Source organism: Lithobates pipiens, unplaced genomic scaffold, assembly GCF_037356315.1.
Source record: "Lithobates pipiens isolate NorthernLeopardFrog02 unplaced genomic scaffold, aLitPip1_a1.2 Scaffold_19, whole genome shotgun sequence".
In the NCBI taxonomy this organism is placed as follows: Eukaryota; Metazoa; Chordata; class Amphibia; order Anura; family Ranidae; genus Lithobates; species Lithobates pipiens.
This window is the reverse complement of record NW_027507764.1, coordinates 35,744,957-35,805,904: the sequence shown is the minus strand read 5'-3', so window position 1 is coordinate 35,805,904 and position 60,948 is coordinate 35,744,957. Positions and strand designations below refer to the sequence as shown.

The 60,948-nt window shown below is 45.4% G+C and overlaps 1 protein-coding gene across 1 annotated transcript; it reads right to left on the bottom strand.

Annotated features, from left to right (window-relative positions):
• Positions 1 to 5,525: 5,525 nt before the first annotated feature.
• KLHL40 (kelch like family member 40) lies at positions 5,526 to 31,970 on the bottom strand. The gene is made up of 6 exons (XM_077490652.1): positions 30,695 to 31,970; positions 18,068 to 18,228; positions 16,218 to 16,325; positions 11,978 to 12,163; positions 8,657 to 8,803; positions 5,526 to 6,734 (listed from the first exon to the last, which is right to left on the bottom strand). Exons 1-6 carry the CDS (start codon positions 31,820 to 31,822, stop codon positions 6,623 to 6,625), a joined length of 1,842 nt encoding a protein of 613 aa, XP_077346778.1. The 5' UTR covers positions 31,823 to 31,970; the 3' UTR covers positions 5,526 to 6,622.
• Positions 31,971 to 60,948: the final 28,978 nt, after the last annotated feature.

Below are 60,948 nucleotides of genomic sequence, written 5' to 3'. Positions count from 1 at the left end.
ACTTTAAGTGTAGCACTACTAACCCCTGAAGGAGCTTCTGGTTATTTTTGGGCTTACCGTTTCCTTCTGTTCTTCTTGTTGCAGGTCTAGGGGATGTCCCGTGGTAGATGGCCCAGTAACTTAAGACTGACAAAAGATCCACTTGAATGGATTTTATTTGCAAAACTTAGACAATTGAACAGTCTTATAAATTGGGATCAAAGGGTTGGAAATGAAGTTCAGGTACTCTTATGCTGCGTACACACGACCAGACTTATGTCCGACAGACTTTCGAAGGAGTTCTGACGGAGTTCTGACAGAGTTCTGACGGACTTTACGAATGAGCGGACTTGGCCACACACAATCACACCAAACTCCGACGGATTGGAACGTGATGACGTATGACTGGACTCAAATAAGGAAGTTCATAGCCAGTAGCCAATAGCTGCCCTAGCGTCGGTTTTAGTCCGTTGGATTAGCATACACACGAACGGATTTCTCGGTAGGAACTGGGTCCGGCAGAGTTCTGGCGGAAAAATTTGAAGCATGTTCCATTTCTAAAGTCTGTCAGACTTTTGCGAATCAAAAGTCCGTTGCAGCCCACACACGATCGAATGGTCTGCCGGAATCATTCCGTCAGACTTTGGATGTTGAAAAGTCCGCTCGTGTGTACGGGGCTTTAGTGTCAAAGTCAAAAAATGTTGAAGAACTTGCTTACTTTGACTGCATCCAGAGAATAGCCATTCACAGCTGGATGAACACTCAGGTTGGACAGTCCCTCTCTCACAAGGCCCAGCAGCCAACAAGGTGATTACTCAGGAACAAGTCTCTGCCACAGACGTTGTTGTAGGACCCGTAGGAAAACTAAGCTTAAAAACACTTGTAGGATACCTGGATCTCTCAGCCTGCTTGGTGATATCCACAAGATCGGATTCTCTCGGTTACTTCAGCCCTTCCAGGCTCTTGCTAAGAAAACCAACCCGTATGTGGTCTTCTTCTGAAGAGTCCTCCCCTGGAGTGCTTGAAGTACACTGGGTGTTTCCCAAACTGGAGATGGCACCCAACCACCTCAGAATCCTTCCTTTAGTTTCCTTGCCTCGGGCTAGCCAGCCCCGAGACATTAAAGTCGGGTGGATCCGCACCCCAGGCCATAGCCTTCCTGGGGGCTGGTCAGGAGGACCAGGACCATGAAGTCAGTACATCAATCTGGACCGGAACCCCGAACCACGAGACGTCCGCATCTTAAATACCCTCTCCCAGAAAGCACAGCGAGAGGGCCACTCCCACTGGCCGGGCTCTGAGAGAGAGTAACTTAAACACCTAACCAGACCATAGTTTCATGCCTGCCAGAAGAGACAGCGCCCCCTATGGCCAGGCTGAACATCTCACAGTCCAGTCAGACTGATGCTGAAGTCCAATTTAGACAATTGTACCTGAACCAAACTGCGGTTTAGGCAAAGTTTAACTTTGAAAAAACGCATAGCGCATGCTCTTCAGGACCCGTCGGTACATAAGCAAATTGATAGACTAGACCAGCCTTTCTCAACTAGGGTTCCTTCAAAGGTTGGTAGGGGTTCCTTGAGCAATAAGCGACTTCTGCCTCTCAGATGAGTAACTTCTGTCACCAATGATCTTTTTAGCTATCTGTAAGGGGGGGATTCCTCCCAATTACCACAAATGTAAGGAGCAATTTCCTCATTGACCACCATAGTAATATATCATGAGCTGTAGATATAATTACTACTATTAGAGGTTCGCTGAGGCCAGAATGTTATTTCAAGGGTTCCTTCATGTTAAAAAGGTTGAGAAAGGCTGGACTAGACTAGTCTTCTATAGAAAACCTTCCCGGACCTTCCGAAGATCCTAGCTCTCTGGCTGTTGTTCTAATCCACAGGCTTCGATACTTTGAGGCCTTGACCTGGACCAAGCAACCCAAATCAAGAAAGTCAGAGCAAAGCCAGAAGTCCCTATTTTGGGTCAGTGACTTAAAATGACACTAAAGCTTTTTTTTGTTTTTGTTTTTAAAATAACAAATATGTTATACTTACCTCCACTGTGCAGCTCGTTTTGCAGTGGCCGCGAACATCCTCTTCTAGGGTCCCTCGGTGGCTCTCACAGCTCCTTCCCGCATTAGATAGCCCCCTGGGAGAAGCGCTCTCCTGGGGGGTTACCTTGCGGACGTGCTCCCAAGTCATTCATTCGGTCTCCATAGAAGCCGAAGGTATGACTTACCCCCGGGTCATTGAATTTGACTGACAGCAGCGGGAGCCAATGGCTGCGCTGCTATAAATCCATCCAATTGGGACCCATGACACTGGCTTTTGCTGGTGTGCTCATCCCCGGGATGTGATATAGGGGGTACGGGTAAGTAAAATGGGGGCTGCAGCATTACAGGAGGTTTTTCACCTCAATGCATAGAATGTACTGAAGGGTTGCCAGCCAGGCAAGAAAGATTTGCTCCACTTCAGCCCCGGAGGGTTTTTACCCCCTTTAATGACCAGGCTGGTTTTTACGTTACAGCACTACGTTACTTTGACGGACAATTGCGCAGTCGTGCAACGTTGTATCCAAATAAAATTGATGTCCTTTTTTTACCCACAGATAGAACTTTCTTTTGGTGGTATTTGATCACCTCTGCATTATTATATTTTTTGCACTATTAACAAAAAAAGACCAATGCCGCGTACACACGATCGGAATTCCAGCCAGAAAAAGACAGATGAGAGCTTTTCATCGGAAAATGCGTCCGTGTGTATGCTCCATCGGAATTTAGCTGTCTGAATTTCCACCAGCCAAAAATTGATAGGATGTTCTCAATTTTCCCGACGGAAAAACTTTCTATCGATAATTCCGTTCGTGTGTATGCAATTCCGCAAAACACGCCAAAAATCACGCATGCTCAGATTCAACTACGAGACAGAAGCTATTGGCTACTGACTATTGAACTTCCTTTTTCTAGTCCCGTCGTACGTGTTGTACGTCACCGCGTTATAAATGATGGGAATTTGAGGTGACCGTGTGTAGGCAAGACAGCTTGAGCCGAATTCTGTCGGAATTCTGTCGGGAAAACCATCAGAGCTTTTTCCGACGAGAATTCCGATCGTGTGTATGCGGCACAACAGTTTTTAAAAAGAAACAATATTTTTTTATTTCTGCTATAAAACATACCCAATATAAAAATGTAAAACCAAATTTCTTTATCAGTTTAGGCCAATATGTTTTCAGATACATATTTCTGGTAAAAAAAAAAAAAAATCCCAATAAGCGTATATTGATTGGTTTGCGCAAAAGTTATCTCCCAAGTCTTTTTTCTGCCTAGTGTCCTACTCCTGTAGGGGGCGATATAACCCTATGGTTCTGAATAAAGAAGGCTGTGTCTGTCAATTAACTCAGAGAAAAAGATTTTACGGTAAGTCAAAAATCCAATTTTTTTCGGCCCCCCAATATTTGTAAAATCTACAATGTGGCCCTCGGGCTGAAAAGTTTGTACATCCCTGATTGAGGTATTGCTGCCTCTGACTGCTAGCTGGAGAGGAAGCTGTATCTGAGGACCTGCAGAGCAATGATCTCCCAGATTCTGCTTCATCCATTCTGGGGATCTGTGCTTCTTTACCTCCTGCTTCGTAATCACTACCCTACTGGTCATCAGGGGAACATGAGGAGTAAAGCCTTGCCTCCACCAAGATTGCCACCTCCACACAGAGACACAGTGTAGAACAAGGCATGTTGAACCAGTACTAGGTAAAAGATCAACTGTAGGTTTCCCACAGACAATACTGGTGACCTTTGTTCTCCATTTGAATTTTTTTGGGTACATCTTCCATAGTACAGGTATTCTTCAAATATGTCCCAGCATAATGACGTCTTAACATTTGGGGTCCCAGTATAATGACATCCTCACACTTGGGGGTCCTAGTATAATGACATCCCAACTCTTGGGGGTCCCAGTATAATGACATCCTCACACTTGCGAGTTCCAGTACAATAACATAAGACTTGAGCGTCCTGGTTAGTGACATCCTAAGACTTAGGGGTTCCAGTATAGTGACATCCTAACATTTGGGGGTCATTATAATGACATCCTAACACTTGAGGGTCCCAGCATAGTTACATCCTAACACATGGAGGTCCCAGCATAATGACGTCCCAACACATGGGGGTCCCAGTATAGTGACATCCTAAGACTTGGGTGTCCCAGTATAATGACATTCTAAAACTTTGGGGTCCCAGCATAATGGAATCCCAACACTTGGGGGGCAGTTTGATGACATCCAAACACTTGGAGGTCCCAGCTTAATGACATCCCAACACTTGGGGGTCCCAGTATAGTGACATCCTAGGACATAGGATGTCATTATACTGGCCCTTAAGTCCTAGGATGTCCCTATACTGGGACCCCCAAGTGTTGGGATGTCATTATGCTGGGACCTCCAAGTGTTTGGATGTCATCAAACTGTCCCCCAAGTGTTGGGATGTCATTATACTGGCCCCTAACACTTGGGGGTCCCAGTATGGTAACATCCTAATACTTGGGGGTCCCAGCATATTGACATCCTAACACTTTGGGGACAGTATAATGACATCTTAATACTTGAGAGTCCCGGTATAATGACACCCTAACACCAGGGGATCCCAGCCAAATTATATCCTAATACATAGGGGTCCAAGCATAATAGCATCCTAACACTTTGGGGCCAGTATAATGACATCCTAACACTTGAAGGTGCCAACAATATACAGACATCTTTACACTTAAGGGTCCCAGTATAGTGAAATCCTAACACTTGGGGGTCCCAGTATAATGACATCCTAACACTTGGGGTCCCAGTATAATGACATCCTAACACTTGGGGCCCCAGCATAATGACATCCCAACACTTGGGGGTCTCAGTATAATTACATCCTAACACTTGGGGCCCCAGCATAATGGCATCCTAACAATTGGGGCCCTAGCATAATGACATCCTAACACTTGGTGCCCCAGCATAATGACATCCCAAAACTTGGGGATCCCAGTATAATGATATCCTAACACTTGGGGCCCCAGCACAATGATATCCTAACACTTGGGGCCCCAGCATAATGACATCCTAACACTTGGGGGTCCCAGTATAATGACTTCCTAACACTTGGGGCCCCAGCATCATGACATCCTAACACTTGGGGGTCCCAGTATAATGACATCCTAACACTTGGGGGTCCCAGTATAATGACATTCTAACAGTTGGGCCCCCAGTATAATGATATCCCAACACTTGGGGGTCCCAGTATAATGACATCCCAACACTTGGGGGTCCCAGTATAATGACATCCTAACACTTGGGGATCCCAGTATAATGACATCCCAACAGTTGGGGCCCCAGTATAATGACATCCTAACACTGTAGCTGCAACAAGGTGTACTAAGGGTTGTCCCAGTCCATGTTTGAGTTTGTTCTGCATGTTTTTTCCCCTCAGTCCTCTTTGTGTTACCTACTAAATAATGGAATTGCACTTCTAAAATATTTTTTTTTCCAAAACAAGTTTTAATTTTATTAGCAGAAACATTCTGACAAAAATCCCCCCCCCCCCCCCAACATACAATTCGATTGTGTTAGAAAAAAAATCAGTTTTTAGTAGACGTCATCGGATTATTACTTTTGGAAAACAATTGAAGATGAGGCGAGCTACGTCCTTTCTACACCATACATAGACATCTAATGGTCACAGAACACCTTCATTGCTTTTCTTGGCAAAGTCCTCTGGTTGAAGAATGATTGCAGAGCCGAAACGTCGTCCCGTCTTTCCTGAAAACGGGGATCTTCCCTAAACTAAGATCAGACACCTGGACACTTCCTGTATCACCCTTCCAAATACATTTCTAAAGACATAGTGACCACGGCCCACCACTAAAACCTTCTTATTTTTCTGAGCACAGCACTCCTTGCCATCAATGTCCCTGCACTAATTGTCTTCTTCAGCTGGAGGAGCGAGACTTTCATTTTCTCAGCCTATAATTACTTCTATCATTCATTATGTGTGGGTATGATCTTTAGGGCTGGTGTCAGTTACTGTACGGCTATTCCTGAGCGTTATGAAAGAACACATGCCCAGCATCCCTTTAGTCATACATGCTTCTCTCTGATGGCCACTGGGTGGTGCAGGCTTTAGTTCTGCAATAGGCTGATCAGTTGCTTGGTAACACTGTAATAAACTGTACTCAAGCAACTGATCAGCAGATTGTACAGCTAAAGTCTGCAGCACCCAGCATCCAGCAGGGAAGAGCATGCACATCTAAAGGGATGCCAGATATGTGTTCTTCAATATTGCACAAAGGGCTTGTGAAAGAAGATCTAAGGCAAGGTGCTGTCATGTTTACAGGAGCCATTAGTGTGCTGCGGAGAATGGATTGCAAGCTCCTGTGGGGACACAGATGGGTGTGAATGGTTCAGTCCTGTGGAATATGTTGGCCCTATATAATGAGTGCAATTATGTATTTCAAATATTAACGTCCTTTCAATAAACTTTCTGTGGCCTCTTCCCTCATTCCGAGGTCAGGCTCACTTTGCCGTGTAACATCCTGAGTTCAGCTCTTTCAATTTTTAATTTTTTCTCCCCCGTTTTCCTTAACGCATCACGTCCAGCTCTCGATGGCGGAATCCCGCTACATTTTTGTCAGCCGCAGTGTATTGAGGCGCACAGGGATGAAAGTCGCTCCAGAAGCGTAACGGATCTCGCGCAGCATTCCCTCCCACGTCTTCTCATCTTCATTATACCTGGAAGTGCAACATACACAAAACATGTCAATGTGGGCGCACTGTGCGGGGAACTGCCGCTAACACACTGGACTAGTGCTAAGTGCCCGCTGGCATCTGGTAATGTTGACCTGTTTTAACCACTTGCCTACTGGACACTTTCACCTCCTTCCTGCCCAGGCCAATTTTCAGCTTTCAGCGCTCTCACACTTTGAATGACAATTGCGCGGTCATGCAACGCTGTACACATATGACATTTTTATAATTTTTTTTCACATAAATAGAACTTTCTTTTGGTGGTATTTAATCACCACTGGGGCTTTTTATTTTTTGCTAAATAAACAAATAAAGACCAGAAAATTATGGAAAAAACAAAACAAAAACATTTTTAATAGTTTGTTATAACATTTTGGAAACAGGTAATTTTTCTCCTTCACTGATTTGCACTGAGGCTGCACTGATGAGGGGGCAATGATGGGCATTGATAGGCTGAACTGATGGGCACTGATAGGCTGCACTAATGAGGTGGCACTGATGAGGCTGTACTGATGGACATTGATAGGCTGAACTGATGGGCACTGTGTCAAGGCTGGGCTCAACCCCTCCTTCTCTGAGCTGGCCGCTCAGCTGTCAGCTAATTGCCAGCTCCTATTTCTCCACAGTTACTCACCTGTTGATGATATCCTGCTCATCAGTCCTGCCTACTTAAGCCGTCCAGCCCAGAGGATCTCTGCCTTTGCCTTGGTCAACATCACAGAGACGCTCTCCTGCATTCCTGTTGAAAGACTTGCTTGGCTGACATGCCTTCTGGCTCCAGATCCTGCTTGCTGTTTTACTACGTTCTTCTCCGGCTCCCTGACGTTTGGCTTGTCTGACTATACGTTCCTGAACTCTGCTTATGTTTTGACTACGTTTTGTTCTTACTTTTATTATTAAACAAGTGTGATTTAACTGTACTTCTGTCTCGGTCTGATTTCATGGTTTCTGACACACTGATAGGCTGCACTAATGAGGCGGCACTGGTGGGCACTGATAAGGAAGCACTGATGAGGCTGCATTGATGGGCATTGATAGGCTGCACTGATGAGGCTGCATTGATGGGCATTGATAGGCTGCACTGATGAGGCTGCATTGATACACTGCACTGATGCACTGATGGGCACTGATAGGCTGACTAATGAGGTGGCACTGGTGGGCACTGATGAGAAAGGACTGATGAGGCGGCACTGATATGCTGCACTAATGAGGTGGCACTGATGAGGAGGCATTGATGGGCACTGATAGACTGCATTGATTTGGTGGCTCTGGTGGGCACTGATGAGGAGGCACTGGTGGGCACTGATAGGTGGCAATGATGGGCACTGATATGCAGGACTGATAGGTGACACTAAAGAGGAGGCACTGATGGGCACTGATTGGCAGCACTGGTGGGCACTGATTGGACTGCACTGATGATCAGTGCCCTGATTATCAGTGTACTTTTTCTCTCTCCAAACTTTCAGTCTTTTTTTGTTTATTTAACAAAAAATAAAAATAAAAAACCCCAGTGGTGATTAAATGCCATCAAAATAAAGCTCTATTTGTATTGAAAAAAAAAATGATAAAAATTTAATTTGGGTACAGAGTTGCATGACGGCGCAATTGTCATTCAAAGTGCGAGAGCGCCGAAAGCTGAAAATTAATTCTTCGGTTGGAAGTGCCCCGGGTGTTGAAGGGGTTAAAAGAATAGCTGTCAGTGAGAGCATATCCAACCAAAAACTACAAAACTGGGTGTAAGAGGCTATATTGTAAAGCGCAGCGCAAATGGTTGGCAATATAAATCCTGTATAATATAGAACAAATAGAAGAAAAAGATGACCGTATGCAAAAAAAATGTGTGTTTCAGGGGATGTTGATGGAGGAAATGTCCCCCCCCCCCCCCCTCCCAGTTTTTTTTTTCTCACCTCCAGATGTCGTTTAGTTCTGTTGGCACCAATTCTTCACTCTCATTCTCCACCGTGGCGAATCCTCCGATAGCGAATAGCGTTCCACCAATGCTGACCATGCTGAGGGAACTGCGCTCCTGGGGGAACTCCGTGAAATCTTCCCACCTGAGGAACCAGAGAGGGTCAGCAACAGACCACTCTTAAATATATAGCAAAATAAAACATAGCATGGGAAAGACACATATAAGGAGAGGTAGTAGTGCTGCGCACCATGGATAATATGTTATGGGAAAGTTCCCCCAGAGGTTTTTTTTTTTAGCAGTGAAGTAAATAAATAGTAGATGTAATAGGAAAAATACGTTCTTTATTAAAAATGTGTACAGTGTTGCCCCAAAGTGCAGAGAATGTAAACATAAATTTGTACATAATATTATATGACAACTTGTCTAATGTAAGACAAACTGACGCGTTTCGACCCATTTTGTTGGGGTCTTGCGACCCATATGCGGTGGGGAAATCTTGGTTGGGAGGTCCCCACCGCATATATTGGTAACTATGTGAAATTGCCACTTTGTGCACATGTAGGCTCTCATGCATTTTTCAACCTGATGTGCTAAATGTAGTCTCTTTTGCAGCAAACCTATCCTCTGAAGAAGACGCCAACGAAAATGGGTCGAAACGCGTCTGGCTTTGTCATACATTAGACATGTTGTCATATAATATCATGTACAAATTTGTGTTTGCATTCTCTGCACTTTGGGGCATGCCCCCTTTACAGCGCATATTTTAACTTTTGTGGAAACACTGCACGCCATTCATTTTTAATAAAGAATGTATTTTTTACAATTACATCTACTATTTATTTACTTCCCTGCTAAAAAAAATAAAAAAAAAACCCTCTGGGGGGACTTTCCCATAACAGCAAAATAAAATATAATATAGAAATAAAATAATAATACATGATAAAAATATATAATAAAATAATATAATACATAAACATATACAGTATAATAAATAATAAAATATAAATACTAAATAAATAATAAAATAAATATAATAAAAATATATAAAATAATAACAAATAGGGCACTTTAATGGTACCATAAGAACTTAGGATAGCGATCTCAATATAGAAAAATATTTTTATTATTACAAAAAGGTATTAAAAATAAGCAGAGACAAAAAACATTAGCTCTATCTAGTCACGCAAAGAATTTGTGGCATGGTACAATTATACCATCTGTGTATTAGTTGCCCAACTGATACTTCATATTCCCATGGCACACGTTCCTGGTATAAGCTCTCAAGGTTTGGGTGCTGCAGCAACAACCAGCTTGGATACTGATTCAAGTCACAAGATATTTGCCAGCACACCAAGGAACGGCACAAAGTGGCGTCCAAACGGGTAGTTTATTGCATGATCACAATACAAGAAAGGTGCAATGTTTCGGGGACACGCAGCACCCCTTCGTCAGGCATGCCTGGGTTCTGCTTGACTCCGAAACGTTGCACCTTTCTTGTGATCATGCAATAAACTACCCGTTTGGACGCCACTTTGTGCCGATCCTTGGTGTGCTGATCACAAGAAAGGTGAAACGTTTCGGAGTCACGCAGGACCCATTCGTCAAGCAAGGTGCAACTTTTCGTAGTCACGCACCCGTAGTCAACGTTTCGTAGTCAAGCAGGACCACTCCGAAACGTTGCACCTTCCTTGTGATCAGCACACCAAGGATCGGCACAAAGTGGCGTCCAAACGGGTAGTTTATTGCATGATCACAAGAAAGGTGCAATGTTTCGGAGTCACGCAGGACCCCTTCGTCAGGCATGCCTGACGAAGGGGTCCTGCGTGACTACGAAACGTTGCACCTTGCTTGACGAAGGGGTCCTGCGTGACTACGAAATGTTGCACCTTTCTTGCGATCAGCACACCAAGGATTGGCGCAAAGTGGCGTCCAAACGGGTAGTTTATTGCATGATCACAAGAAAGGTGCAATGTTTCGGAGTCACGCAGGACCCCTTCGTCAGGCATGCCTGACAGAGGGGTCCTGCGTGACTCCAAAACGTTGCACCTTGCCTGACGAAGGGGTTCTGCGTGACTCCGAAACGTTGCACCTTTCTTGTGATCAGCACACCAAGGATCGGCACAATTGGCGTCCAAACGGGTAGTTTATTGCATGATCACAAGAAAGGTGCAATGTTTCGGAGTCACGCAGGACCCCTTCATCAGGCATGCCTGATGAAGGGGTCCTGCATGACTATGAAAAGTTGCACCTTGCTTGACGAAGGGGTCCTGCACGACTCCGAAACGTTGCACCTTTCTTGTGATCAGCACACCAAGGATCGGCACAAAGTGGCGTCCAAACGGGTAGTTTATTGCATGATCACAAGAAAGGTGCAATGTTTCGGAGTCACGCAGGACCCCTTCATCAGGCATGCCTGATGAAGGGGTCCTGCATGACTATGAAAAGTTGCACCTTGCTTGACGAAGGGGTCCTGCACGACTCCGAAACGTTGCACCTTTCTTGTGATCAGCACACCAAGGATTGGCACAAAGTGGCGTCCAAACGGGTAGTTTATTGCATGATCACAAGAAAGGTGCAACGTTTCGGAGTCACGCAGGACCCCTTTCGTCAGGCTTGCCTGACGAAGGGGTCCTGCGTGACTCCGAAACGTTGCACCTTGCCTGACGAAGGGGTCCTGCGTGACTCCGAAACGTTTCACCTTTCTTGTGATCAGCACACCAAGGATCGGCACAAAGTGGCGTCCAAACGGGTAGTTTTTTGCATGATCACAAGAAAGGTGCAACGTTTCGGAGTCAAGCAGGACCTGACAAAGGGGTCCTGCGTGACTCGGAAACGTTGCACCTTGCCTGACGAAGGGGTCCTGCGTTACACCTTTCTTGTGATCATGCAATAAACTACCTGTTTGGATGTCACTTTGTGCCGATCCTTGGTGTGCTGGCAAATATCTAATTTGCCCAACTAATACGCAGGTGGTATAATTGCACCATCAGGGATTTGGGTCCCAAGTGAGCCCTGTGGCCCCATGAACATCCACATACGCACTGGGTTTCCCACGCATGCGCAAAAGCATCTATCATGGAAGACCCAAGACCTTTCCCGCCTTTGCGCATGCGTGGAAAATCACTTGCACGTGTCCAGATGTGCCAAAGGCTTCTGTCTGCCCGGACCCCCCCCCCCCCTCCCCAAAACCATGGAAGAGCCCTTTGGCGCATGTGCCATGATGGCGGTGCCGGTACAGGGCGGGGGCTGCCATATTTTGCTTTAGTTTGGCGACAGGGTCTCTGTAAACACAGAATGATGGTTTGGTGTGGCTCACTTGTTAGTCTTGATATCGTAGGCCTCGATGGTGTTGGTGAGCCCCGTGTCGGTGACTCCGGCAGCGATGAGGATCTTCCCGTTGTGAATGGTCGCCCCGAAGAGAGAGCGAGCCGTCTTCATGGGAGCCAAATCCTTCCACTCAAACTTCTTGGGGTTGTAGACACAAAGGCGGTTCAGACATTTCCTGCAGAGAGTGAAGAGCGGCCGAGGTCAGTTTTTGTATCATTTGTTCAACGCGGGGGGTCAGGAACCCGAGAGCAACAAAGTAGCAGTCTGTAGAGGAGGGCGCAGTGCCTCAGTGCCGGCACTGCAGAGGAGTGCAATTCAACTGGATCGAAACCCTTCCACTTACCTCCCAACATATTTGAGATAGGAATGAGGGACACCTACTAACAAACGTATGTAGGCATAGGACACGCCCCCTGCCACACCCTCTTAAAGGAGAATTAACCCAAAAAAAACGTCAATTAAATCCACAAGGGACTTTTTTTACCACTATATTGGCTTTTAAAATGTACAAATTTAGAATTTGGATGAAAGGTTTAGCGCTGGGAAACACTTTTTGAAAGATAAAAAGTGCATTTTTATATACAACTATATAGATCAGACCAAAATGAGGGACAAATGAGGGACAGAGGGACATTGCTCCAAATCAGGGACAGTTGGGAGCTATGGCCATACACCCAGTGAGGTGACCGGCCTCAGGTGACACACAGAGATGAAACAAATCCTCCTACATAAGTTGCACCCGTTTATCTGCAGCCCTCTCTTCTCTACAGCCATTTAAGATGCAGAATTTATACAAGTTGTCTGAGCTTTCAGAAATCAGGGGGTGGGCAGCTGAAAGAGGTACTGCAGTTTCATAATTTGCAATAAAAACATCTTTTGCCATTCTGAAGCTTCCCTCCAACCTCCTTGCATATTATTTTATATATACTGTGATTTCTGTATTTGCTAAATATGCTGCAGAAAACTCCCTCCGCTGAGTCTGGCTGCAGCCATATTAACTGTGGGCAGCTGAAGCTGCAGCCTGTTCACTTCCTGGATTTACACAGAGGCACACCCCCAGCTCTGCAGCTCTCATTGGCCTTCTTATGACTCACCCCTCTTCCCTTCCCGACAAACTCTCAGGAGAGTGAGAGAGAGCGCTGTGCGTGATGTCATAAGCCTAGGCCAGTGATGGTGAACCTCGGCACCCCCAGATGTTTTAGAACTACATTTCCCATGATGCTCGTGCAATCTGCAGTGTAGTGGAGCATCATGGGAAATGTAGTTCCAAACCATCTGGGGTGCTGAGGTTCACTATCACTGGCCTATAGGATAATGACCAGACAAGAAACAGGAAGTGGGCTGTATAAGGGATTTACTGGCAGATAAAAAATGTTTTACTATCCAAAGTTAAAACAACAACAACAAGGGCAGAAGATTTAATAGATGGAAAGATGAAGAAATGACTGAAGTTCCGCTTGAAGTTACACTCTGAAGAGCTCAATGAGAGCTGATTGGAGGGAAGAGACACACCCCCTTCACACAGTACACAGAGACAGAGCTGAGACTGTCAATCACAGGCTGTGTGCTGGAGCGCTCCCTCCCCTGTCACCCTTTTTTAGAAAATGACACTTAGTGCTCTGGACTGAGACAAGTAAGGACTATAGAGGGATGTGCTTTGTCCGTATTTCATGTCTGAGATTTACAACCACTTTATTATTTACAAATCAGAAGCAAAGTTTTCAGGGAAGAGAAAAGCAATATAAAAAAATAAAGAACCATAAACTGCCCTGAACATTATAGATGCAGTAATCACTTTCAGTATTCTGGTGCATGGCACATTAGAAATGGGCATTTACAAATGGCATGCAACCAACCCCCCACCCCACCCTCACACATTTTTGTACATTTTTCCCACTATTCCTCCCACTGACACCAATGATGGGGCACCATTCCTCCCACTGACACCAATGATGGGGCACTATCCTCCCACTGACACCAATGATGGGGCACTATTCCTCCCACTGACACCAATGACGGGGCACCATTCCTCCCACTGACACCAATGATGGGGCACCATTCCTCCCACTGACACCAATGATGGGGCACTATTTCTCCCACTGACACCAATGATGGGGCACTATTTCTCCCACTGGCACCAATGATGGGCACTATTCCTCCCACTGACACCAATGATGGGGCACTATTCCTCCCATTGACACCAATGATGGGGCACCATTCCTCCCACTGACACCAATGATGGGGCACCATTCCTCCCACTGACACCAATGATGGGGCACTATTCCCCCCACTGACACCAATGATGGGGCACTATTCCTCCCACTGACACCAATGATGGGGCACCATTCCTCCCACTGACACCAATGATGGGGCACCATTCCTCCCACTGACACCAATGATGGGGCACTATTTCTCCCACTGACACCAATGATGGGGCACTATTTCTCCCACTGGCACCAATGATGGGCACTATTCCTCCCACTGACACCAATGATGGGGCACTATTCCTCCCACTGACATCAATGATGGGGCACTATTCCTCCACTGACATCAATGATGGGGCACTATTCCTCCCACCGACACCAATGATGGGGCACTATCCCCCTCCCACACTGACACCAATGATGGGGCACTATTCCTCCCACTGACACCAATGATGGGGCACTATTCCTCCCACTGACACCAATGATGGGGCACCATTCCTCCCACTGGCACCAATGATGGGGCACTATCCTCCCACTGACACCAATGATGGGGCACTATTCCTCCCACTGACACCAATGACGGGGCACTATTCCTCCCACTGACACCAATGATGGGACACTATTCCTCCCACTGACACCAATGATGGGGCACCATTCCTCCCACTGACACCAATGATGGGGCACTATTCCTCCCACTGACACCAATGATGGGACACTATTCCTCCCACTGACACCAATGATGGGGCACTATTCCTCCCACTGACACCAATGATGGGGCACCATTCCTCCCACTGACACCAATGATGGGCACAATTTCTCCCACTGACACCAATGATGGGGCACTATTTCTCCCACTGGCACCAATGATGGGCACTATTCCTCCCACTGACACCAATGATGGGGCACTATTCCTCCCATTGACACCAATGATGGGGCACCATTCCTCCCACTGACACCAATGATGGGGCACCATTCCTCCCACTGACACCAATGATGGGGCACCATTCCTCCCACTGACATCAATGATGGGGCACCATTCCTCCCACTGACACCAATGATGGGGCACTATTTCTCCCACTGACACCAATGATGGGGCACTATTTCTCCCACTGGCACCAATGATGGGCACTATTCCTCCCACTGACACCAATGATGGGGCACTATTCCTCCCACTGACATCAATGATGGGGCACTATTCCTCCACTGACATCAATGATGGGGCACTATTCCTCCACTGACATCAATGATGGGGCACTATTCCTCCCACCGACACCAATGATGGGACACTATCCCCCCCACACTGACACCAATGATGGGGCACTATTCCTCCCACTGACACCAATAACGGGGCACTATTCCTCCCACTGACACCAATGATGGGGCACTATTCCTCCCACTGACACCAATGATGGGGCACTATTCCTCCCACTGACACCAATGATGGGGCACCATTCCTCCCACTGACACCAATGATGGGGCACCATTCCTCCCACTGACACCAATGATGGGGCACTATTCCTTCCAAAGCAGATGCTAAAACTATAGGCAAAATATTTTTTCCCCGATTTAGAGTAAAGGAGGGTTATAACCCCTGTCATTTAAAAAAAAAAAAATGTTTGCCTTTAGTTATACCGTGTGCCAGAATTGTTACTTCACATCACGTTAGTTCTAAAGCTGCTTCCTTTCAGTTCTTGGGGACCCTGATGGTGAGGTGTCCACCAGAACACCTAGAACCCCCCTCCCCCCCAAACCACTGAGGCCACAACAAAGCCAAATGATGGTGTCACCCTCCCACAATTTCTGTTGCTGCGAAAGAGTGCAAACTTCAATATGTCTATTCGGGGGATGGGCACACAAGCCGCATTGCTCCTCTCACAGGTCCCCCCCCCCCCAAGATGGAATATCATGTGTTGGAAAGAACCATTGGCAAAGGCATGTGAAGTAGGAGACTGGAAGGAAAGCAGGCTGATCCTGTATAACAATGGAGCCTCCATAGCCTGTGCCTGATATCAATGCGTTACTTACTTATCGCTCCCCTTCCCTCCAATCACATAGACCAGATTCTCATGGGAGACCACAGAGTGTCCATACACCTGATAGGGCAGGGGGTCCGACTCCCCCCACTTAAAGGACCTGAAAATAATCAACAGAGACCTTAATTAGACATCAAAAATAAATGGACTTTTTTAAAGGCAACATTTTTATAACTGCAAAAAAAAATGTATTAGGTTTATTCCGACATATATCACAAGAGACAAATCACATCAGTCTCTGCACCATAGGAGCTCACACTCTAATTTCCCACACAGTCACACACTATTATAATTATACATTTCTATAGCTCTGACATATACCACAGCGCTGTATAAAGAACACCGAGCCAGTCACATCACTCTCTGCACCAAATGAGCTTACACTCTAATGCCCCCCCCCCCCCCCCCCACAGTCACAGACTCATATCTCCTTCACCAGGGGCTGTGTGCTGGCAATGCATTAAAAATATGTTCTGGATTGCAATTCAGTGAAGAAAAACAGATAGTGGAGGTGGACAGGCGCCAGTGGTAAAGCTATCACACTGACGCCCGACTGCTCTACCACCTACTTTATTTACATAATTTCAATCCAGAACACATTTTCATTCACTGCCAGCACACAACCCCTGATGAAGGAGATGTGAGCACCCGAAACATGTTGGTTATGGTGTTTAATAAAAATCTTTTTGCTAGAAATACCTTAAAGAGGAGGGCCAGTTTTAAAAAAAAATGTAAAAGTCAGCAGCTGCAAATACTGCAGCTGCTGACTTTTAATAAGCCAACTTACCTGTCCAGGGCGCCCGCGATGTCGGCCGCCCGAGGCTGACCCGTCCCTCGGCTCTCGGGTCCCGGCGCCGCCATTTTGGCTAAGGGAAACAGGCAGTGGAGCCTTGCGGCTTCACTGCCCGTTTCCTACTGCGCATGCGCGAGTCGCGCAGTGCTTTGTGAATGAGACGCGCTGTGTTCTGGGACACACAGTTCCCAGAACACAGCGCAACCCATTACCCAGAAGATGCCGCACGGAGGAGAGAAGATAGAAGATCTCCGCGGAGGAGGAAGAGGGAGATTAGGACGATGTGCCTAGCAACAGGCATTTCTGGTAAGTTAAAAAAAAAAAAATTTTTTTTCAGATTTTTTTCTAATTTTTAATGTATTTTTTTTTCAGGGTGGCCCTCCACTTTAATGTTGTGGCACTCACATCCTTCCAGCACTCTATAGCTCCCTCCCCGGGGACCCCTTGGGATGTCTCAAAAAACAGAGAGCTACGTCCAAGCACAGAAATGAAATCCAGAACACATTTTTCTTTCACTTCCAGCACACAACCACTGATGAAGGAGATGCAAGCACCCGAAACACGTTGGCATTCTATGTTTGTATCATATTTAATAAAAGCTTTCCCTAGAATGAAATGAATGTTGTGACACTCACATCCTTCCAGTGCTCTATAGATCCCTCCCCGGGGACCTCTTGGGATGTCTCAAAAAACAGAGAGCTACGTTCCAAGCACAGAATTGAAATCCAGAACACATTTTTCTTTCACTTCCAACACACAACCACTGATGAAGGAGATGTGGGCACCCGAAACACGTTGGCATTCTATGTTTGCATTGTGTTTAATAAAATCTTTTGCTAGAATTAGCTTACTGTTGTGGCACTCACATCCTTCCAGCACACAACCACTGATGAAGGAGATGTGAGCACCCAAAACACGTTGGCATTCTATGTTTGCATTGTGTTTAATAAAATCTTTTGCTAGAATTATTTTACTGTTGTGGTCCTCACATCCTTCCAGCACTCTATAGACTGATGACTACCGATGACTACTCGTATGTGGCTACTTACGGGCGGTCGTAGCACAAGACCGAGTCCAGGGTCTGCTCTCCTTCCTTCAGCTCTTTCCCACCAATCAGGTAGATGGAATTCTCTGAATCTCCAAGGCCAAAGAGGCAGCGTGCGGACGGAACGGGCGGCATTCCCAGCCAGTCCGAGTCCAGGTGATCAAACTGTCGGAGCAGAGAGCCAGAGTTAGAATGGAACCACCACATAGATATTTATCAGATAGACAACAATAGAGCTTCCCCAATGACTTCCTTTTTTAACCCCTCAAACAATTGCCGGCACACATTTTTACATTTCGGTTGTGTCATATTTGAATAATTATAACATTTCATATAAAAAGCGTGGATATCTATGAAAAGCAGTGTAGTCAGCACCTTTACTGAACAAATTGTTAGGTTTGTAAACCCAAACAATAAACTTCTCTTATTTACCTCTTTTTGATTAAAGAAAAATATTGATGAAAATATTTTGTTATATAGGTAGGTAGATAGGTAAATAGGTAAATAGGTAATAGGTAAAAAACAAAAACAAAAAAAAACCCCTGTTGAACTTGTCAAAAATCCAGGGATGTCCTATAAACTCTCTGCAGCGTTATCTCAACCATCTCTGATAGTCTGTTCCAGGTACTACAGAACACCTTCCACTATATTATGGAGAGGAGGAGAGGAGGAGGTGTTCTGCAGGCCCTGCCCTGGGGGGGATACACATACAAAGTACAGCCTGGCTCTTGAATTGACACAGAAGTGATGTAATCTATTCAGGTTATATTTTTCCATCTATTTCTTTTTTTAACACCCCAAGAAAACAGCATGGCCGCCTTCCTAACACACTCCAACTCTCTAGTTGGCTTGAATCCCTATGGCAAGTCTAAAAAAAATAACTGTCCATTATAGAACTGTCTCGTATTATGGGCAGTTGTTGGTGGTCTTCTGGGATGGAAGCAGTCTCTGATGATCTCCTGGGATGGAAACAGTCTCTGGTGGTCTCCTGGCATGGAAGCAGTTTCTGGTGGTCTCTTGGGATGGAAGGAGTCTCTGGTGATCTCCTGGGATGGAAGCAGTCTCTGGTGGTCTCCTGGGATGGAAGCAGTCTCTGGTGGTCTCCTGGGATGGAAGCAGTCTCTGGTGGTCTCCTGGGATGGAAGCAGTCTCTGGTGGTCTCCTGGGATGGAAGCAGTTTCTGGTGGTCTCCTGGGATGGAAGCAGTTTCTGGTGGTCTCTTGGGATGGAAGCAGTCTCTGGTGGTCTCCTGGGATGGAAGCAGTCTCTGGTGGTCTCCTGGCATGGAAACAGTCTCTGGTGGTCTCCTGGGATGGAAGCAGTTTCTGGTGGTCTCTTGGGATGGAAGCAGTCTCTGGTGATCTCCTGGGATGGAAGCAGTCTCTGGTGGTCTCCTGGGATGGAAGCAGTCTCTGGGGGTCTCCTGGGATGGAAGCAGTCTCTGGGGGTCTCCTGGGATGGAAGCAGTCTCTGGAGGTCTCCTGGGATGGAAGCAGTCTCTGGTGGTCTCCTGGGATGGAAGCAGTTTCTGGTGGTCTCTTGGGATGGAAGCAGTCTCTGGTGATCTCCTGGGATGGAAGCAGTCTCTGGTGGTCTCCTGGCATGGAAACAGTCTCTGGTGGTCTCCTGGGATGGAAGCAGTTTCTGGTGGTCTCTTGGGATGGAAGCAGTCTCTGGTGATCTCCTGGGATGGAAGCAGTCTCTGGTGGTCTCCTGGGATGGAAGCAGTCTCTGGGGGTCTCCTGGGATAGAAGCAGTCTCTGGGGGTCTCCTGGGATGGAAGCAGTCTCTGGAGGTCTCCTGGGATGGAAGCAGTCTCCCATGGTATCCTGGGAAAGAAGTAATCTCTGGTAGCCTTCTGGGATGGAAGCAGTCTCTGGTGGTCTCCTGGGAAAGAAGTAATCTCTGGTAGCCTTCTGGGATGGAAGCAGTCTCTGGTGGTCTCCTGGGATGGAAGCAGTCTCTGGTGATCTCCTGGGATGGAAGCAGTCTCTGGTGATCTCCTGGGATGGAAGCAGTCTCTGGTGGTCTCCTGGGAAAGAAGTAATCTCTGGTAGCATCCTGGGATGGAAGGTTTCTCTGGTGGTCTCTTGGAATAGAAGCAGTCTCTAATGGTCTCCTGGGATGGAAGCAGTCCCTGGGGGTCTCCTGTAATGAAAGCAGTCTCTAATGGTCCCCTGGGATGGACGCAGTCATTGGTGGTCTCCTCCTGTGATGAAAGCAGTCTCTGGTGATCTCCTGTAATGGAAGTGGTCTCCTGGGATGGAAGCACTCTCTGATGGTCTCCTGTAATGGAAGCAGTCTCTGGGGGTCTCCTGTAATGAAAGCAGTCTCTAATGGTCCCCTGGGATGGAAGCAGTCACTAGTGGTCTCCTCCTGTGATGGAAGCAGTCTCTGGTGGTCTCTTGTAATGGAAGTGGTCTCCTGGGATCAAAGCAGTCTCTGGGGGTCTCCTTGGATGGAAACAGTCTCTGGGGTCTCCTGGGTTGGAAGCAGTCTCTTTGGGTCTCCTGGGAAGGAAGCAGTCTCTGGGGTCTCCTGGGAAGGAAGCAGTCTCTGGGGTCTCCTGGGAAGGAAGCAGCCTCTGGGGTCTCCTGGGATAGAAGCAGTCTCTGGGGGTCTCCTGTGATGGAAACAATCTGTCAGTCTTCTGTGATGGAAGCAGTCTCTGTCAGTCTCCTTTAGCGAAAACTGTCTTTGGCAGTCTTCTTGGATAGAAGCAGTCTCTGGTGGTCTCCTGTGATGAAAACAGTCTACGGCAACCACGGGTGCTCTGCTGGAAGGTGTCTCTGGTGGTCTCCTCCATTGGAAGAAGTCTATGGTGGTCTCTTCTAGTAGAAGAAGTCTCTGGTGGTCTCCTCCATTGGAAGAAGTCTCTGGTGGTCTCCTGTGATGAAAACAGTCTACGGCAACCACGGGTGCTCTGCTGGAAGGTGTCTCTGGTGGTCTCCTCCATTGGAAGAAGTCTATGGTGGTCTCTTCTAGTAGAAGAAATCTCTGGTGGTCTCCTGTAATCTAAGCCTTCTCTAGCAGTCTCCTGTAATGGAAACTATTTCCTTTGGTCCTCTGTAATAGAATTTTATAGCAGCTTCCTGTAATGGAAGTACTCCGAAAGTCTCCTGTAATGGAAACAGCCCCCAGCAGTCTCTTGTATTGAAAGACATTCCTAGCAGTCTTCTGTAATGAAAGCAGTCTCTAGCAGTCTCCTGTTACTTGAAAGCAGTACCCAATTCTATTTTGGAACATGGCAGCAGCCTATAGCCAGGGCTGGTGCAAGACTTTTTGACACCCTAGGCAAAACCTCAGTTTGCTGCCCCCCTAGCTCCACCCCCTTTGTCCTGCCCATGTATACCCCACCTTTTTAATGAAACGCCCATCAAATGCAGCCTCACCAGGGCCCATCAATGCAGCCTCACCAGCACCCATCAATGCAGCCTCACTAGCACCCATCAATTCAGCCTCACTAGCACCCATCAATGCAGTCTACCAGCACCCATCGAATGCAGCCTCACCAGCGCCTATCAAATGCAGCCTCACCAGCCCCCATCAAATGCAGCCTCACCAGCGCCCATCAAATGCAGCCTCACCAGCGCCCATCAAAAGCAACCTCACCAGCGCCCATCAATTCAGCCTCACCAGCGCCCATCAAATGCAGCCTAACCAGTGCCCATCAAATGCAGCCTCATCAACGCCCATCAAATGCAGCCTCATCAACGCCCATCAAATGCAGTCTCACCAGCGCTCATCAATGCAGCCTCACCAGCGCCCATCAATGCAGGCTTACCAGTGCCCATCAAAGGCAGCCTCACCAGCGCCCATCAATGCAGCCTCACCCGTGCCCTTCAATGCAGCCTCACCAGCTCCCTTCAATGCAGCCTCACCAGGGCCCATCAATGGAGCCTCACCAGCACCCATCAAAAGCAGCCTCAACAGCGCCCATAAAATGCAGCCTCACCAGCACCCATCAATGCAGTCTCACTAGCACCCATCAATTCAGCCTCACTAGCACCCATCAATGCAGTCTACCAGCATCCATCGAATGCAGCCTCACCAGCGCCTATCAAATGCAGCCTCACCAGCCCCCATCAAATGCAGCCTCACCAGCGCCCATCAAATGCAGCCTCACCAGCGCCCATCAAAAGCAGCCTCACCAGCGCCCATCAATTCAGCCTCACCAGCGCCCATCAAATGCAGCCTAACCAGTGCCCATCAAATGCAGCCTCATCAACGCCCATCAAATGCAGCCTCACCAGCGCCCATTAAATGCAGTCTCACCAGCGCTCATCAATGCAGCCACACCAGCGCCCATCAATGCAGGCTTACCAGTGCCCATCAAAGGCAGCCTCACCAGCGCCCATCAATGCAGCCTCACCCGTGCCCTTCAATGCAGCCTCACCAGCTCCCTTCAATGCAGCCTCACCAGGGCCCATCAATGGAGCCTCACCAGCACCCATCAAAAGCAGCCTCAACAGCGCCCATAAAATGCAGCCTCACCAGCACCCATCAAATGCAACCTCACCAGCGCCCATCAATTCAGCCTCACCAGCGCCCATCAAATGCAGCCTAACCAGTACCCATCAAATGCAGCCTCATCAACACCCATCAAATGCAGCCTCACCAGCGCCCATCAAATGAAGTCTCACCAGCGCTAATCAATGCAGCCTCACCAGCGCCCATCAATGCAGCCTCACCAGTGCCCATCAAAGGCAGCCTCACCAGCGCCCATTAATGCAGCCTCACCAGTGTCCTTCAATGCAGCCTCACCAGCTCCCTTCAATGCAGCCTCATCAGCGCCCATCAATGGAGCCTCACCAGCACCCATCAAATGCAGCCTCAACAGCGCCCATAAAATGCAGCCTCACCAGCACCCATCAAATGCAGTCTCACCAGTGCCCATTAATGCAGCCTCACCAACGTCCATCAAATGCAACCTCACCAGCGCCCATCAATGAATGTTTGCTTGCTTCCATTCATTCGGGAGTCGGGACAAAGACACAGTCCTCCGCTGTGCCTCTGACACTATGTGCGAACAGAGCGGCGGCTGCCTGCTGATGCTGAGACTTAGCTGTTTGCTTCAGAGAGAAGAGTGTAGGTACACCAGTGGCCGGGCACCCTAGGCAGAAGTGCGCTCTAGGCGGCTGCCTAGTTTGCCTAGTGATAGCACCGGCCCTGCCTATAGCAACATGCTCCTTGCCGTGTCCTGTAGTCTGGGAGGCAGAGTGGTTATGAAACAATTTGCAAGACCAGGCCCCCATTAAACCACGTGCCGCCTTCTCAGTGTAACGGGAGCGAAAATGTCTAGAAGGAATTCTCTATGCAACATCTGTACATAGCGACATCTCCAGTCACCCTCTGATGTACTAATATCTGAAAGGATCTAGACACAGGTCATCGCGGGTGAGGTTACCGATGGTGGATCTTGGATAGGGGTCAGGCTTGTGCCTAAAAAAATGGGACCTTTGACCCATGTCAGCCGACCAGATGAAGAAGAAATTGCACACGTGATCATTCGCGTCCCCGCTAAATCTATTATTTAATGGCAGCTGGAATTTTTATTTCCATGGTTATGATTAACCCTTCAGACGCTGACAAGAATTTGTCCTGTATTTTGGCAGCTGTTATGACTGCTGTGACCCCCCCCCCCCCTCTCCTCCCATGCTGCGCTCATTGTCACCGCGCCCCGGTCTCAGCTGTTGCAAGGGATCAAGAGTTCCCCCTCGTTCCACAGAAAGCTGAATGTGCATCATGGCCGCCCGCCAGCGCTTCTGCTCCATGGCTCCTCTGCGCTCAAATCCGCTGACTAAGCATTGACACCTCGCAGCATTCCCAACTTCTCCCCGAGGCTACAGATTTCCATGTAAAAAAAAGAGTCTCTTAAAGGGAAGCTGCACTGAAGCATATGTATAAATCGCAGTTGCAGACCTCTTTTTTTAAAAATGCCAATTTCCTGGCTGCCCCTGAATTCAGCAAGTCCTGAGCTGGAACAGGCATGTAGGCATGCAAAAATGACAGTGAAGTCAGGACGGCTGATCTGCAGACGTGTTGTGGGCCAGAAAGTCAGGAAGTGCCCAAAGCCATTGGATCACCATGACAGCCAGGCAACATGGCAGCCTCCACATTTCTCTCTCTTCAGATTAACCACTTCAGCCCCGGAAGGATTTGTCCCCTTAATGACCAGGTCGTTTTTTTGGTTTTTTTTGCGATACGGCACTGTGTCGCTTTAACTGACAATTGCACGGTCGTGCGGCGCTGTACCCAGACAAAAATTGACATCCTTTTTTTCCCCACAAATAGGTGGTATTTGATCACCTCTGCGGTTTTTGTTTTTTGCGCTATAAACAAACAAAGAGCGTCAATTTTGAAAAAGAAAAACCTTTTTGTTTTACTTTTTGCTATAATACATATCCCCCAAAAAATATATCTAAAAAAAAAAAAAAAATGTATTCATCAGTTTAGGCCGATATATATTCTTCTACATATTTTTGGTAAAAAAACAAAAAAAAAAACACTAGGCGTATATCGATTGGTTTGTGCAAAAGTTATCGTGTCTACAAACCATGGGATACTGGTAACGGCAGCGATCTGCGATTTTTAGCGGGACTGCGACATTGCGGCGGACAAATCTGACCCCCAGATGACACTTTTTGGGGACCAGTGACATTATTACATTGATCAGTGCTATAAAAATGCACCGATCAATGTAAAAATGACACTGGCAAGGAAGGGGTTAACACTAGGGGGCGATCAAGGGGGTTAACTGTGTTCCCTGGGTGTGTTCTAACTGTCGGGGGCATGGGCTGCCAGGGACATGACAGAGATCACTTGGAACAGTAGATCCCTGTCATGTCCAGTCAGAACGGGGATTCTCCTTGTTTACAAAGACAGATCCCCGTTCTGCCCCTCTACTAGCCATCGAGTCCGCTTGACCCGCGGGCACGCTCCCGCCTGCCAGCGTCTGCTTGAGCCAACGTACAGCTATAGCAATTCCTGCAGGAGAGCCAACCTGCCACTTTATAACGATGGCAGCTGGTTGGCAAGCAGATAAAGGGAAAGCCCAGTTCTTTCTTAACCCCTTCAGATCCACGCTATAGTAGAATGATGGCTACAGCGCGGGTCTGCTTTGTAGGGAGGACATCAATAGACTCCCACCCCCCTTTGCACACTCCCCGTGTGCCCAATGCACGGCGAGCATCGCGCGCTGTGATCACCGAGTCAATGAGACCCGGGTGATCACAGATCGGAGTAAGGGGTCGATCCCGGCCCCTTACCACGTGATCAGCTGTCAGCCAATGACAACTGATCATGTGATGTAAATAGAAGTCATTAAGGGGGCAAATTCTGAAGTGGTTAAATCACCTTTGGCTTGACTAAAACAGCATCATTTCGAAATGGTACTCTAATAACACGCACTGGGGGTTACTTCCGAAAGGCAAATCCACTTTGCACTGAAAGTGCACTTGGAAGTGCAGTCGCTCTAAATCTAAGAGGTAGATCTGAAATGAGGGGAAGCTCTGCTGATTTATTCATCCAATCATGTGCAAGCTAAAATGCTGTTTTTTATTTTCCTTGCATGTCCCCCTCAGATCTACAGCGACTGCACTTCCAAGTGCACTTGCAGTGCAAAACGGAGTTTCCTTTAGTAAATGACCCCCACAGTCTTTGATTTCAGAAACATGTTTACAGTTCAAATGCGACTGGAATTTGATGTAAAATTTTATTCTAATTTCAATTCCGATTTCGGAAATTCGGACGAATTTCGTTTCGTTATTCGGAGCATTCGGTAAACTTCGTTTATACCGGAATTGGGGTATTTGGATATATCCAAATCCCTGAATGTCGAAAAATTTGTCTGAATATTTATTTTGAATGAAACAAATTGCACATGTCTACTACTGTGAGCTGCGCTGTGCACGGCCTGCAGCAACTGTCGGGGTTCTGTATCAGAGCATGTAACAAGCTGGAAAAGTGGGCGGGGCCAGAGTGTGCAGGGAAGAGTGTAGAAAAAAGGGCGGTCTCAAATGCGGCCCCTGACATCACCAAAGGGCCGCACATAATGTTCAATATATATATATATAATGCTTGCGAGGGGTGTTAGAGGTTACAGACTGCAGCCCTAACAGAGGAAATGAGTGTCAGAGAGTGAGGACAGATATATTGTTGGTGGGGGGGGGGGGGGGGGGGGGTGTGCTGCAGAAGACAATAGGAGACTTGGAACATGTTACATGAGGAAGAAGAGATAGAAGAGATCCAATGCTATCCCCCTAATCAATGTTCCCACTACAGACTGCTGAGGTCCAAGGGCCGCACATCACATACCAAAGGGCCGCATGCAGCTACAGTGCTACAGTGCGGTCGTCCAGTTCTGGGAGGGCGTCTATTTATTTCTTCCCAGTGCCACATATCACTGACCATCTGTGCGCATATCAGTGCCCATTAGTGAGCATATCAATGACCATCAATGCCACATATCAGTGCAGCATATCAGTGCCCATCAGTGAGCATATCAGTGACCATCAATGCCACATATCAGTGCAGCATATCAGTGCCCATCAGTGAGCATATCAGTGACCATCAATGCCACATATCAGTGCAGCATATCAGTGACCATTAGTGCACATGTTGAACTTCCAGTGACCAGTATGAGTGAGTGAGAGCGATAATACCAAATTTAACACACCTGCTCCCCATTCACACCCGAGACCTTGTAACACTAACGAGTCACATGACACCGGGAGGGAAAATGGTTACTTGGGCCCAATTTGGACATTTTCACTAATGGCACATACACACGATCGGAAATATGGTCGGAAAAAGCTCTGATGGTTTTCCCAACGGAATTCTGACGGAATTCCGCTCAAGCTGTCTTGTCTACACACGGTCACACCAAATTCCGATGGAACGCGGTGACGTACAACACGTACGACGGGACTAGAAAAAGGAAGTTCAGTAGCCAGTAGCCAATAGCTTCCGTCTCGTAGTTGAATCTGAGCATGCGTGAGCTTTTGCGCGTCGGAATTGCATACACACGATCGGAATTTCCGATAGAACGTTTTTCTGTTGGGAAAATTGAGAACACGCTCTCAAATTTTTGCTGGCGGGAATTCTGTTAGCTAAATTCTGATGAAAAGATGCCATTGGGCTTTTGCTGGCTGAAATTCCGATCGTTTGTACGTGGCATTAGGGGGTGTACTGACTTTTGTTGCCGGCGGTTTAGACATTAATGGCTGTGTGTTGAGTTATTTTGAGGGGACAGCAAATGTACACTGTTATACAAGCTGTACACTCACTACTTTACATTGTAGACAAGTGTCATTTCTTCAGTGTTGTCACATGAAAAGATTTACAAAAATGTAAGGGGCGTACTAACTTTTGTGAGATACTGTATATCTCATTTAAACTGACTTTTAAAAAAGGGCAGTGATTGGAATGCAAATAGATTTTTCACACTCTACTATATATCCGTCTTCCGTAACGTTAATGAATATGACCTAAGGCTTGACAGCAAAGTGTCCGGCAATTATGTAACACATCTATAGCATTTTCTATGACGCAATGTTTAGAGCAGCCATTCTCCACCAGGCTCTGTGGAACTCTAGAGATCCTCCAGTGGTTTCTAATGCCGCGTACACACGATCGAACTGTCCGGCGGAATTGGTCCGGCAAACAATCAGCCGGACTTTATAACGAACGGACTTGGCCACACATGGACGCTCCGAAAGTCCGGCGATTTCTAACGTGATGGATGACGTACAGCACGTACGACGGGACTAGAAAAAGGAAGTTCAATAGCCAGTAGCCAATAGCTTCCTTCTCGTACTTGCTTCAGAGCATGCGTCATTCTTAGTCCGCCGGACTAGCACACTGACGAATGGATTGTCCGTTGAAAGCCAAGTCCGGCGGACAAATTTTGAGTCAAAACTACTTTCTAAGTCCGCTGGACTTTACGATGAAAAAGTCCGCTGGAGCCCACACACCATCGAATTGTCCGGCGTGTGTACGCTGCATAAGGGTTCCTTGCACTGTGGCTGACTGAGCTCCCATCTGATGGTGCCTACATGGTTCTGGGGTCAACACCAATTGGTAGAGTCAGCTGAATACCCCCAATGGTCTCTTTAGCTGTCCATGGGTGGCATTCTCACTACTACTGAAAGGAGAGCATTCTTCCAATGGAGGCACTAGTTCTGGTGACCTGGGGGGTCCTCAAGGGATTCCCTTAATTTGTAGGGATTTCCTCACACTTCCTGTTTTGGCTATGGGACAGGAAGTGAAGGGAAATCTCCCCAATGGAACACAGATGGCAAAAAATAATGAACCGTCCTTACTCTATCCAAAAAAAAAAAAAGGTTTTGCCTGTAGCTTTATTTTAAGGCTGATTGAAGATTTAGAAAAGCTGTTGGTTTCTGTTGTCTTCTACTTCAGAAAGCAGGAACTGAAGTTGACCACACACATGGCAGTTTTCACTGCAAATATGATGGCAAATAATTTAATCCAGAAACTACCATCCATGAGTTCAATCGACCAGCAAAATTAAATCAATTGTCAAGTCTAAACTAAGCAATAATGAATCAATATGAATCAAAAACAGAAAAAAAACTGGCAATTAATAGAGCCATTGACAAATGGCCTAGAGATAGTAAGAGGTTAATTATCTATAAAAACTGTACACTGTATTACAATAATGCCAAGGTCTTTAATCTGTACTGTCAAAAAATGTAATAAAATTTATTGGAAAAAAAAAAACTGTCAATTTAGTTGAAAGCAACCATATTTTCCCAGAGTGATTTTAATCCCACCCCTTGTGGTCAGTAGAAACCACTATTTTAGGTTTTGCTGGTCTTTTTTGATTTCAACAAAAAATTGGAATTGAAAGTTCCGCCGTTCTATTAAATTGACATGTGTGGTTTGTTGCTGTGGGCAACAAATATACTTTATGTTTATTTCCTTCTTTTATAAAGGATAAATATGACGCCTGCTGTGTGGCTTTGTACATGCACATATTTTAACCCAGCTGATCAAATCCGTTTCAACACAGAGGAACCCTTGAAATAACTTTCCGGTCTTAGGGAACCCCCTACTAAAAATTACTATATCTACAACTCATGATACATTAGAGCAGTGATTCTCAACCAGGGTTCCTCCAGAGGTGGTAGGGGTTCCTTCAGCATTGGGCAATTTCTGCCTCTCAGATAAGTTCCCACCGACACCATTGATCTTTTTAGCTCTCTGTAAGGGGGTAATTCTTCCCAATGACCACAAGTGTAAGGACCATTCTTCCCACTGACCATCACACTATTGTATCATGAGTTGTAGATTTCTAATTTTTAGCAGGGGGTTCCTCAAGACCGGAGAACTATTTCAAGGGTTCCTCTGTGTTGAAAAGGTTGAGAAAGGCTGCATTAGTGTGATAGTCAGTGGGAATGATGCTCCTTACACTTGTGGTTATTGGGAAGAATTACCTCCCTTACAGATAGCCAAAAAGATCAGTGATGTCAATAGGAACTTATCTGAGAGGCAGAAATTGCTCATTGCTCAAAGAACCCTTAGCAACCTCTGGAGGAACCCAATGGTTCCATGGAACCCTGGTGGAGGAAGAAAGCTCCTTACACTTGTGGTCATTGGGAAGACTAAAGCCCCATACACACGATCAGTTTTTTCTGCTGAGTTTTTCCTTCAGATTTACCAAAACCATATAATATGGAGGCCAAACCTTAGGAGTTTCAAATTGTATGCAGTCATGCAAGCCCTTGTACTACATGGTTTTGGTAAACCTGAAAGAAAAACTCAGCAGAAAAACTGATAGTGTGTATGAGGCTTAACCTCCTAACAGATAGCCAAAAAGATCAGTGAAGCCACTGGGAAATTATCTAAGAGGCAGAAATTGCTCTTTGCTCAAAGAACCCCAGCAATCTCTGGAGGAACCCTGGGGCTCCATGAAACCCTGGTTGAGAAACCCTGTTCAAATCACTTTAATTTCAGTTCCTTATTGACCCTGATTATTCCTGTACAGCACATGCCTGCTCATGAATACAGCCTACACCACAACTTTGGGGGTTCACTGGGATTCCACAAGCACAAGTATGTGTACTGAGCAATGAGCATGTATGCAGTCCCAGGTTGTATAAGCCCCTGTACACACGGTCGGAAATTTTGCCAACCAAATCCGTCGGATTTTGTGCGTCGGATTTTGTCCATCGGATCTTGTCCGCAACTGTTGCATACACACGGTCGGACAAAGTTGGCGAAAAATCTGATCTTTCAGAACGTGATGACGTAATTTCGTTACGATGGGACTACATTCAGGTTAGTAGCCAATAGCTTTGATGTAGGAATTTGATCTGAGCATGCGTGGCACTTGGTCCGATCAAAATTCTCTACACATGATCGGAGTATGTCCGACCGGACCAGTTGGTCGGGAAATATTTCCAACATATTGGAAAATTGGGTCCGACGGATATTCCGTCGGAATCAGTCCGATGCATACCACACACAGTTGGATTATCCGACGACATGGTCCGATAGGACACATTCCGACGGATTCTCCGACCGTGTGTACAAGGGCTAAGGGACAATTGTTTGGTAGAGAAGCATGAGTTTCATTTCATCGCACGTTGCACACCACTGTAAAGCTTACCTGCAAGAAGTAGGATCCAAGTGGATCTTCCTTGTTTTCTTCATTGTAGTAAAGTCCACCAGCCACGAAAATCTGGTTCTCTTTTGTGACCAAACTGACATGATTCTTTGGGATCTGAGCTGACAATGAGGCAAAATAACATTCATTGGCATTTGGGTCATAGGCCACTGCTCCTGTGTCACTGATCATGAATATGAGGTCTTTCAGGAACATGCCAAATCTCAGAGTATCATTTAGAATTCCCGGTAGGACATCTTCATCCTCCTCCTCCTCCACATCACCATTAACAACTTTCTCCCCATCTTTGCTCTGCTCTGCTGCCTTCTTTTTGACCACTGGTAGTTTACCTTTTGGAGTGTCCTTAACCATCTGAAGCTTTTTCAAGAGTTCAGAGTTTGACTTGACTAATTCGTGTTTCTCCACCTTGTTGTTGATGTAGTCTTCTGGCATCAGACGGAACCGAATGCTTTCAAAGATGACCGGCAAGGCCTTGGCCCGGTTCTCTTTATCCTTAGCTGCCCACTTCATGACCACCTGAAATACATCCTCTTCCTTCTCCACATTAAGGGAGTCACTGGAGATAACAGCAATAACTTCATCGGGGGAGAGCTGGCTGAATTCCTCGTCCCTAGTGATGAGGTTGAAACGATCGCACAAGAAGTCCCGTGCGGAGACCGCCAAGCGAGGACAATCCAACATAAGGCCCAGTCGGAAGATAGCCAAGCAGTTACTAAGACACAGTTTTTTCTGAAGGAATGATACGCACACAGTGAATATGGAAGGAATCTGAAACATGTTGGCCACTGAAAATATATCCTGGACATTTTTTTCGGTAATCTCGATCTCCGAGGTGTAGATGTAGTGAAGGATCTTCCCCATGACATCAGGATCCACATCTTCAAGGTCGATTTCCTTCTTCTTGCTTTCTTCTAAGTCCGAGAGGAACATGGCCCGAAAGTATGGGCTACAGGCTGCCAGGACCAGACGGTGACAAGGGAATTCTTTCCCCTGGATCCGCAAAACACAATCTATAAATTTATTGTGGTCTAGCATGTCCTTCAACCCATCTTGAAGAAGAGTTTGTTGGTAGAGCCTCAGCTCTTCGGCTTGTTGAACGGGAAGTGCCATTTTCAAAGAAGGATCGTTATCGTCTCTATGCCCACAGAGCCTGGGCAGACAGGTCTTTCCACTGATGTGAATGAATCTCAGAAGGCACTTTCCTACCTCTAACCCGACGCTCCAACGACAAGTCTTGCTTTTACAGCTGACTACTCTCATCAGCTGCCTGTCTATATATATATATATATATATATATATATAGCAACAACATTACAAAGCAGTGGAATTATGACTGTAACGTGATCGCTACTTGACGTGACACATTGGACAACTAGAGGGGACAGCTGCCTTCGGCCGGAGAGAACACCAGGCATACTCTGTTCAAGCGTGACTCATCACTCGAAGTCCCAGGCCTTACCCAGGTCCTCGTTACCAAGAAGGGCTGTGGCAAGTTTTCATATTTAAAATATTCTAGGGATCTGATCCAAATTCATGACTCAAATTCTGAAACGTCTTCTGCTCTCACCTTTTGTAACAGAAGCCTCTTATAGAATGCTCTTTTAAGATCCTGAATGTTCCATCAGATATATGGGCAACACAGTGGTTAGCACTCTCACCTAGCAGTAAGAAGGGTCACTGGTTCAAATCCCAACCATGACACTAGCTGCCTGGAATTTGCATGTTCTCCCTGTGCCTGCGTGGGTTTCCCCCCACAATCCAAAGACATGCAGGTAGGTTAATTGGCTTCTGTCCAAAATTGGCCCTAGTATATGAATGGGGACCTTGGATTGTTGGACCAATGTGAGTATGCAATGTACAGGGATGGGGACAATTGTGGACACTCTCTTAGGTTGAACTAGATGGACTGGTGTCTTTATTCAACCTTACTAACTATGAAACTATATGTCTAAAAGTTGGGCCATGCTGTGAGAAGCAAAATGATTGGCCCACAATGTCCAACCTGTTTTTTTTTTTTTCTAATAATATAAACAAAAAATATGATTGATCCTGCTGGCAATAATTCAAATTTTATGTTTATTTGCTTGAATGACCCCTATAATCTGGAGCTGTGGAAATCTGGGTGTAAGTGGGTGCAGCGTGGAGTGGTGGCAATTACACATACACACAGTCCAGACGAAATTAGTAGAACTTTGTATTGTAGTTGTAGCGCCCCTACCATTTTGGTAACTACCAACTACAAAAACAATGCTTAGTGGTGTTTTTGATAGTGTAGGAGGTAGAAATAGGTCAATTTAACCAGGACTATGTGTTTTTACTGGGCCTGGTTGTGGATTTGAGGTTGGGAGTGATAGAGTAGATGGGGGTGTGGCCGCCTACACTTGGACTCAAGGATACCTCCTCTGCTTGGGAGTGGACTCTGCTGGCAAGAGAGGATGGGCTAACACCTGAGTGGCAGGAAACCCCATGTGAGGGAAGTGACCAATAGTTAACTTTTGTGGTCTGGAAAGCGGTCTCTCATAAAAAAGGGAAGGGGTCACGTGTCCCCGAAGTGATTTTTCCAGGAAAGGGCTCGAGGTCCAGAGGTTCGGGACCGGAAGCCCGGGGGTTCAGAGACACTGAGGCCACGGGGAGGAGGCTGGAAAGCCCAGGAGTTCAGAGATCCCGGAGCCGGATAGCCGAAGGCAACTCTAGGGAGGCCAAGGTCGGGTTCCCTCGAGCAGGAGTCATCATGTAACGCAGGAGGAAGTAGCAATTAAGTGGAAGAAGAATACTGGGAACAGGTTTCTGTGAGTAGAACATGGACTGTTGTTGGGAGAGTGCAAACCCAGTGGAGCTATTCAGAAATTCTTTGCTGTGTATCCAAGGACCACAGTAGGAAACAATTCTCGGGGGTTAGTGGAGGAGGCTGGACACTGTAAGTCATGAAAATAGGTGGCGAGGCCTAGGACTTTGAGTTTCAACTTCCACGGCATTATTCAGAGCAATTAAAAGTGAACAGTTGGTCCTGCGCAAATCTACCAAAAATCCTATATAAAGTGCTACGTGCTAGTGAATAATATAAATGATAAAAATAATTAAATATATAGAAAGCAGGCAAAAAACAAAGTCCATATGGTGGATATCAAAGTCTAGTTCACTGGCACCAATTTGGGAAAAGGCAGACAAAAACGGTACTTATAAAAACTCGGGGGGCTGAAGGCTCCCAGAACTCTCACCTCCAAGTGTAGAAAAATAGGCACATCAAACAAAGCAGACCAACTCCATTATCGTTCCTAGCCACTAGAATCCCCTGAAGAAGTCACGTAATTGACGCAACTCGTAGGGAGTGGTCTACGTCGTACCGGAAGTGAAGTAGGACTGGCAGAAAACGCCAAGACACCATTTTGCTTTATGTGCTGTTTTTACTGTTTAAATGTGAGAGTCTGATTTATACATTTTCTATTAATTAAACTATACTATTTTAAAAATTACTACACTATCAGAGCCTTCCCTCTCTCTCCATGTTAATTATTTTTTTGAGCTGCACACTCCTGTGGCTACCTTCTTCATAGCAACAGTACAGTCTACATAGTAATATATGGCCCCCTTGTGGCCCAATGCGGAGATCATTGTTTCCTAGTCGGCTGTAGCTGAGGACCCCCTGGTGGCTGGGAACGATAATGGAGGTGGTCTGCTTTGTTTGATGTGCCTATTTTTTTACACTTGGAGGTGAGAGTTCTGGGAGCCTTCAGCCCCCCGAGTTTTTATAAGTACCGTTTTTGTCTGCCTTTTCCCAAATTGGTGCCAGTGAATTAGACTTTGATATCCACCATATGGACTTTGTTTTATGCCTGCTTTCTATATATTTAATTATTTTTATCGTTTATATTATTCACTAGCACGTAGCACTTTATATAGGATTTTTGGTAGATTTGTGCAGGACCAACTGTTCACTTTTAATTTTTGTCTGGTAGTTTTTTGTAATGCTATCAGGTTCAGCTGCAGTTTCTAGCACCTTATTGTGATACTTGCACGTGCACTTTATTGTATTATTTATTTCATGCATTTTTATTTATTTTTATATAGATTTTTTATATATGAGGTATATTTACCCTGTTGTTTATTGATCAGCTTTACCTATAAATAGTAGCGCGAAAGGCCTTTTTCTCACTACTTATTATTCAGAGCAATGCTCAGCTGCCCATAGTGAGAGTTTACTTCAGAAATCAGAAAAGGATCGCAAACAGGGGACTTTAATCTACAAAGCTACGGTTACAATTCGATATTTCCCTTTTTTATTTCAAATATGGGATTCAACGAGGCATCTCATATGCTTCATTCTATTGCCCTACAAATGTGTCCCAAATAAAGCCAATTTAAAAAGTTCAGAGTGTGAAGTGCTACTTTTATGGAATCGCATGGGAGGATCGGAAACGGAACAAGCTGGCATAAGGTAAAATGAACAAAATCAGCAGCTCCTAAGGGGGTAGTGCGCTACATAGTAAAGGCAAGACAGTTAACAAACCCGTTGGGAAAAGGCCCAAGCGGGAATACTCGAAGACGCTGTTAGCTGAACTGACAGCGTTTTTCTGGAAGGGCAGAATGTGGCTTGGCTGTCTTCTACCCAAACGGGAAGATGTCCAAGGAGCCCTAAGCTTTCCCCTCTGGTCTCAGGAGACCTGCCTCTACACTACCCACATGTGAACCCAGGGGCAATGGTATTAAATAGACTGTGCCACACCCAAGATGGCATTAAGAGTCACATGGCTGGCCAGCATCCAATCGAAACCTTGCCACAGTGATTTGGGAAACCATAGAGAAACCATGCTCCTCAATGCCACTTACTGGGGAATTGGTGTACAGCTGGCCCCTCAGCAATGTAATTCCAATTAGAATTGTCTCACTGATTTTCTCAGACGTCTGCACTAAGGTATAAGTAAAATTTTAAGCATTTTATCTTACCCCATTTCTTTTTCTTCTCTCTCTCTCGCTCTTTCCCTTCCCACTTTTTCCTTACCATTATTATTTCTATTAATTAACATTCTCTTCACATACATATATATTCTTCCCATCACTGTTCCACTTCATTGTCTGCATCATTATATATTCCTCAATTCATTCCATTTTCAATTTTATTTTTATTTTTATTTCAATTTCATTTTTATTCTTATTCTTTATCTTCATGTCCATTTTAATTTTTAATTTTAACCTTTACTCATTTAGTTATATACTTTTTTCTTTACCTCAGTTCACCTATCTCCCATTTCAGCTGCTTCCAAATCACAGAATTTTAAATTCTTTCTTGTTATATATAAAAAAGTATTTTATCACCCCCCCCCCCCCCCTTCTTTTCTACCCCTGCATTATCTACGTTGCTCATCTTTGTTCACATGAGCTCGATCAGTCCAATCCGGCCTGACACACCAGTGCCGATTCTGTAATCAGAAGCCCGTCCCATGAGCGGTTGCCATGGCAGGGCATGGCATAGACCAGTGATGGCGAACCTTGGCACCCCAGCTGTTTTGGAACTACATTTCCCATGATGCTCATGCACTCTGCAGTGTAGTTGAGCATCATGGGAAATGTAGTTCCAAAACATCTGGGGTTCCAAGGTTCACCATCACTGGCCTAGACTATAAAAAACCTCTCCAAACGTGGCCCCAACTAGAGCCCGAGTGCTTTCACACTGGGGTGGCTTGAGAGGTAATTTTCCCACGCTACTTTTAGCACTAAAACCCCTGAAAAGCACCCCAGTGTGAAAGGGGTCTTGGGCTACTTTCACACTGAGGCATTTTCAGGCGTCTTACCGCTAAAAGTAGCACCTGTAAAGCGGTTTGAAAAGCGCCTCTTAAGCGACCCCAGTGTGAGAGCCCCGAGTGCTTTCACACTGGGGCGGTGTGCTTGCAGGACCGAAAAAAAAAAGTAATGAAAGCAGCGTTTTTGGGGCGGTGCGGGAGCGATGTATACAGCGCTCCTAAACTGCACCTGCCATTGAAATCAATGGGCAGTGCTGCAACATGGGCACTTTTAACCCCTTGTTAATCCCTTCTTTGGGGTTAAAAGCGCCAAACTCCCGCCCGCAATCGCCGGTAAAGTGCCGCTAAAACGAGCAGCACTTTACCGCTAGCGTGGGGCGTGCAGTGTAAAAGGGGTCTTATCATTTAAAAAAAATAATTCTACTAGTAATGGTGGCAATCAGCGACTTATAGTGGGACTGCGACATTGTGGCGGACAAATTGGACACTCTGTGGCAGTTTTTTTGGGACCGGTGACACTAAAACAGTGAGCAGTGCTAAATAATATGCACTGTCACTGTGCTGACATTGGCAGGGAAGGGGTTCACATCAGTGGCAATCAAAGGTTTAAATGTATGTATAGGGGGTGCTTTCTAATTGTGTGTGTGTGTGTGTTACAGAACGACAATCTGCCTTGTTTACACCGGGACCGGGTCGCCGGTGGTGCACATGCGTGCCCCAGTCCCAGAAGAAGAAATAACTTACAGGTATGTGATTTCACACTTAACGTCCCCCCCGACGCAGTACATGTACGTGGGACGGTCCTTAAGCCACTCACGATAAAAACCTTATGGTGTCTGTCAACCGTGTATGACCCCAGCTGTCCACTGCCAGCCAGAGCCTCAAGGGACAACAGAAGAAAGGCTATTCAATCATTATCTGTCCCAGTGGAAACTTTACTCCAATATGTGATCTTATATACTGTATAGGTGTCTTATTATTATTATTATTATTATTTATATTATTATTATACAGGATTTATATAGCTCCAACAGTTTGTACAGTGCTTTACTATATAAAGGGAGTTAGTACAGTTACAATGAAATAAAATACAAGAGAGTTAAGAGGGTCTGCTCATAAGAGCTTACAATCTAATAGTGTGGGGCAAGTGGTACAAAGGGTTGTAACTGTGAAGGAGGTTCTACATCTCATTTTTACCTGGACTGCAAAGCATGAATCTATCCATATCGCTGTAGCCCCCCCCTATTCAGGCGTCTGGCCCCTTTTAGGACGTCGGATGCCTGAATTCCAGCGGCGAGGTGTTTTTTTTTTTAAGCACCTGATTAGAGCCATAAGCTCTAATAGGCTCCAAAAAAGGTGGACTCGGAGCGCAAAGCATTGCGCTCGAAAACCACCCAGGTGCGTTTAGAAACGCAAATAAATAATAAATTTTATAACACTGAACCACCTCTCAGCCAATCAGGACGGGCAAGTCTAATACCCATCACCTGATTGGCTGAAGGCACAGATGCTCCGACGCCTAGCAGGAAGGAAGAAGAGACAAATGGAGGACACAAGAGCCGTCGCCTGACCCACTGCTCATCCCACAGCTTGCTGCCGTCACCCGCTGCCTGATCCCCCACCAAGATGGGGTAAGGTGAACGGGCAGTCAGCGAGCAGGAGGGTGGGGTCACAGTAGCGGCATTTGATGGGCACAGTGGCTGCAATTCATGGGCACAGTGGCTGCATTTGAAGGGGCACAGTGACAGCATTTGAAGGGGCACAGTGGCAGCAATTGATGGGCACAGGGGCGGCAATTGATGGGCACAGTGACAGCATTTGATGGGCACAGTGGCTACATTTGATGGGCACAGTGGCTGCATTTGATGGGCACAGTTTCTGCAATTGATAGCACAGTGGCTGCATTTGATGGGCACAGTGGCTGCTATTGATGTCACAGTGTCTGCATTTGATGGGCACCGTTTCTACAATTGATGGCACAGTGGCTGAATTTTATAGGCACAGTGTCTGCTAATGATGGCACAGTGGCTGCATTTGATGGACACAGTTTCTGAAATTGATGGCACAGTGGCTGAATTTTATAGGCACAGTGTCTGCAAGTGATGGGCACAGTGGCTGCAATTGATTGGCACAGTTTCTGAAATTGATGGCACAGTGGCTGCAATTGATGGACACAGTAGCTACATTTGATGGGCATAGTGGTTGCATTTTACGGGCCCAGTTTCTGCTAATGATGGCACAGTGGCTGCATTTGATGGGCACAGTTTCTGAAATTGATGGCACAGTGGCTCCATTTGATGGGCACAGTGGCTGCTATTGATGACACAGTGGCTGCATTTGATGGGCACCGTTTCTACAACTGATGGCACAGTGACTGCATTTGATGGGCACAGTGTCGGCTAATGATGGCACAGTGGCTGCATTTGATGGGCACAGTGGCTGCAATTGATGGCACAGTGGCTGCAATTGATAGGCACAGTGGCTGCAATTGATAGGCACAGTGGCTGCTATTGATGGGCACAGTTTCTGCAATTGATGGGCACAGTGGCTGCATTTGATGGGCACAGTGGCTGCATTTGATGGGCACAGTGGCTGCATTTGATGGGTGCAGTTTCTGCAATTGATGGCACAGTGGCTGTATTTGATGGGCACCGTTTCTGCAATTGATGGCACAGTGGGTGCATTTGATAAGCACAGTGGCTGCTATTGATGGCACAGTGGCTGCATTTTATGGGCACCGTTTCTACAATTGATGGCACAGTGGCTGCAATTGATGGCACAGTGGCTGCAATTGATAGGCACAGTGGCTGCTATTGATGGCACAGTGGCTGCATTTGATGGGCACCGTTTCTACAATTGATGGCGCAGTGGCTGCTTTTGATGGGCACAGTTTCTACAATTGATAGGCACAGTGGTTGCTATTGATGGCACAGTGGTTGCATTTGATGGGCACCATTTCTACAATTGATGGCACAGTGGCTGCATTTGATGGGCACCGTTTCTACAATTGATGGCGCAGTGGCTGCTTTTGATGGGCACCGTTTCGTCAATTGATGGCGCAGTGGCTGCTTTTGATGGGCACCGTTTCTACAATTGATAGGCACAGTGGCTGCTATTGAAGGCACAGTGGCTGCATTTGATGGGCACCGTTTCTACAATTGATGGCGCAGTGGCTGCTTTTGATGGGCACCGTTTCTACAATTGATGGCACAGTGGCTGCATTTGATGGGCACAGTTTCTACAATTGATGGCACAGTGGCTGCATTTGATGGGCACAGTTTCTGCAAGTGATGGGCACACTGGCTGCAATTGATGGGCACAGTGGCTGCAATCAATGTTTTTTTTTCAGTATTTTTCCGTTTGTTTGCACCCCCCCCCCCAAAAAAAAATGCTGAGCACCAGCCGCCACTGCTTAATTGAGAATTTAGAGGGTTTACCAACCTCCCCTATCACCTCCCCTATCAGAAAACTCAAATTTAAGGCCGTTGGGGTGACATTTAGTTCATTTTTTGATCCACCAGAAAACAACCAGCCCTGGAAGCTGTCAGCAAATGTCTACAGACACATTTAGTCAAACGTCTGACTTGCAGCAATTGTCCGGCATCATCTAATCTCTCCTGTCTTTACTGTCCCGGCACACGGCTCCCGGTGATGACCATTCTATATTTGAGTCCTCCTAAGGCCCATGGCATGCACAGCTGCCGGCTATACTTAGCATCTCTGTCAGGGCAGCAGAATGGGAAGTGCTAAATAGGACACTTGTACTACCAGATCCCAGACGACCACTTCATCGCAACCCGGCATTAACCGAACCACGTCAGGATTACGGCAATCCTCGTCACCGGGACCCACGCAGGGCTTCAAATAGCCTGTGTGTGGGGTGGCCCTATACGGCATCACCCGGCAGATCAAGGCTTGTTGAATAAGAGCACAAATGATGGAAAAATGCTATAACTTCTGGCAAAACTTAAAGAGGAACACTGCCCAGCACCAGCTAACAAGTTGTAGTTGCAGAAACTTGGGGAAAAGAAAGGTTTGCAGTAGGGTTGCACCAATACCATTTTTTTATCCGCAAGTTTCAGTACCGATACTTTCAATCACGTACTCGCCAATACCAAGCACCGATACTTTGCGGTGCAATTTGCGTTCATACAAAATGAATGGGTGCAAATCGCACTGCAAAGAATTGCATACGATTTGAACAGGAATGCAGTGTGATTCCTGTCCGCATTGCATGCGATTTTCCCCACTGCTACTGTGTGTGTGAACCCGCTAGAGAAAGCAAAGCGCCATCTAGTGCAGCAATAGGTGGTTTATTAAAATGTTATACCAACTCCCAAAGTAAATATCTACAGTGCCTCCGGAAAGTATTCACAGGGCTTCAGTTCTTCCACGTTTTGTTGTGTTACAGCAGCCTTTCTCAACCTTTTCAACACAGAGGAACCCTTGAAATAGTTCTCCGGTCTTGGGAAACCCCTGCTAAAAATTTGAAATCTACAACTCAGGATACATCAGTGTGATGGTCAGTGGGAAGAACGGTCCTTACACTTGTGGTCATTGGGAAGAATTACCTCCTTACAGATAGCTAAAAAGATCAATGGTGTCAGTGGGAACTTATCCGAGAGGCAGAGATTGCCCAATGCTGAAGGAACCCCTACAACCTCTGGAGAAACCCTGGTTGAGAATCACTGTGTTACAGCCTTATTGCAAAATGGATTCAATGAATTAGTTCCTCAAAATTCTACAAACAATACCTCATAATGACAACGTGAACGAAGTTTGTTTGAAATCTTTGCAAAATTATTAAAATATAAAAAAACGAAAAAAATCCCATGTACAGAAGTATTCCCAGTCTTTGCTGCCCATGGCACTCAAAATTGGAGCTCAAATGCCTCCTGTTTCCACTGATCATCCTTGAGATGTTTCTACAACTTGATTGGAGTCCACCTTTGGTAAATTCAGTTGGTTGGACATGATTTGGAAAGGCAAACACCTGTCTATATAGAAGGTCCCACAGGTAACAGTGCATGTCAGAGCACAAACCGAGCCATGAAGTCCAAGGAATTGTCTGTAGACCTCCGAGACAGGATTGTATGGAGGCACAGATCGGGGGAAGGGTACAGAATGTTCTGCAGCATTTAAGGTCCCAGTGAGCACAGTGGCCTTCATCATCTGTAAATGGATGAAGTTTAGAACCACCAGGACTCTTCCTAGAGCGGGCCGCCTGGCCAAACTTGGCGATTGGGGGAGAAGGGCCTTAGTCAGGGAGGTGACCAGGAACCCGATGGTCACTCTGACAGAGCTCCAGTGTTTCTCTGTGGAGAGAGGAGAACCTTTGAGAAGAACAACCTTCTCTGCAGCTCTCCACCAATCAGGCCTGTATGGTAGAGCGGCCAGACGGAAGCCACTCCTCAGTAAAAGGCACATGACAGCCCACATGGAGTTTGCCAAAAGGCACCTGAAGGACTCTCAGACTATGAGAAACAAAATTCTCTGGTCTGATGAAACAAAGATTGAACTCTTATGGCAACCGTCATGTGTGGAGGAAACCAGGCACCGCTCATCACCTGGCCAATACGATCCCTACAGTGAAGCATGGTGTAACATGACAAAACGTGGGAGATTTCAAGGGGTATGAATACTTTGTCAGCATGGGAACCCTGACTAGTCTGCAGCTACACAACCCCATACACAACAAACTGCCATGAGGATTTCTTCTGCTTTCAACACATCAGCTTCAGGGACAACATGTTCACTTGCTGCCTAATATATTCCACCCAATTTCAGATGTCATTGTAAAGAGATAAACCCATGTTATTCACCTTACCTGTCAGTGGTAATAAAGTTATGGCTAATCAGTGTGTATATATATATATATATATATATATATATATATATATATATACACACACACACACTATATCACAAAAGTGAGTACACCCCTCACATTTTTGTAAATATTTTATTCTATCTTTTCATGTGACAACACTGAAGAAATTGTTCTCCCACATAGAGGAGTTTATCTCCGATGGTTGAGACACAGGTTCTTTCATTCTATTACTAGGGTAGGACCCACAAATTTGGGGTACTTTGTCGTAGTAAGTGGACTTAGTACTATATGACCATATAGTGTGACCAAACCCCTGTATTTTTTAATCTGTTCAGGTGTTTTTAACTAGCCTTGCAGGATAAATGTCATTTTTGTATGTGTGCGCTGTAATCTGTATTGTTTTTTTAACACTGAAGAAATGACACTTGTCTACAATGTAAAGTAGTGAGTGTACAGCTTGTATAACAGTGTAAATTTGCTGCCCCCTCAAAATAACTCAACACACAGCCATTAATGTCTAAACCGCTGGCAGCAAAAGTGAGTACACCCCTAAGTGAAAATGTCCAAATTGGGCCCGAATAGCCATTTTCCCTCCCCGTTGTCATGTGACTCGTTCGCGTTACAAGGTCTCAGGTGTGAATAGGGAGCAGGTGTGTTGAATGTGGTGTTATCGCTCTCACTCTCTCATACTGGTCACTGGAAGTTCAACGTGGCACCTCATGGCAAAGAAACTCTCTGAGGATCTGAAAAAAAGAATTGTTGCTCTACATAAAGATGGCCTAGGCTATAAGAAGATTGCCAAGACCCTGAAACTGAGCTGCAGCACGGTGGCCAAGACCATACAGCAGTTTAACCACTTGAGATCCGCGCTATAGCCAAATGACGGCTACAGCGTGGATCTCCTTTTCCGGGACTACGTCTATTGACGTAGTCCCATGTACGAGCGGCCTGCGCGCCCCCTGAGGGGTGTCCATGAGACTCGCCTGATCACCGATCCGTGCAAGGGGTCGATCCCGACCCCTTATCACGTGATCAGCTGTCAGCCAATGACAGCTGATCAGGTGATATAATGGAGCCGGTGATCGGCTAGTATTCCTCCTCGCGCTGGAGAAAAAAAAAAGCCGATCACCGGCGGCCGTGATCGGGACATTCGACCCACTTGCCCCCTGCCAGTGCCCACCTGCCCCCTGCAGTGCCACCCTAATAAAAAGTAAGTGCCCCCCGTCAGTGCCACCCAGCAGTGCCCACAGTGCCACCCAGCAGTGCCACCCACAGTGCCACCCACAGTGCCCACAATCTGCCTCAAAGGTGCTGCACCCCAGTGCCGCCCATCAGTGCCCAGCAGTGCCGCCCATCAGTGCCCAGCAGTGCACCTATCAGAGCCACCTATCAGTGCCCATCAGTCCCATCTATCAGTGGTACCTATCAGTGCCCATCCGTGCCACCCATCCGTGCCACCCATCCGTGCCACCCATCCGTGCCATCTTATCTGTGCCCATCTTTGCCCATCAGTGCCGCCTTATCTGTGCCCATCGGTGCCACCTTATCTGTGCCTAATAGTGCCGCCTTAACTATGCCTATCAGTGCCCACCAGTGCAGCCTATCAGTGCCCACCAATGCAGCCTATCAGTGCCCACCAATGCAGCCCATCAGTGCCCACCAATGCAGCCTATCAGTGCCGCCTAATCAGCGCACTTCAATGAAGGAGAAAAATGACCCGTTTGCAAAATTTTATAACAAACTATTAAAACATGATTTATTTATTTATTTTTTTGCATCTTTTTTTGTTTGTTTAGCAAAAAATAAAACTCCGAGCTGTAACTAAATACCACCAAAAGAAAGCTCTATTTGTGGGAAAAAAATGATAAAAATTTCATTTGGGTACAGTGTTGTATGCCCGCGCAATTGTCATTCAAAGTGCATCAGCGCTGAAAGCTGAAAATTGGTCTGGGACTGAGGGGGGTTTAAGTGCCCAGTAAGCAAGTGGTTAACAGGACAGGTTCCACTCAGAACAGACCTCACCATGGTCCACCAAAGAAGTTGAGGTCACGTGCTCAGCGTCATATCCAGAGGTTGTCTTTTGGAAACAGACATATGAGTGCTGCCAGCATTGCTGCAGAGGTTGAAGGGGTGGGGGGTCAGCCTGTCAGTGCTCAGAGCATATACTGCACACTGCATCAAATTGGTCTGCATGGTGCCCATCAGTGCCACCTATAAGTGCCCATCAGTACTACATATTGGCGCCTCATCATCGGTGCCCATCAGTGCCGCCTCATCAGTGCCCATTAGTACCGCCTTATTAGTTGCCATCAGTGCCGCCTTTTTAGTGCCTATCAGTGCAGCCTCATGACTGCTTGTCAATGAAGGAGAAAACGTACTTATTTACAAAATTTTATAACAGAAACGAAGAAAAACTTTTTATTTTTTCAAAATTTTTGGTATTTTTTTATTTGTTTAACAAAAAAAAAAATCCCAGAGATGACTAAATACCACCAAACGAAAGCTCTGTTTGTGGAGAAAATATTGTAAAAAATGTCATATGGGTCCAGTGTTGCATGACTGCGCAATTGACATCCAAAGTGTGACAGCGCTGACGCTGAAAATTGGCCTGGGCAGGAAAGGGGGTAAAAGTGCCCGGTATTGAAATGGCTAGAGGATTGTCATATATATATATATATATATATATATATATATATATATATATATATATATATATATATATATATGAAATCTGTACCACACCCTTAATAACAGACCCCAGCTGCTGTATCAATAAATATCCCCTGATATTTAGAATACAAAATGAATAATCATAATACAGAACTAATGAATTACCCATCAGCTCTATACTGTACTCTATCCCTTTACACTAAAATGCCATCATTATAGTGTCCGTACTCCTAGGGCATCCTAAACCATGAACATCCTATACACATACACTACATACATATCATCATCTGCAAATACCCCAATTCCTATAATATATAACAATGTGCAAATACCTGGGTGCAAAGCTCTGCCGGAAGCTGTGCACACCCCGATTCCTATAATATATAACAATGTACAAATACCTTGGTGCAAAGCTCTGCCGGAAGCTGTGCACACCCCAATTCCTATAATATATAACAATGTGCAAATACCTGGGTGCAAAGCTCTGCCGGAAGCTGTGCACACCCCAATTCCTATAACGCATAACAATGTGAAAATACCTTGGTGCAAAACTCTGCCGGAAGCTGTGCACACCCCAATTACTATAACGCATAACAATGTGCAAATACCTGGGTGCAAAGCTCTGCCGGAAGCTGTGCACACCCCAATTCCTATAACACATAACAATGTGCAAATACCTGGGTGCAAAGCTCTGCCGGAAGCTGTGCACACCCCAATTCCTATAACACATAACAATGTGCAAATACCTGGGTGCAAAGCTCTGCCGGAAGCTGTGCACACCCCAATTCCTATAACACATAACAATGTGCAAATACCTGGGTGCAAAGCTCTGCCGGAAGCTGTGCACACCCCAATTCCTATAACGCATAACAATGTGAAAATACCTTGGTGCAAAACTCTGCCGGAAGCTGTGCACACCCCAATTACTATAACACATAACAATGTGCAAATACCTGGGTGCAAAGCTCTGCCGGAAGCTGTGCACACCCCAATTCCTATAACGCATAACAATGTGCAAATACCTGGGTGCAAAGCTCTGCCGGAAGCTGTGCACACCCCAATTCCTATAACACATAACAATGTGCAAATACCTGGGAGCAAAGCTCTGCCGGAAGCTGTGCACACCCCAATTCCTATAACACATAACAATGTGCAAATACCTGGGAGCAAAGCTCTGCCGGAAGCTGTGCACACCCCAATTCCTATAACACATAACAATGTGCAAATACCTGGGAGCAAAGCTCTGCCGGAAGCTGTGCACACCCCAATTCCTATAACACATAACAATGTGCAAATACCTGGGTGCAAAACTCTGCCGGAAGCTGTACACCCCCCCGATTCCTATAACAATGTATAAATACAATTATGATACAGTATGTATGTACAATAGGTTGATGTTCATATTTTAGTAAGCCTTATGGCCCGTACACACAATCCAAAATTCGGACGCTAAATAGCGCTTTCAAATCGATCGTGCGGTAATCAGATCGTTAGCACAGAGGTTTCGAGAGCCGATCACGGGAATTCATCCGATATTATCCGATTGGACAAGCGAGAAAATTATTCTGGAATGATAGCAGATCGTACGATTTTCGTTTAATCAGTACAGTTGTCGTCCGAAAATACATGACAACACATGACATCACTTCCGTTTTTTTTATTCTGTCGTACGAGAATTTTCGTAACTCTTGTAAACTTCAGGATTTGATATACGACTAGCATGCAAAAAAAAAAAAAAAAACAACAACAAACGATCTGTCATGCGATTTTCGGATCGTGTGTACGGGGCATTTGAAGCACAGACACTTGTACTTATAAGACTTTAGTTTAAAGGGATAGCGCACAGTCCTTGGTGCAAAACTCTGCCAGTAGCTGTACATGTGTCAGTTTTTATAACGCAGTCAATACAATGCTATGTGCAATATAACAATGATGGAGAACTGCACATATAGCTGCATTGAGAATGATAGAACTTGGTGAAAGCACAGCTTCCAGCAGAGTTTTGCACCCAGGACTTTCACATGCCATTTTTTTTTGTAAATTGCTTGCATTTGCACATTGTTATATATTATAGAACTTGGGGTATGCACAGCTTCCAGCACAGTTTTGCACCAAGGACTTTGCACATTGTTATATGTTATAGGATTTGGGGTATGCACAGCTTCCAGTAGAGTTTTGCACTAAGGACTTTTGCACAAAATTTTTTATTTTTTTTTGTGTATTGTGCACAGAGTTGCTTGTATTTGCAGATGATGATATGTATGTACAGTATAGAAGAAGCCCGGACAACAAAGACAGAGTGCCTGCACCCAGGAGGGGACGCCTGCGTTTCACACTGACCTCAGAGCTTCTTCAAACCGCTATGGTATATGTTGGCGCTATATAAATGTATAGTAATAATGTGTACTTGTACTACGCTGCAGCATATGTCAGAGCGATATAAGCGTATTATAATAACAATAATATTAATAGTAGTCTTGGATTTTACAGCGCCATGGAATATGTTGGTGCTATATAAATATGTTATAATAATAATAATAATAATAGTGTTGGATTTTACAGCATTATGGAACACGTTGGCACTATATATATATATATATATATATATATATATATATATATATATATATATATATATATATATATATATATATATATATATATATAGTAATATAATAATAAGTAATAATGTGTAATTGTACTACGCTTCAGCATATGTCAGCTATATAAATGAATAGTATTAATAATAATAATAATAATAATAATAATAATAGTGTTTGATTTTACAGCACTATGGAACATGTTGGTGCTATATAAATATATAGTAATAATGTGTAATTGTACTACGCTGCAGCATATGTCAGCTATATAAATGAATAGTAGTAATAATAATAATAATAATAGTGTTGGATTTTACAGCATTATGGAACATGTTGGCACTATATATATATATATATAGTAATAATGTGTAATTGTACTACTCTGCAGCATATGTTAGCTATATGAATGTATAATAATAGTGTTGGACTTTACAGCACTATGGAACATGTTGGTGCTATATAAATATATAGTTATAATGTGTAATTGTACTACACTGCAGCATATGTCAGAGCTATATAAATGTATAATAATAATAATATTGGATTTTACAGCACTATGGTATATGTTGGCGCTATATATATATTTATATATATATATATATATATATATATATATATATATATATATATAGTAATATTGTGTAATTGTACTATACTGTAGCATATGTCAGAACTATAATAATAATAATAATAGTAGTATTGGATTTTACAGCACTGTGGAACATTGGCACTATATAAATATATAGTAATAATGTGTAAATGTACTATGCTGCAGTATATGTCAGAGCTATATAAATGTATAATAATAATGTAGCACCCTCTACCATAAGTAGGTGCTAATAAACGTATAGTGTTATAGGTTCTGTCAGTAGAGGTAAATTTAGGCAGGCCTATGTTGCAAGCTAGGCCTGTTTGTTTTGATTTGGGGGCCGGGAGTGGTCAGAGTAGCAATGGGTGTGACCACCTGTGTTTTAGTTCTGAGGCGCCTGCCCTGCTTCAAGGGAGAATGTTCTGGAAGAGGCAGGGCCTGGAACTGGAGTGGCAGGTAGATCTTGTGAGGAGCCCTGACCAATACCCAACTGGAATTGGCAGGGGGCAGGCCTCCCATATAAGCTGAGGTAACAATGGGGAGGAGTTGTCGGCCGGGTGAACTGAAGGATGGAGTTCTAGACTGCGTGCAGGAGGAACACCCCAATTTGGGGTGGGGGGTGGGGTGTACCTCAGGTGGGGAGCTGGGAGGGAGCCTCTCCTTACACGGGTCATGGGGAGGTGTCCTGGAACAGGGGCTGGAGAAGCAGTCGGTCGGCACGGTCCGGGTGAATCCCTCAGGAAGGACTCAGGGCAGGAGTCGGTGAGTGTGGCACTGTGGAGAGATCTGGAAGAGGCATGCCACGGGAGCTGGGCGCAGAGCCAGATGAGAGACTGTGGGGTTTTGTGTCAAATCATTGCAGCCTGAGGGCACAAGATTTGCAAGTCGGGCTTGCTGGGATCAGTAGTCCCTCATCAAATATCTTTTTTTAGATTAAATGTTTTAAGGCTGCCAAGAAGGAGTACTGCAGGCCTCTGGCCTATTAAAATCATCAAGTGAAACTACTCCTAGGACTTATTCAGAATGAGGCCTAGTCAGCTCAAGATGGTGGGACAGGATGTCTATTACTGTGACAGGAAAGGGTTGTGCAGGAGGAGAAGTGTCCTGGAGGTAAAGTGAGCAGGGAGAGTGCAGAGGAGGAAAACAGTCTGAAGTAACGCTGGCAAGATTAGAGTCTACCATTTCTTTGTCTTATTCAAGGAAATATAAAGTATAACTACTAATGACATTGGTCAATGTAAGCTGGATCCACTATAACATTGCAAATACCAATTTGTTCTATGGGCACCCCATATCACCTTCACCCCAGGGGTCTCCAAACTTTCTAAACAAAGGGCCAGCATACTGCCCTTCAGACTTTAGGGGGGCCGTACTGTGGCCAGTAGGAGTGAAAACAATGCCCCATCATTGGTGTCAGTGGAAGTAAACAATGCCCCATCATTGGTGTCAGTGAACGTAAACAATGCCCCATCATTGGTGTCAGTGGAAGTAAACAATACCCCATCATTGGTGTCAGTGAAAGTAAACAATGCCCCATCATTGGTGTCAGTGAAAGTAAACAATGCCCCATCATTGGTGTCAGTGGAAGTAAACAATACCCCATCATTGGTGTCAGTAGAAGGAATAGTGTCCTATGGTTGATATCAGTGGGAGGAATAGCACCTCATCCTTGGTGTCGGTAGGGGAAATAGTGCCCCATGATTAGTGTCAGTTGTGGATGAAATAGTGCCCCAAGGGCTGGATAGAGGCAAGCAGAGGGGCAAATTCTGCCCCAGGGCTGCAGTTTGGAGACCACTGTTTTACCCCAACCAAGTTCAATATCCCTAAATAAAACAACAAAATAAAGCAAAAGACTTTTCATTGTCTACAAGTGTGACGTACGGATGTCTGGCAGCGGGGTGAATTTGCTTGGATGTTAGTAACTACTGGCAACACACCGCTACAATAATACAGTTCTGGGATTTTACAGCACTATGGAACATGTTGGTGCTATATAAATATATAGTAATAATGCGTAATTGTACTATGCTGCAGTATATGTCAGAGCTATATAAATGTATAATAATAACAACAATAAAAATAATAGGCATGTTGAAATTTACAGCACTATGGTATATGTTGCCGCCATATAAATATATAGTAGTAATGTGTAATTGTACTACGCTGCAGAATATGTCAGAGCTGTATAAATGTATAATAAAAATAATAATAGTCTTGGATTTTACAGCACTATGGAACATGTTGCTGCCATATAAATATATAGTAATAATGTGTTAATTGTACTACGCTGCAGCATATGTCAGAGTCGAGCTTAATAAATGTATAATAAAAATAATAATAATAGTCTTGGATTCTACAGCGCTATGGAACATGTTGGTGCTATATAAATATATAGTAATAATGTGTAATTGTACTACACTGCAGCATATGTCAGAGCTATAATAATAATAATAATAGTATTGGATTTTACAGCACTATGGAACATTTTGCCACTATATAAATATATAGTAATACTATGTTATTTGTACTACGCTGCAGTATATGTCAGATCTATATAAATATATTATAATAACAATAATAATAATAGGCATGTTGAATTTTACAGCACTATGGTATATGTTGCCGCCATATAAATATATAATAATAATAATCTGTAATTGTACTACGCTGTAGCATATGTCAGAGCTATATTAAGGCTGGGTTCACACTGCTGCGGGGGGAGATCCGGATGTGATTCGCACCGCAAATCACATCCGATCTCCGTAGCGATGCGAGTTCAGCCATACAGATAGTATGGCTGAATTCGCATCGGTCCCGCAGCAAACTCGCACGGGACCCTTTTTTTGGTCCGCAACAGAATCGGATCGCATGGGGGTTCACACCATGCGATCCGATTCCTGTGCGAGTCGGCAGATCGCACTGCGATATGCGGACGGATCTGGGGGTGTCATTAACATATCATTGACACTCCCAGCCGTCCGCATAGGGCTGTGTGAACTGCCGGCGGGAGTAATGCGATGCGGGAAAACGCCGCGGATTCTCGGCGTTCCCGCATCGCAGCGGTGTGAACCCGGCCTAAAGTGGAAGTAAACCCATCAATTTAAACAGTTAAAAAAAAAAAAGGCATGCCGGGAATGCTAACTGCACATTGGCTGTGCTCTCAGCCAAATTATCAAACCATCCAATGGCTGGTGTCATAACGAATCACATGTGCAGCACCATAGCAGTTGAAGATTAAACAGAGGCAAAGATGGCAGCTTCCTTGGCTGAAAACAATAGGGGAGTTTACTTCCACTTTAAGGGTCTTTCCACACCATGCTGCACATAAAAATGCACTGAAATGCTTGTTGCATTACATTTTATATGCATTATGTTGTGCTGTAAACCGTTGTTTTCTATGTGCCCTTGCAGAAATATGTATTTATCCCCAAAAAAGGAAAAAAAAAATACCAAATGTATCATTTGTTCTTTCCAGTAAACAGTCCTCGTGTATACCAGTGCTTGTTTGCACAAAGCTTCACAATATGTCAGAAGAGGTGGGGGGGGGGGGGGGGGGGTTGGCAGTTGGCATGACAGTTGACAGTTGGAAGTCACATGACACTCTTGTTTACAATCTTGAGTCTTGGTGACAGTTGGTAATACAGGAAAAGATCACTTATTTAAAAACAAACAAGCAAAAATATAAAATTCATTTCAGCCAAGTCCAATGAGATTTCATAGATATAGAAAACCCTTTTTCTTGTGTTAAATCTTTGTGAATTGAGTTTTGTGCCTGGAAATAAAATAAACCCAGGAAAGGCACATAAAACGAGATATTATTTATTTATTTTTTTTGCTGACCGGACAGATTGTCAGTTACAAAAAAAAAAATTCAAATCTCAACAGTCTGTGCAACTCTGAAAGCTGATTGGCTAAGAGAACAACAGTTATGCTTGCTGGCCTATAAATAGAGCTCTGCAGATCGCCTTGCTGATCAGTCTTCACTGGCAGTTGGTGAGGGCACACAGCTGTTTCTGTGTTGGCTGATTTTATCATCTTATTGCATTCCAAATAAATATATATTGCACAATATATATTATATAGAGGAAAACCAAACACATAGGAGGTTTTTATCTACTTAAGCAATCTCTTGGAGGATGAACGAGATTTTAGCAGAGATTTCAGCAGAGATGCTCTGCTGTGCAACATTTAATATGTCAAAAATGACAACCAGGAAGAGGAGCAGCGCTGAGATCTATGATCGCGCTGAGGAGGATATAGAGTCAGGCAAGACTCTGAAGAAGGCACGTCTGGAAGATAGCGCTAAGGAGGTAGTACAGTGCTCCGCGGAGAAGTCATACATGGCTTCGATGAAACGAGGCAGGGAGGAGATATGTAATAGCGCTAAGGAGGATATAGAGTCAGGCAAGACTCTGAAGAAGGCACGTCTTGAAGACTTAGAGGAGTCAAGCAAGACTCTGAAGAAGGCACGCATAAATCCTAGCACTAAGGAGGTAGCACAGGGCTCTGTAGGGGAGTCAGGCAAGGCTCCAAGAAAGGGGGGCAGGGAGGAGATATCTTATAGTGCTAAGGAGATAGCAAAGAGCTATGCAGAGAATCAGCTTAAAAAGCAAAAAATAGATGCAGCAGGTATGGATTATAATGATACATTTTCAAACAGTACTTAGGTAGGGAAAATGGGAGATTTCTCCATCAACTTTAAAGCCCAATACGAAAAATGTTATATATTGCAGTTTAACCACTTGCCGACCGCCGCACGCCGATGTACGTCGGCAGAATGGCACGGGCAGGCATAAGGGCTTACATGTACGTCCTTGCCTGCCCGCCGGTCGGGGGCCCGATCGGGCCCCCGCCCGGTGCCTGCGGCGGTCGGTATTTGTTCGGGAGCGATCCCGGACGAGGGGACGGCCATTCATTCATGGCCACCCCCTCTCGATCGCTCCCGGTGAATGAAAATGTCCGGTGACATCACTTCCTCTCCTGTAATGTAAACACAGGAGAGGAAGTGATGTATTCTCTCCTCCGTGTCTGTAGTTTTCGTTCCGGCACCGAGGAGAGAGGTTCGGTGAGTTGCACCAACACACCCCACATACAGTAGAACATGCCAGGCACACTCACACCCCCCCCTTTACCCCCGATCACCCCCCAATTACCCCTGCCCCCCCAGTCACAGTGACACCAATTGCTTTTTTTTTTTTTTTTGCATTGGTGTCATTTGTGACTGTAGTAACTGTTAGGGCAGTTAGGGTTAGCCCCCTTTAGTTCTAATGTGCCCCCCTAACCCCCCCAATAAAGGTTTAACCCCGTGATCACCCCCCGTCGCCAGTGTCACTAAGGCTGGGTTCACATTGCAGCGGTTTATGAGAACGAATGTGATTCGCACCGCACTGCAGTGCAAATCACATCCGATCTCTGTGCGATTCGAGTTCAGCCATACAGATAGTATGGCTGAATTCGTGTCGCACCTGCCGCAAATTCGCACGGGACCCTTTTTTTGGCCCGCAGCAGAATCGGATCGCATGGGTGTTCACACCATGCGATCCGAGTTTGCAGATTGCACTGCGATATGCGAACTGATATGGGGGTGTCATTAACATTTCACTGACACTCCCAGCAGTTCGCATAGGGCAGTGTGAACTGCCGCCGGGAGGCATGCGATGCGGGAACCCGCTACGGATTCATGGCATTCCCGCATCGCTCCAGTGTGAACCCAGCCTAATAAGCGATAGTTTTTCTGATCGCTGTATTAGTGTCACAGGTGACGCTTGTTAGGCAGGTAGGTATTTAGGTTCGCCGCAGCTTTTTATAGCGCCAGGGACCCCCATATACTACGGCATAAAGCCCCCTGATTGCCCCCTAGTTAACCCTTTCACCAGTGATCACCATATAACTGTTACAGGTGACGCTGGTTGGTTAGTTATTTTTTTATAGTTTCAGGGCACCCGCCATTTATTACCTAATAAAGGTTTAACCCCCTGATCACCCGGCGGGTGTCATTTGTGACTGTAATAACTGTTAGGGCAGTTAGGGTTAGCCCTTTAGTTCTAAGGTACCCCCCTAACCCCCCCAATAAAGGTTTAACCCCGTGATCACCCCCCGTCGCCAGTGTCACTAAGGCTGGGTTCACATTGCAGCGGTTTATGAGAACGGATGTGATTCGCACCGCACTGCAGTGCAAATCACATCCGATCTCTGTGCGATTCGAGTTCAGCTATACAGATAGTATGGCTGAATTCGTGTCGCACCCGCCGCAAACTCGCACGGGACCCTTTTTTTGGTCCGCAGCAGAATCGGATCGCATGGGTGTTCACACCATGCGATCCGAGTTTGCAGATCGCACTGCGATATGCGAACTGATCTGGGGGTGTCATTAACATTTCACTGACACTCCCAGCAGTTCGCATAGGGCAGTGTGAACTGCCGCCGGGAGGCATGCGATGCGGGAACCCGCCGCGCATTCGTGGCGTTCCCACATCGCTCCAGTGTGAACCCAGCCTAATAAGCGATCGTTTTTCTGATCACTGTATTAGTGTCACAGGTGACGCTTGTTAGGCAGGTAGGTATTTAGGTTCGCCGCAGCTTTTTATAGCGCCAGGGACCCCCATATACTACCGCATAAAGCCCCCTGATTGCCCCCTAGTTAACCCTTTCACCAGTGATCACCATATAACTGTTACAGGTGACGCTGGTTGGTTAGTTATTTTTTTTATAGTTTCAGGGCACCTGCCATTTATTACCTAGTCTCACTAGTGTACCCCTAAATTTAGGGGTGTCTACTTTCCAAAATGGGGTCATTTGGGGGGGGTTTGTGCCATCTTGGCATTTTATGGCCTTCAAAACTGTAACGCCCTTAGAAAGCCTGAAGGCGGTGCTTGGTTTTCGGGGCCCCGTACGCGGCTAGGCTCCCAAAAAGTCCCACATATGTGGTATCCCCGTACTCAGGAGAAGCAGCAGAATTTATTTTGGGGTGTCATTTCACATATGCCCATGGCATGCGTGAGCAATATATCATTTAGTGACAACTTTGTGAAAAAAAAAAAAAAAAAAAAAAGTTTGTAATTTTCCCGCAACTTGTGGCAAAATATAAAATATTCCATGGACTCAACATGCCTCTCAGCAAATAGCTTGGGGTGTCTACTTTCTAAAATGTGGTCATTTGTGGGGGTTTTGTGCCATCTTGGCATTTTATGGCCTTCAAAACTGTAATAGGTAGTGAGGAGTGAAGTCAAATATTTACGCCCTTAGAAAACCTGAAGGCGGTGCTTGGCTTTCGGGGCCCCGTACGCGGCTAGGCTCCCAAAAAGTCCCACATATGTGGTATCCCCGTACTCAGGAGAAGCAGCAGAATTTATTTTGGGGTGTCATTTCACATATGCCCATGGCATGTGTGAGCAATATATCATTTAGTGACAACTTTGTGAAAAAAAAATAAAAAAAAATTAAAGTTTGTAATTTTCCCACAACTTGTGGCAAAATATAAAATATTCCATGAACTCAACATGCCTCTCAGCAAATAGCTTGGGGTGTCTACTTTCTAAAATGGGGTCATTTGTGGGGGTTTTGTGCCATCTTGGCATTTTATGGCCTTCAAAACTGTAATAGGTAGTGAGGAGTGAAGTCAAATATTTACGCCCTTAGAAAACCTGAAGGCGGTGCTTGGTTTTCGGGGCCCCGTACGCGGCTAGGCTCCCAAAAAATCCCACACGTGTGGTATCCCCGTACTCAGGAGAAGCAGCAGAATTTATTTTGGGGTGTCATTTCACATACGCCCATAGCATGTGTGAGCAATATATCATTTAGTGACAACTTTGTGTAAAAAAAAAAAAAAAAAAATTTTTTTTTGTCATTATTCAATCGCTTGAGGCAAAAAAATAAAATATTCAATGGGCTCAACATGCCTCTTATCAATTTCCTTAGGGTATCTACTTTCCAAAATGGGGTCATTTGGGGGGGTTTGTACTGCCCTGCCATTTTAGCACCTCAAGAAATGAGATAGGCAGTCGTAAACTAAAAGCTGCATAAATTCCAGAAAACGTACCTTAGTTTGTAGATGTGACAACTTTTGCGCAAACCAATAAATATACAATTATTGACTTTTTTTTTACCAAAGACATGTGGCTGAATACATTTTGGCCTAAAAGTATTACTAAAATTTAGTTTATTGGATTTTTCTAATAACAAAAATTAGAAAATATCATTTTTTTTCAAAATTTGCGGTCTTTTTACGTTTATATCGCAAAAAATAAAAATCGCAGAGGCAATCAAATACCATCAAAAGAAAGCTCTATTTGTGGGAAGAAAAGGACGCAAATTTTGTTTGGGTACAACATTGCATGACCACGCAATTACCAGTTAAAGCAGCGCAGTGCCAAATTGTAAAAAGACCTCTGGTCATTTACCAGCAAAATGGTCCGGTCTGAAGGTGGTTAAAGCGGGAGTCCACCGGGACTCCGCGTTTTTTTTTTTTTTTAAAAGCCAGCAGCTACAAATACTGCAGCTGCTGACTTTTAAAATAGTGACACTTACCTGTCCAGCGCGCCCGCGATGTCGGCACCCGAAGCCGATCGCTAGGTCGTCTGTCGGGTCCTGCCGCCGCCATCTTGGGTATGGGAATCAGGAAATGGAGCCTTTCGGCTTCATTTCCCGGTTCCCTACTGCGCATGCGCGAATTGCGCTGCGCAATAAGGACGCTCCCCGCTGCCTCTGGGAGCTGTGTGTTTCCCAGCAGGCAGCGGGGCACTTGCGGGAAGGGGCGGGCACTTGCGAAAAGGGGCGTAAGTTACGCCCCTTTCTGCAGAGAGCTGTCCCGGAAGTGGGTGCAGTTACCTGGATTATCCAGGTAACTGCGCCCCCCTGAAAGGTGCCGATTGTGGCACCGGAGGGGGGGAGGGTTCCGATGAGCGGAAGGTCCACTTTAGGGTGGACCTCCACTTTAACAATGATTAGATGTGGTGGTTGCATCCTTTTCCTTTTATTTGGCTTTTTCCCCCTCTCTGTTTTCACCTGGTGATCTGCCCAGTAACACACCTCCTGTATTAGTGAGACACAACTCTGGATGAAGGAGCACAGGAGGCACAGCAAACAGCCGTGCTGGCAGTCTGTGGGGAGGGGAGTGTTAACTATATTAGCAAATGTAAATACAATAACAAACTGAAGCCAAACTCAGCTCACACTTTATAATCAGTTACAGCAAACAGTTTATTTGCCTTTTTGGATAAAGGTTTAACATGAATAAATAAAATATGATCATTTTAACCACTTGCCGACCAGCGCACGCCGATGTACGTCGACAGAATGGCACGGGCAGGCAAATGGGCGTACATGTACGTCCCTTTAAATTTGCCGCCCTGCCATCGGGAGCGCGCCGCCGGCGGCGCGCTTCCGTGCTGGTTGGGACCCCCGTGAGTCCGGTCGCGGGACCCACGGACTCGATCGCCACGGGCATCCCCGCGATCGTCTCATGGAGCGGCCGAATGAAGAAATGCCGTTGTAAACAACATTTCTCCATTCTGCCTAGCAACTAGTGATGCTGATCTCTGCTCCATGTGATTGGAGCAGAGATCAGTGTTCACTAAATGAAAGCCCAACCCCCCCACAGTTAGTAACACACCCCTAGGAACACTTAACCCCTACACTGCCACCCCCTGGTTAACCCCTTCACTGCCAGTGTCATTTACACAGCAATCACTGCATTTATATAGCAGTTATTACTGTATAAATGACAATGGTCCCAAAAATGTGTCAAAAATGTCCGATGTGTCCCCCACAATGTCGCAGTCACAATAAAAATCGCTGATCGCCGCCATTACTAGTAAAAAAAAAAAATAATAAAAAATTATTAATAAAAATGCTATAAAACTATCCCTATTTTGTAAACGCTATAACTTTTGCGCAAGCCAATCAATAATCGCTTATTGCGATTTTTTTTACCAAAAATATGTAGAAGAATACGTATCGGCCTAAACTGAGGGAAAAAATTTTTTTTTTTATATATTTTTGGGGGATATTTATTTATTATAACAAAAAGTAAAAAATAATGCGTTTTTTTCAAAATTGTCGCTCTATTTTTGTTTATAGCGCAAAAAATAAAAACCGCAGGGGTGATCAAATACCACCAAAAGAAAGCTCTATTTGTGGGAAAAAAAGGACGTCAATTTTGTTTGGGAGCCACGTCGCACCACTGCACGATTGTCAGTTAAAGCGACGCAGTGCCGAATCGCAAAAAGTGGTCTGGTCTTAAGCCAGCAAAATGGTCCGGTCTGAAAGTGGTTAGTGTCGCTTTAAAGCAGAATTAAACTCAAAAGCAAACATTAATTATATTGCAGCTTACCAATTCTTAGATGTTATGGCTGCATTGAATTGTCTTTATTTATTTTATTGTCATCTGGTGATCCAGCCAGTAAGTTTGTTGTTTTTCAACAACAGAACAAGCTGTCCTGCAGATGTAGCGGTTAGGAGGATGAGACAAACCATTTACCACTGTTAGAGGTGTTTACAACTATCAACTTATATCTATTTATGTAAAATCTTTATCCCAAAAGGAATACAACTATTCCTATAACTGCTTAAAAGGTGTTAGCTGGAGTTTGGCTTTAATTTGTTTGTGTATCGAAAGCTGCTAGTACATCTATCACCCCCCCTCCCCCCAACTGACAATGCTGCTGTCCAAAGTGTCTCTCCTGCTCTTCCTTCCAGAGTGTAGGCACCCTATACAGGAAGTGTGTTACAGATCATCAGGTGAAAACAAAGGGAACAAAGTCTTAAAAAGAAAACAAATGCAGCCACCACATCTAATGATCGACAAGCTACAACATATTATATTTTTGGTTTTGGGGCTAATACCGCTCTAAAGCGGAACTGATCTAAAAGAAAAAAAGTAAAGCTGTGCTTTGTTATAGGGAGCATTTAGAAATGTATTCCTCTGATTAATAGCAGTGCCTTTCCTGTAATGTGAGGGGGGCCTTGCATCCCATTGCTGTATATGTGCAGTGTGAGATCACAGGCACTGCTGCCCCTGAATGATAGTCTCACCAGAGACTTGGACTCCAAGAAAAGGGTTCTACCATGAACACACACGTCCTATTTCCTTTCTCACCCATTGAGGGACAAAGGAAGTCTTTTACTCTCAGGAAGTCCAAATCTAGTCCAACTGAGGGGGTGGGCAACCTGCTAACCGGCCCAACAAGGATAAGGCCCCCGTTCACACCATACCTGCAGTTGCCAACCGCCTTATAGCAGTTTTCCTGCTATAGGGTGGCTTGCGCTATGCAGGATCACCTATATATATATATATATATATATATATATATATATATATATATATATATAGGTGATCCTGCACTTCCGGGTAGCGGGCGTGAGTGTGCGCTGCCGGTGGCTCGCTCCCACTATGATTTTACCGGGAACCCGCCGATCGTTCCATACTCTGAAAGAATGACAGTCTGCCTATGTAAACAAGGCAGACTTTCATTCTGTGAGTACAGAAGACATGGATCTTGTGTTTCTGTGAAGCAGATCCACGTCTTTAAGTAGTAAAATCAGCTCCCCCACAGTTAGTAATCACTCCATAGGCACACATTTTCACACAGCAGGAGCCGATCAGCGGGTCCCACAGACCCGATAGAAGTTTGTAGGGTCATTTGATTTGTATGGGGACAGAATAATAAATTTGTTTTTCTTTTCTCTCTCTAGAAGTTGGCGGGACAACAAATATCCCTACCACAGAACGCATAGAGACCCCTCTGGGTCCGGAGAGCTTCATCTATCATAAAATTCTTGGACAAGGAGGCTGTGGAAAGGTAAGTAACCGAAGATACAAATGAAGGGTCCACTGACAAAGGGGGAACCAACATGACCATCCTCAGGGAAGTTTGTATGGTGGGTGCAGGGGGGAGGAGGGAGGGAATGAAGTACTAAGCAAATGAGCTGACCATCCTTGGGTTCCCTTCCACAATACTTGTGTAGAGCACCCCCTATGGAGCCACTGGTGAATTTGGTCCTATTTCCCCTTTTAGGGCACACACAGCATTTTTTTTCCACTTGTTCATAAAACTGTCTGGGTTCTTTTTTTTATTGGAACGTGAATGAATGAATGATTTGTATAGCACTGCAATGCGAACTGAAATGCCTCAAGGCGCTCGATCTGTGCTGTGTTGTCTAGCTTCTAAGCCCCTGTACACACGGTAGGAGATTTCCACAACCAAATGCGTCGGATTTTGTCCGTTGGATCTTGTCCGAAACTGTTGCATACACACGGTCGGACTAAGTTGTCGAAAAATCCGATCTTTTAGAACGTGATGACGTAATTTCGTTCCGATGGGACTACATTCAGGCTAGTAGCCAATAGCTTTGATGTAGGAATTTGATCTGAGCATGCGTGGCACTTGGTCCGATCAAAATTCTCTACACATGACCGGAGTATGTCCGATCGAACCAGTTGGTCGGAAAATATTTCCAACAAGTTGGAAAATTGGGTCCGACGGATATTCCGACGTAATCAGTCCGATGCAGACCACACACAGTCGGATTATCCGACAACACGATCCAATAGGACACATTCCGACGGATTCTCCGACCGTGTGTACAAGGTCTTAGAATAGGTAGGTCTTAAGTTTTTTCCTGAAGGCCTGATGATTTCTTTCCATGCGGATGTAAGTCGGTAGAGCATTCCATAGCCATGGTCCTTGGACTGCGAATCTTCATTCTCCCTTTGATTTGTAGCAGGATTTGGGAATGAGGAGGAGGTTTTGTAGTTGGATAAGGATAGGGAGCATAGGATACCCATAAACTAAACAATCTGAGGACTCCTC

Excerpts from the sequence above, each read along its gene's own strand:
- KLHL40 (XM_077490652.1), bottom strand. The coding sequence starts at position 31,822 with ATGGCACTTCCCGTTCAACAAGCCGAAGAGCTGAGGCTCTACCAACAA. Across the intron at positions 18,229-30,694 it reads TTGGATCCTACTTCTTGCAG|TTTGATCACCTGGACTCGGA; the intron begins GTAAGCTTTACA and ends CTGCTCCGACAG. Across the intron at positions 8,804-11,977 it reads TACGATATCAAGACTAACAA|GTGGGAAGATTTCACGGAGT; the intron begins GTGAGCCACACC and ends CTGGTTCCTCAG.